General features: G+C 38.6%; 3 protein-coding genes and 7 long non-coding RNA genes across 10 annotated transcripts in view; 7 read left to right on the forward strand and 3 right to left on the reverse strand.

Annotated features, from left to right (window-relative positions):
* LOC139745888 (uncharacterized) overlaps positions 1–786 on the forward strand; it is a 3,167-nt gene extending 2,381 nt beyond the window's left edge. The window contains exons 3-4 of the long non-coding RNA XR_011712017.1: positions 175–207; positions 575–786. This is a non-coding gene — a long non-coding RNA (uncharacterized lncRNA). The remainder of the gene's footprint in view (positions 1–174; positions 208–574) is intronic.
* Positions 787–25,392: 24,606 nt separating this feature from the next.
* LOC139745974 (uncharacterized) lies at positions 25,393–26,317 on the forward strand. The gene is made up of 3 exons (XR_011712035.1): positions 25,393–25,480; positions 25,682–25,868; positions 26,175–26,317. It is a non-coding gene; the product is annotated as an uncharacterized lncRNA (long non-coding RNA).
* A 2,661-nt stretch (positions 26,318–28,978) lies between these two features.
* On the forward strand, positions 28,979–29,873 carry LOC139745969 (uncharacterized). Its single transcript, XR_011712034.1, has 3 exons — positions 28,979–29,060; positions 29,238–29,424; positions 29,731–29,873. It is a non-coding gene; the product is annotated as an uncharacterized lncRNA (long non-coding RNA).
* A 2,537-nt stretch (positions 29,874–32,410) lies between these two features.
* LOC139746018 (uncharacterized) lies at positions 32,411–33,338 on the forward strand. The gene is made up of 3 exons (XR_011712043.1): positions 32,411–32,492; positions 32,708–32,895; positions 33,200–33,338. It is a non-coding gene; the product is annotated as an uncharacterized lncRNA (long non-coding RNA).
* A 2,328-nt stretch (positions 33,339–35,666) lies between these two features.
* Positions 35,667–36,512, forward strand: LOC139746008 (uncharacterized). Its single transcript, XR_011712040.1, has 3 exons — positions 35,667–35,704; positions 35,884–36,070; positions 36,371–36,512. It is a non-coding gene; the product is annotated as an uncharacterized lncRNA (long non-coding RNA).
* A 2,390-nt stretch (positions 36,513–38,902) lies between these two features.
* LOC139746011 (uncharacterized) lies at positions 38,903–39,750 on the forward strand. The gene is made up of 3 exons (XR_011712041.1): positions 38,903–38,940; positions 39,122–39,308; positions 39,609–39,750. It is a non-coding gene; the product is annotated as an uncharacterized lncRNA (long non-coding RNA).
* Positions 39,751–42,384: 2,634 nt separating this feature from the next.
* Positions 42,385–43,415, forward strand: LOC139745991 (uncharacterized). The gene is made up of 3 exons (XR_011712038.1): positions 42,385–42,472; positions 42,648–42,834; positions 43,281–43,415. It is a non-coding gene; the product is annotated as an uncharacterized lncRNA (long non-coding RNA).
* A 2,811-nt stretch (positions 43,416–46,226) lies between these two features.
* LOC139745934 (uncharacterized) lies at positions 46,227–47,485 on the reverse strand. Its single transcript, XM_071656627.1, has 4 exons — positions 47,410–47,485; positions 46,929–47,241; positions 46,532–46,579; positions 46,227–46,377 (listed from the first exon to the last, which is right to left on the reverse strand). The coding sequence occupies exons 1-4, from the start codon at positions 47,410–47,412 to the stop codon at positions 46,361–46,363; spliced, it is 381 nt and encodes a 126-aa protein (XP_071512728.1). The 5' UTR covers positions 47,413–47,485; the 3' UTR covers positions 46,227–46,360.
* Positions 47,486–50,237: 2,752 nt separating this feature from the next.
* On the reverse strand, positions 50,238–51,497 carry LOC139745938 (uncharacterized). The gene is made up of 4 exons (XM_071656632.1): positions 51,422–51,497; positions 50,940–51,252; positions 50,543–50,590; positions 50,238–50,388 (listed from the first exon to the last, which is right to left on the reverse strand). Exons 1-4 carry the CDS (start codon positions 51,422–51,424, stop codon positions 50,372–50,374), a joined length of 381 nt encoding a protein of 126 aa, XP_071512733.1. The 5' UTR covers positions 51,425–51,497; the 3' UTR covers positions 50,238–50,371.
* A 2,713-nt stretch (positions 51,498–54,210) lies between these two features.
* On the reverse strand, positions 54,211–55,373 carry LOC139745935 (uncharacterized). Its single transcript, XM_071656628.1, has 4 exons — positions 55,298–55,373; positions 54,819–55,131; positions 54,505–54,552; positions 54,211–54,359 (listed from the first exon to the last, which is right to left on the reverse strand). Exons 1-4 carry the CDS (start codon positions 55,298–55,300, stop codon positions 54,343–54,345), a joined length of 381 nt encoding a protein of 126 aa, XP_071512729.1. The 5' UTR covers positions 55,301–55,373; the 3' UTR covers positions 54,211–54,342.
* Positions 55,374–60,000: the final 4,627 nt, after the last annotated feature.

A 60,000-nucleotide genomic window follows, 5' to 3' on the forward strand; every position in this document is an offset into this window, starting at 1 on the left:
TTAACTTGAAATTCAGCTGAAATGTACACTGCTCTCACACCAGACCGTTCATTTGCAAAAGTCTAAACAATGAATTGCCCTGACTTGTTCCTTACTTTAGAATATAAGTATTGTCTCTGCCTTCACTTTTCACACAGAAGCACTTATGAAAGTTATCTTTGTCCCTAATTACAGGTGGATTCGGAGGCGGCTTCGGAGGCGGAGGAGGTAAGGAAAATTAATGATTATTCTGCACTGACTTACTAGATTTATGGTACATCTAGTTATCTCTAAGGCTAGATTTACTTCGAAGATTCTACAACCTTGATAAAACGTAGGTATCTGTCTAAAATATTTCCTCAAAGGAAAGAAATAAGTTTCGCCTATTACTTCAATAAGGATGTAAGTAAAATAGCCCCTCAAAGGAAAGAAATAAATTTCCTCCTATTACTTTAATAAGGAAGTAGGTAGCTGACTAGAAAATTTCCTTAAAGGAAAGAAATAAGTTTCGCCTATTACTGAGATATGGACGTAGGTAACTGCCTAGAATAACTCCTCAAAGGAGAGAAATTTGATTCGCCTATTTGTTTTCCAGGTTTTGGCAAGTAGAAGATGATTCCATCCTAACTGCTGCTGTAGAACGGCCAAGGACTTTCCCTAAGGACACAATACTGCTCTTCAAAGTCTGCTTGTTCAATTGGCAACAAATATATATGTACTTTTTACATTCTGCGTTCAACTTTCGACTCTTGAAATTTTGGTCTGAATTTGCAAGAACTTGTACTGAATAAACTGTTCGTCATGAGAGACCTAGTTTTCCTTCTTCATTATTCATCCATAATGATAATGATACGCCTTCCTATTGGCTCATTGTCATTCTGTTGTTATCTCCAATGTGAATATGAGTGGTAGTCGCTTGCATGATATGCGAGTGTCGAGTCTTACTGTACTTATTGCTGGTTCCTGGGATACTATAGTTATAGAATGGAAAACAATCAGATCTAGGCATTGTATCACCCTGAGGCACTTGGAAGACGATGATGGGAGTCAATTCTCCCTTCCATAAATTGGTTACAATCGATTCCAAAGCAAATTTTTGAACGTAGGAAATATGATAGCTAATCAGGTTCCTTTTCATCTAAACACTGAACTTGAAAAAGTTATCTCAGGCAGATTAAGTTCTTGTATAGCTTCCAAGTTCTTGTATAGATCCTCATTTTCATTCTTAGTTTCATCTATAATCTAGACGTCGTAAGAGAGTAGAGATTCAGACATCAGAGATTCAGACATTCAGACATCAGACATGTTTCATGGGGCGTAGAGCTAAGTTAAGGTAGCTCGTGATTAACATAAACGCTATAATAAGGTATTCAAAAAACTCAACTCTTCTTACGATTGCGGTTGCATATAGAAAAAGATATTATCAGAAATTTAGAATATATTCGTTCATACTCAGTCTCTAGCCGTCATGTGTAATGCACCGAAACCACAGCTACCTTTCCACATCCAGGCCCCACAAAACTTTCCATGGTTTACCCCAAATGCTTCACATGCCCTGGTTCAATCCATTGACAGCACGTCGACCCCGGTATACCACATCGTTCCAATTTACTCTATTCCTTGCACGCCTTTCACCCTCCAGTATGTTCAGGCCCTAATCGCTCAAAATCTTTTTCACTCCATCCTTCCACCTCCAATTTGGTCTCTCACTTTTCTTCATCCCCTCTACCTTTGACACATATATCTTCTTCGTCAATCTTTCTTCACTCATTCTCTCCATATATATATATATATATATATATATATATATATATATATATATATATATATATATATATATATATATATATATATATATATATATATATGTGTGTATGTATATATACTCGCCATATCCGGCGTTAGCGAGGTAGCGTTAAGAACAGAGGACTTAGCCTTACAGGGAATATCCTCACTTGGCCCCCATCTCTGTTCCTTTTTTTTATTATCTGAAAAGTAAAAAAGAGGAAAAATTAGAAAGGAGGGATGATTTTCAGCCGCCCACTTGCTCCCCTTTTAGTCGCCCTCTACGACACGCACGGAATACGTGGCAAGTATTCTCTCTCCCCTATCCCTAGGGATATATAAATATATATATATATATATATATATATATATATATATATATATATATATATATATATATATATATATATATTCCCTGCGTGTCGTAGAAGGCGACTAAAAGGGGAGGGAGCGGGGGGCTGGAAATCCTCCCCTCTCGTTTTTTTTTTTTTTTTTTTTTTTTTTTTTTCAAAAGAAGGAACAGAGAATTGGGCCAGGTGAGGGTATTCCCTCAAAGGCCCAGTCCTCTGTTCTTAACGCTACCTCGCTAATGCGGGAAATGGCGAATAATTTGAAAGAAAAAAAAAAAAATATATATATATATATATATATATATATATATATATATATATATATATATATATATATATATATATATATATATGTGAAAGACAACCACTCCTAAGATTGATCCATGTGGCACCCCACTTGTTATGTCTAACCTTTCAGTGGATTCCCCGTTAATCACTTCTTTCGTTTCCAGCCACTCAACCAATTTCCTCACTATCGAATCACTCCCTCATCTATAACTTGCGATTTAACTTTTCTTAGTAGCCTTCGATAGATACATTTAGATAGTCTAAATAGATGATATCAACTGCACTACTTTCTTCGTTCATAAAAAATATAAGAAATGAGCAGATTCGTCGGATGTGATCGAATTCGTGGAAAACCATACTGAGAATCGTGCATCTGTTCATAATCCCGATATTGGTGTATAATTTATTCCAGGCAATGATTAACTACCTTTTTGACAAGCTTTCCAACTACAGACGTTAAGGTGATTGGAAGATAAGGTGATTGGAAGATAAGTTTTTTTTTCGAATATGGAAGTAACAGTTTTAGACTTCCGCTCTGCTGGAACTTTTCCCAATGCAAGAAGCTTTTCTTTTTTTTTGGCAGCGAGCACTCACAAACTTAAGGAGCTTTTTTTTTTTTTGGCAGCGAGCACTCACGAACTTAGCCATCTCAATTCTCGCTTCTTCCGTGGAGAAGACTTATATAGGTCTAACGCTTTCAGTTACTCTCAGTCCTTCAGTTACGGATTGTGAGTGTATCTTCAGATAGCATATCAGTATGTTGCAGGACGATTTCCTCTCATACCAACACAATTCGTTTTGACCGGTTTCCTACGGATAATTGTATGGAGGCAAAGTCTTCACAACTCCCGAGAACAGTAAAAGAACATCTCAAAGTGAGTTAGAAAATTATATGTATATATGCGTGACAGCTTGAGACTGGGTGTGAACGAATGGGGCCTTTGTTGTCTTTTCCTAGTGCTACCTCGCACACATGAGGGAGGGGGATGGTATTCCATGTGTGGCGAGGTGGCGATGGGAATGAATAGGGGCAGACAGTGTGAATTGTGTGCATGGGTATATATGTATGTGTCTGTGTGTGTATATATATGTGTACATTGAGATGTTTAGGTATGTATATGTGCGTGTGTGGGCGTGTGTGTGTGTACATTGTATATGGGGGTGGGGTGTGCCATTTCTTTCGTCTGTTTCCTTGCGCTACCTCGCAAACGCGGGAGACAGCAACAAAGCAATATATAAATAAAAAAAAAAAAATATATATATTTATATATATATATATATATATATATATATATATATATATATATATATATATATATATATATATATATATATATATATATATGTATATATATATATATATATATATATATATATATATATATATATATATATATATATATATATATATGTATATATATATATATATATATATATATATATATATGTGTGTATGTGTGTGTGTGTGTGTGTGTGTGTGTGTGTGTGTCCTTGCTCATAGTTACAACGAGAGTGCAGTCACGTTGGACGGGGATGTAACACGAACTACAGTGTCATTAAGGAATTCCTCACTCTAAAAGGAACCTACCCCTGCTACTGCAAGCAGCGCGTCCTTGAACTGCAGGAGCTTTCATGAAGGTCTTTGGATAACAACCAAGATTCTTGCATAGAAACTGGTCCGGAGGAGGACTACGAATAAGATAGAATCATCTAAATAGGCAGGTTGGTAGGTAGATAGATAGATAGATGGAGGGGAGAGAGAGAGAGAGAGAGAGAGAGAGAGAGAGAGAGAGAGAGAGAGAGAGAGAGAGAGAGAGAGAGAGAGAGAGAGAGAGAGAGAGAGAGAATCATCATTGGACGACCCTGAACAAGGGGGGTTCAGTGACTCGATGACCAGCGGGCATGATCCGGCTCCACGTACCACGTTTTATTGACTCGTCCTTTCGAACCCTCCCAATGTTTACGGGGGTGACTCTAACCTAGTTGCTACCCCAAGTCATCCACCACCACCACCACCACCACCACCATCATCCCACGGGCGGGGGAGTGAGGTGGGGTACAGCCTCCACCACAGCAGAGTGGCAGAGGGGTACTCTCTGTCCGTGTATATATATACCTTGACCTCCAGATGAGGAGGATCAGTTGTTCCTTGAAACCGACTGCCGAACCCAACCATGGTAAGGTCCTCTGCTCTTCTTGCTATCCTCTGTTATCATTATGGATAAAGAAGGTAAGATAGTTTATATGTATGTGTGTGTGTGTGTGTGTGTGTGTGTGTATTCCTTCTTTATCAGACTTCGTGTTATGATACATATATACATCATCGATAATTGTCCAGTCTTGGTGACATTGTAGTATTTAGTCTCCCTAAATGGAAGACACGCATAACTGGGGGAATCTAATACTATCAACAAGAATGGGATTGTTCTGTAGATGATGTGTCGGTTAAACACGTTTTTGTCACTGTATCATATCGAATCTTTAGCAGCAGTAGCAACAGTGGCTTTTGGTTATCGTATATGGCAATGCAGCTTTGGACAGTTGGTTGGTTATTTGGGCCTTAGGATTGTGAACTGCCAAGGTCGTCAAACAAGGCCGTCAAGGCCAGGTCATAACCAGAAAGTTATGAACATCTTCCTCAGGTAACAGAGGTCACTCTAAGATAACTGTGAGTGACTGTTATTACAATTTCTTTCTTTTTTCTCTCATTTATCAGTTGAGAATAAGGCTGTAAATAGTTATGTCCAGCGAAACAAAATTTCCGAAGGCAAATGTATAAATGTTACGAATGATATGCAGAGAGAGAGAGAGAGAGAGAGAGAGAGAGAGAGAGAGAGGGAGAGAGGAAGAGAGCTTACACCTACCTACGAGCATTTGCGATGAGGTTTTGCCATGAGAGCAAACCTAACGCGTAGCACTCCCCGCTCGATTTATCGAGAGAGAGAGAGAGAGAGAGAGAGAGAGAGAGAGAGAGAGAGAGAGAGAGAGAGAGAGAGAGAGAGAGAGAGAGAGAGAGAGAGAGAGAGAGAGAGAGAGAGAGAAACCAGGCTCTATTCTTAACATGGCCACAGACAGCACAAAGTCCCCACATTGGCCACATATGACACCAAGCAACACACTGACCAGACATGGGCCCACACACACACACACACACACACACACACACACACACACACACAAATGGGCCACAAACGGTACAAGTGACCCACACGGGCCACACAGACAGCACAAGTAACCCAAACGGACCGTAGGTGACACAAGTGACCCTTTCCGGAGGTCACAGCATCACATAGCATACTCATACACTGAGTGTAGTCAGTACTGTATTTGGTCTTGCTCTGTTGAGTATAATTACCTATTTATAAACCACACAGCATAAACCTGACCCATGAGTAAGGGTAAAAGGCCAGTGGTGTCGAGGGTGTATACTAAACATGGGGATTTTCAAAGAAATGTAGTGTAGTGAAGATGGAGTATAGTGAATATAGAGTGTAGTAAAAATGAGGTGTAGCGAAGGTATAGCAAAGACGGAGTGTAGTAGAGATGGAATGCAGTGAAGATGTAGTGTTGCGAAATTGGGAGTGAAGGTATCTGAACTCTAACCTGATCCATGAAGGTTTATTGAAGATGCTGTTGTTAAGGGTTTGGTGAATGTGCATTTGTCATGGTTAGAGTTAAGATAGCTATGTCGTAGCTGAAGTGAAATTAGGAGCATCGATCATTTAGGGAAGATTACGATATATTAATGATGGTCTAATTGGTGATGCCTGCCCTTCCATTGTTAACAGAGTTGTGAATGATATTCTGAAGGAAAACTAACCTACATAACTTTGATTGTCTTATTTCCTTTACGTTTCCCTCTGTAGAAAGAAACATAATATTTACCTTAGTTTCTTCTTTCCAACAAAAAGCACTCAAGATCTGGTCTTTGCCCTGACAGTACGGGTTAGGTTAAAGGCCAACACTTTCAAGAGTGTAGTGAGGATGAGGGTGAACTGAAATTGCACTCGTTGAGGGTGTAGTGAAGATGCGTTTGTTGAGAGTGGAGTTAAGAGGCTTTTTTGTCGAAGGTGTAGTGACGATACGTTTATCGAGGGAGAAGTGAACTTTGGCTGTTGAGAGCGAAGTAAATAAGGCCGTGATTAAAATAAAGATGCATTTATAGCAGTTTGAAATTACGTAAGTTTATGAGGGTGAAAATATGATGGTGAGTAGTGGTGAGAAGGAAGAATTCTTGTACTCTCTCGTTTCAGATTTATGTATCATATGTAGAAGGGTATGACGTTGTTTTCTGCCAAATATATATTTGTCGTATCTTTCTTACCATCATATTCCTACCCATAGTGTGGTGAAGAGGTTTTCGACCCTGATCTGTAAGAATCAGATTAAAAATCAGGGGACCAGAAACTACCGAGGACTGAGTTATATTTATATATTTATACAAAGTTAAATATGTGTAACTTTTATTATCATCTGCTAATGTTGTATGCATACAGAATATAAACAGTAAGCCCGTTGATAGATTCAATTTGACAGTTTTCACATACAGTCAGAACATTTCATCACACACACGCCACACCCCACACACACACACACACACACACACAGATAGGAGTCCACGATTGTAAAACTCCCGCCCTATACAGTATAGATAGGTTATATATATATATATATATATATATATATATATATATATATATATATATATATATATATATATATATATATATTTCTCATGCCTTGCGCACACACATACTCTTGTCTAGAATTCTCGTTTTCTTTCAACTGGGTCACTTCCAGGAGTGGCGCGCCTTTGTACTGATGGTCGTATCAACCCTCCTCCCCTTGATTGCTACTTACGCTGAGGCTAAGGCCTGCTGTGGAGGGCACCACCACCACCACCATCACGGAGGTCACTTTGGCTATGGAGGTAAGGAGCTGTGGTTAGGGAACTTGAACTCCCAAAGGAAATAACAATTTATATCAAGATTTCTATAACTTCCTATCTCGCTAAGACGAGGTGCCAAAGATATAGATAGATAGATAGATAGATACATAGAGAGATAGATAGATAGGCATAAATTTATCTTCTCTAAGGATGTGATGTGATTCATGGCTTTCCTCTTTACGAAAATAGTGGCTTAGTCGACTCTAAACACTGGATTCAAACCTTTATCCCTCAGGCTGGGGTAAATAGGAAGCCCGGATCCTACTTACCAGCGCACGACATCTCAAAACTCGACGTCTTACTGCAAGAGTGTCGATGGCTTTTTTGTTTTCACCAGAAAATCACATAACGGTGTCTTTTGCTCCTCTTAAAGATGTGTGTGCACGAGAAGTGTTACTCCGGGACCAGGAGAGAAAAAGAGAACACTTCAGCTTCTGTCACTAGGGCTTGATAGTCACCTATGAGAATTAGAGACGTGAATATCTTTACATCTTTAAGTTCTCTTATTGGTAGAATATGTCGCCATTCCTGCCTTGTGTTGATTATTCCATCTGTGTAGATTAGCCCTGTCAAATAAATTCTAAAATATCATATATGTATTTTTTTCTTTCCTCCTTGTAGATAATGTTAGATGGTAATAGACAAGAATAGCAGAATACAGTAATACAAAGACACACAAACATAGATTTGTATAAAGCAAGAGATGTACATATACACATATCAAATAACACAAGAAACATACACGTGTATGTAACTACAAATGCGTACACATACACAAAATTTGACGTATACACGCTCACACACACACACACACACACACACACACACACACACACACGCACACACACACACACACACACACACACACACACACACACACACACACGGACCTCCGTGGTGTAACGGTTAGCGTTACGTCACAAACCGTTACGCATGCACGGGCCTTCTTGGATCAAACCCGCATAAGTATTCTTGGTCGCAGCAGCCGGTCCACAGTCCACCCAGCTGTTCATCCTCCCCAAAGAGATGGACGATGGAAAGGGTACCTGGTATAAGCTAAGCATGTGTGTATGTGTGTGTGTGTGTGTGTGTGTGTGTGTGTGTGTGTGTGTGTGTGTGTGCATACATACATACATAGGAGTAAAAACATGTTACAGAGAAGCAGCGTTAAGGGACGGGGCAACGCGAGTGTAGAACTCGTAACACAAGAATTGTGATCACAAAGATTGGTAAGGGTTTAAGAATGGAGGATTTTCCTTCTAAAGAAATAAGGTAGACTGGGAGACACAATGGTGGAGGCACAATCATCATGGCACCTAAAACACGAGAATCAGTAAGTAGATCTTAACAGATAGTTGCATGGGAATTGAGAATGTCAGATGTATTGCATCAACTAGGGGGATAAAAAGTGATCATGTTATGCTATTTTTGATTTCGCGATTGATGACAAAAAAGAAAAAAGAAATATATATATATATATATATATATATATATATATATATATATATATATATATATATATATATATATATATATATATATATATATATATATATATATATATATATATATTCCTATGAGTCCACGGGGAAAATGAAACACGATAAGTTCCCAAGTGCCCTTTCCTGTAATAATCACATCATCAGGGGAGACACAAGAGAGAAATATAACAGTCAGTTGATATACATTGGAGAGACAAAGCTAGGACGCCATTTGGTAAACATGCGATAGGTCTTGGACAATCGCATATTTACCAAATGGCGTCCTAGCATCGTCTCTTCGATGTATATCAGCTGATTGTTATATTTCTCTCTTGTGTCTCCCCTGATGATGTGATTATTACAGGAAAGGGCACTTGGGAACTTATCGTGTTTCATTTCCCCCGTGGACTCATAGGAATATCTTGATCACGCGCAAAATTGTGATCCTTTCCAATGACTTAATGATATGGTTTGTTCTTTTGCGATAAGTGTCTTTGATCTATATATCCCACAGCTGCGTTTCAAGTCGCCTCAAGTCTTATTCACCCGCATCACAATGTTGCTAACATGACGCGAAATGAGATTCTTTTAGCCATTATGAGACTACCAGCGTTTTGTACTTCATATAAGACTGTTTTCTTCTCTTGATCAAAATGCTGACCTGTGGTATGATCTTCACGAGCCAATCTCTCCTGGTCTCCACACTCACTGCTCATTACTTGTCATTATTGTATTTCCACCAGACCGAAGCCTGACTATGGAATACGCGATTCACTCTCATGACTCACGGTGATCTGAGGCCGTGGCCTCATTGCGTTACCTTCCTGGGGTGACTTCCTGTGGCAAGCTTAGTATAAATAGCCCACCGCTGATCGGTACAGTCATCAGTTGTATCACAGCAACACACCAGCCAACATGGTAACTACAACATGGTCATGTTATGTGCATTCACACAACTCCATTTATAAGTTCTCTATGGATGAATCATAGCATCAGTATCTACAGGAAACTTTGTCGTAAAGTTGAAGTAAATCATCGTAGGTAACACGATTTCCTTCTTGACAGATCCGCACCATCATCGCCATCGTTGCTCTGTCCCTTGTTGTTGCCTGCGTCAGCGCTGGTAGAATTGGCGGTGGATACGGCGGTGGAGGATTTGGCGGAGGACATGGAGGTTTTGGCGGCGGACATGGAGGTTTTGGCGGAGGTCACGGAGGATTTGGCGGCGGATTTGGCGGTGGATATGGTAGAGGAGGATTTGGAGGTATATACATTATTATAGCCTTTACAAAGAGCTATATATTTTCATTTTTCATACGGGCTATGCAAACATAACTTGAAAGTCTTGCTTTAGTAGTTTTTATTAGACTTACTTTTTTCATGTTGAAGTTTTGGAATATCAAGTCGCCTAAATCAGTAAGGTTGTCTTTATAAAGTGTAATAACTCCCAGTTTTACTGACAAACAATCTTATATACCCAGGAGGCTTTGGTGGCATCGGTGGAGGATTTGGTGGTGGATATGGACGTAAGTGTTGATATTTTCTGTTTTAGTTTATATATATATATATATATATATATATATATATATATATATATATATATATATATATATATATATATATATATGTATATATATATATATATATATATATATATATGTGTGTGTGTGTGTGTGTGTGTGAAATCAATTCCTTCAACTGATCTTCCTTATCATATAGAACAGTTACACATACTAAACTTTGACAATGAATATCATTTTTCTTTCTTTCCGCAGGATGATACGGTAAATGAACGAGTCTCCGCTTAATCATACTTCAAGAGAAATGTCTGCTGATTCCTTCAGAAACTGGATACCCCAGGAACACATATTTGGATGTATACTGTGTGAAAGTTTTAGACAATAAACTCATAAACATTATCATATCTATCCCTCATCCTCTTCACACTGCTCTTCGCAGATATTGAGATATGATTTTAACGAGATCTTAAGAAAGATTAGTTAACACACCCATTGATCTTGGCTCTGTATCATAACTGTATTTATAAATACTGTCTATGAATAAAGGTGCAAACAATAGAATCATGTGTTCCACAATTCAAGGAAACAGAAAACTAATCAATATTTTTTCTGGCTATTCGCGTACATATTCGCCATTTCCCGTGTTAGCGAAGCACCTTTCAAGAACAGATGACCTTACTTGACCTTCCTAACTTGGTCCCCTTCTTTGTTCCTTCGTTTGGAAAGATAAAACTTAAGTGGAGGATTTCCAACCCTCCGCTCCAACCTCCTTTAGTCGCCCGATATGACACGCAGGGAATAAAGTGGACAGAATCCTTGTTTCCATGTAAGGATAATCGCACATAAGCAGGAGTTCTAACAGTTCTTGAAATGATACAACAGAAAACGTTTCGTGGAAGACGTCCGCCTCATTACATCATATCTTCAATGACCATCACAAATACCCAGGCACGTAGTGTATTTCAAAGTTAATATAAACTATGAGAGTTCCAAGTAAAGCACGGTTATCCTTGCACGGAACTAGTTAGGTCATCATTAGTGAGTAAGGTCATTTCCCACTCGGGAAAAGCCACTAACTTCGCCATTCTAGAAGGTCTTACTGGTCATCCTTGTATGGATTAGATTCTAATTCTACGAAGATCTGTATTGCTTGGTCAGCCAGAATACCATCATTGCTCTTAATGGTATAGCGGAGGTTACCTTGGCTGGGATAATGGTTTGTGTCGCTTCTGCTAAATCGTTATCCCCTCAATCATGGTGTCATAACTCGTACTCCGAAGCCTCTTGCATCAGGTACAAAACACACAACACGTTATGAAGCAAATCTCATCTCGAAAAACTTATTTCAGTTTCATATCAGCTCATATATTCAGAGAATACTGTTGTGAGAGTAGGTAAGAATCTGTATGATACACAATGGTCTCACCCACCCTCTACTAATAGTAGAGAGCAAACACCAAAGAAATACTGAAAAAAAGACGCAATATCGTGGCAAAGCAACAGAGGTTCAGAGTAATAGGTGTGGAAGGTGAAACTGGTACGAGAAGATACTTTTACCTTCTCTGTGATGTGTCTAATATACAACTCAGGTGTTGCTCTGAAGGAAAGTCTATTTGAGATTAGATGAGATTTTTCATTTTGCCTTTAAGAAGGCTTAGATGTTTCATTAACATGAAACTTGGAAAGGAAAAATGGGTTAAATGTAAGGATAATGCTAATCTTTGAAACAGTAGAATCATCAGTTGACAATTAATCAAGAGGATCCATATCATTAGATTAGTTAGATACATCTATTGATCAATCATTCAGCTCCAGAAAATTATGGAGCATAAAATTCTAATGTTTTCATCGTTATTCATAGACAGTATCATAGATACCGTTACGATATACAACCTAGATCGACATATTAATCTAAAGATCTTGTTAAAATCATATCTTAATTTCTGCGAAGAGCAGTGTGAAGAGGATCAGGGATATATATGATAATGTTTACGAGTTTATTATCTAAAAATTACACACAGTATACATCCAAATATATTTTGCGGGGATATCCAGTTTCTGAAGGAGTCAGCAGACATTTCTCTTAGAGTATGACAAAGCAGAGATTCCTTCATTTACCGTATTATCCTGCGGAAAGAAAGAAAAATAATTTGATTTGAATGTTTTGAAATCATTAACTATTTCTATATCTAATAAGGAAGTTCAGTTGAGGGAATGAGGAATTGATCATATACGTACATATGTATATATAAATATATATATCAGCTAAAACAGAAAATATCAACACTTACGTCCATATCCACCACCAAATCCTCCACCGATGCCACCAAAGCCTCCTGGGTATATAAGATTGTTTGTCAGTAAAACTGGGAGTTATTACACTTTATAAAGACAACCTTACTGATTTAGGCGACTTGATATTCCAAAACTTCAACATGAAAAAAGTAAGTCTAATAAAAACTACTAAAACAAGACCTTCAAGTTATGTTTGCATAGCCCGTATGAAAAATAAAAATATATAGCTCTTTATAAAGGCTATAATAATGTATATACCTCCAAATCCTCCTCTGCCATATCCACCGCCAAATCCGCCACCAAAACCTCCATGTCCGCCGCCAAAACCTCCATGTCCGCCACCAAAACCTCCATGTCCTCCGCCAAATCCTCCACCGCCGTATCCACCGCCAATTCTACCAGCGCTGACGCAGGCAACAACAAGGGACAGAGCAACGATGGCGATGATGGTGCGGATCTGTCAAGAAGGAAATCGTGTTACCTACGATGATTTACTTCAACTTTACGACAAAGTTTCCTGTAGATATTGATGCTATGATTCATCCATAGAGAACTTATAAATGGAGTTGTGTGAATGCACATAACATGACCATATTGTAGTTACCATGTTGGCTGGTGTGTTGCTGTGATACAACTGATGACTGTACCGATCAGCGGTGGGCTATTTATACTAAGCTTGCCACAGGAAGTCACCCCAGGAAGGTAACGCAATGAGGCCACGGCCTCAGATCACCGTGAGTCATGACAGAAGACTTGATTCGTGAAATCTTATTCGGGGGAAAGAATGAAGAAATTTGATAAAGTATTGGTGAACTGGATGACCAAATGAGGGTATCGATGAAGAATGGTTTCTGTTTGGATACAAATGTGATTTTAGTGCTATTTCATACACACACACAGATATATATATATATATATATATATATATATATATATATATATATATATATATATATATATATATATATATATATATATGTATATATATATATATGTATGTATATAAGAACAAAGAGTATCGGAACGCGCACCTTCATGGAACATAGAAACCTCTAACAGCCAGGATCGAACCCGGGACCCTTGTGCCACAGGCGAGAATGTTACCGCCAGGATATGGGCCTGGCGGTAGCATTCCCGCCTGTGGCACAGGGGTCCCGGGTTCGATCCTGGCTGTTGGAGGTTTGTATGATATGATATATGTATATATATATATATATATATATATATATATATATATATATATATATATATATATATATATTCCTATGAGTCCAAGAGGGAAGACGAAACTCGATAAGTTCCCAAGTGCACTTACGTGTAATGATCACATCATCAGAGAAGATACAAGAAAGAAATATAACAGTCAGTTAATATACAACGTAGTGACGTAGCTAGGACGCCATTTGGTAAGCAAGTGATTGTCCGAGACAGACAACGGGCGTATCATAAACTTATTATGTGGACAAGAAGTTGAATTGTTTCCAAATTTTGTCAACAATAAAATTATCCAATTTGTATAGACCTTCACAAATATTGACGTTATAATTCTTTATGTGCTTAATAATAGAAGATTCAATGGTATTTCTCGTGTTACAGGAGTTAGAGATAATGACTGAGATGGCATTGCTCCAGTCAATGTAATGATCATAGATTTTAACGTGATTAAACAAGGCATTTGATTCTTGTCCTGTTCTTCTACTACAGTTATGTTGCTTAAGTCTAACAGAAAGATCTTTACCAGTCTGCCCAACAGAAAGCTTATCACAATTTCTACATGGCACTTTATAGATGCATCCAGGAAAAAACTTCTGGTGATTTAATGATTGAGATACTCTTTATAGTATCATTGTTGCTGAGAGCAACATTCACATTAAAGGAATTAAGCAACATGGGAAGTAAAGTAAAATTGTTATTAAAAGGGAGAAGTAAAAGATTCTTGGTGTCAATGGGAGGTTTGGGCTCAACTCTATTAAAAGATTTCTCTGCTAACTTGACCCTGTGCAAAATTGTAATCCTTTTCTCTCTCTATCTATATATATATATACATATATCATACAAACCTCCAAACAGCCAGGATCGAACCCGGGTCCCCTGCGTAACAGGCTAGAGCGCTACTGCTAGGCTATGATAGGCAATCATAGCTTAGCAGTAACCCTCGCGCCTGTTACGCAGTGCTTCCGGGTTCCATCCTGGCTGTTGAAGATTTGTATGTTCTATGAAAATACGCGTTCATATGCACTTCATATATATATATATATATGTATATATATATATATATATATATATATATATATATATATATATATATATATATATATATATATATAATAGTTATTGAAACATTACAAAACACCTCATGGATCGCGGGAGCGATCCGCCTCATCATTTCATATTTTCAACATCACAAACACAGACTCGTAGTGTATTTCAAAGTTTCGGTAAACTATTAGAACTCCTACTGAAGTGCGATGATACTTTCATGGAACCAGTTAAGTCATCATCATGGATTATTGCAAGCTTCATATCATCAGATCATCTGTATCACTTCCAGTTGGGCAAGTTCACCTCATTTCCCACTCGAGAAAAGGCACCAACTTCGCCATTCTAGAAGGTCTTACTGGTCATCCTTGTATAGATTAGATACTAATTCTACGAAGGTCTGTATTGCTTGGTCAGCCAGAATACCACCATTGTTGTTAATTGTATAGCGGAGGTTACCTTGGCTGGGATGATGTATGTCGCTTCTGCTAAACCGTTATCCCCTCAATCATGGTCTCATAACTCGTATTCCGAAGCCTCTTGCATCAGGTACAAAACACACAACACGTTATGAAACAAATCCCATCTTCAAAAACGTATTTCAATTTCATATCAGCTCATATATTCAGAGAATACTGTTGTAAGAGTAGGTAAGAATCTGTATGATACACAATGGTCTCACCCACCCTCTGTCGGTGGCACGCAAGAAACTAATAGTAGAGAGCAAACACCAAAGAGCAGTGTGAAGAGGATCAGGGATACATATGATAATGTTTACCAGTTTATTATCTAAAAATTACACACAGTATACATCCAAATATATTTTGCGGGTGTATCCAGTTTCTGAAGGAGTCAGACAACATTTCACGTGGAGTATGATGAAGCAGAGATTCCTTCATTTACTGTATTATCCTGCGGAAAGAAAGAAAAAAATTATATATTGTCAAAGTTTACTATGTATAACCACAGATCTATACATTTATAAGGGGATATCAATTGAGGAAATTAGTTTCATATACATATATATATATATATATATATATATATATATATATATATATATATATATATATATATATATATATACATATATATATATATATATATATATATATATATATATATATATATATATATATATATATATATATATATATATATATAAACTAAAACAGAAAAAATCAACACTTACGTCCATATCCACCACCAAAACCTCCACCGATGCCACCAAAGCCTCCTGGGTATATAAGATTGTTTGTCAGTAAAACTGGGAGTTATTACACTTTATAAAGACAGCCTTACTGATTTAGGCGACTTGATATTCCAAATCATCAGCGGGAGAAAATAAATCATATCAATATTGTACTATAAGGCAATCCCTGCAAGTTACGTTTGTATAGGATGAATGGAAAACAAAATTATATGGCACTTTAAAAAGCCGACTGTATAGGAACAATGATATGCTAATATGTACACTGAGATATATCTGATAATCTTCTCGTAAATCAGAATTTTCCAAGAAGTATTGACACATGAAGTTAATGAAGTCGATTAATCTATATGATACAAGTCTCTATATAAAGTGATTATTTTTGTCATCTTGTATAAACCAAACCTGTCATTGCCTCTAATAGATCTACCTATTATGGTCAGGAAAGACTACTACAATAATGTATATACCTCCAAATCCTCCTCTGCCATATCCACCGCCAAATCCGCCACTGAAACCTCCGTGACCTCCGCCAAAACCTCCATGTCCTCCGCCAAAACCTCCATGTCCTCCGCCAAATCCTCCACCGCCGTATCCACCGCCAATTCTACCAGCGCTGACGCAGGCAACAACAAGGGACAGAGCAACGATGGCGATGATGGTGCGGATCTGTCAAGAAGGAAATCGTGTTACCTACGATGATTTACTTCAACTTTACGACAAAGTTTCCTGTAGATATTGATGCTATGATTCATCCATAGAGAACTTATAAATGGAGTTGTGTGAATGCACATAACATGACCATGTTGTAGTTACCATGTTGGCTGGTGTGTTGCTGTGATACAACTGATGACTGTACCGATCAGCGGTGGGCTATTTATACTCAGCTTGCCACAGGAAGTCACCCCAGGAAGGTAACGCAATGAGGCCACGGCCTCAGATCACCGTGAGTCATGAGAGTGAATCGTGTATTCCATAGTCAGGCTTCGGTCTGGTGGAAATACAAGAATGACAAGTAATGAGCAGTGAGTGTGGAGACCAGGAGAGGTTGGTAGGGAAATATCATACCATAGGTCAGCATTTTGATCAAGAGAAGAAAGTAGTCTGATATGAAGTACAAAACGCTGGTGGGGATAGGGGAGAAAGAATACTTCCCACGTATTCCCTGCGTGTCGTAGAAGGCGACTAAAATGAGAGGGAGTGGTTGACTGGAAATCCTCCCCTCTCGTTTTTAATTTGCCAGAAAAAGAAACAGAGAAGGGGGCCAAGTGGAGATTTCCCTCAAAGACTCAGTCCTCTGTTCTTAACGCTACCTCGGTAACGCGGGAAAATGGCAAATAGTATGAAAAAGAAAACAATATACGGAAGTGAAGACATGGTACAGTAAAGACAATGGTACATATATACAAGGTTAAGAGACGGAGCAATAGAGTAAAACTGTTTTCCCGCAACAAACAAATAGTAGTCACACACAGATGCATATGCAAATACATGTAAACATCTAGAGTAACTGAAAGGAACTGAAACCACATTACATAAAATTACGTCCACCAACACAGTAATAACTGGCAAGTTAACGTTTAATCTGCAAACATCAATATGGTGAGCGGAAATGCTCACCAAGAATCAAGCTATAAAGTGATTGTAAGACATTGCTAATTGTCCCCCTTAAGAGGTGGTCTCAGGTCCCCTGTGTTCCTTTGTTTCCCCCATGAATGCCTTTGCTCAGTGGTCACACGTTCTCCCTCTCTGTCTATGGCCGTCGCGTCTTGTATCTATCAATCTCTAACCATCCCGGAACCTCCTTCTAAGAAAGAATTACCCAGCGCCTCTTTCAGATGGCTCCTGCCGCCCAAGGCCGCGCTCATTACTGGCGAGGGTAAGGTGGACTCATTATGGAGTTAGAAGTTCTGTGATGAGATTGTAACTCCCAGTGATACAGCCTCGCTAAATGCGACTTTTCAATTTCGGTGTAAATCACGAGCAGAAGTTCGGTAATACCTTACGCCATTTACGTAATGCTCAATGGATTATTCTCGTAAAGATTTTTAGAGTTAGTTTTCTTCTTACGGTTTAAGGTGACTAATGTCTTCCAACATGGTGTTATGATTTATGTATGGTCCTTGTATCACGGGATCATCTGATGATTCGCCTCCCCACAACCTTTTCGAGGCTTGATTAAAGTTAGGTTTGGTTAGGTTGGGTTAGGGCACAAGGCTGAAGAACGACTAGGCCACTACACTAATTTCCCCTAACTTTTCTAAAGCCAATTACGATTTCCCCTAATTTTTCTATAGCCTATTACTGAGTATCTACAGGAGTTTCCACGACTTAAACACACACACACACACACACACACACACACACACACACACACACGCTCATACACACGCACAGAGGACGTGTGTCATTACCCAAATGTTATTATCTGTTTGCATAGAGCAGGGATGGAGCTCTGCGCTTGTGGGACCCCATCTCCTGAACTTTCTCTGCTATCACGCAACTTTTCAAACTAACGAATACTGACAGATTGCGAAAGTTTGAGAAGTCATATGATGGTAGAGAAGGTTCAAGCGATGGGGTCCCACGAGTGTAGAAGTGGCTTCCCGTGCTGTGTGGATTACAAACAAGTAATCACACACAACACAGCAAGACTAAAGTACAGTCATGATTACACTCAGTGTATGAGTATGGTTGTGTGTTGCTGTGGCCTTCGGAAAGGGTGGTTTGTGCCACCAAAGGCCCGTGTGGGTCACTTGTGCCGTTTGTGGGTCACTTGTGCCGTGTGTGTGTGTGTGTGTGTGTGTGTGTGTGTGTGTGTGTGTGAGTCTAGGTCCATGTCTGGTCAGTGTGGTCTTTGGCGTCATCTGTGGCCATTGTAGGGGTGTCTGCTGTCATGTGTGACCATGCTACGAATAGAGGCTGGTCTCTCTCTCTCTCTCTCTCTCTCTCTCTCTCTCTCTCTCTCTCTCTCTCTCTCTCTCTCTCTCTCTCTCTCTCTCTCTCTCTCTCTCTCTCTCTCTCTCTCTCTCTCTCTCTCTCTCTCTCTCTCTCTCTCTCTATTTATCTATCTATCTGTCAAATTAAGCAGCCGGGCGGGCCAAGCTTTCCATCTTCTCACATGCACCAAATGCTTGTCCTCCTCCTACTTTTGACGGCTATCTTCACGCTCTTTCTCCATAGCAACCGTAACATATCCCACTGAAAATGCAGGTTCTCCAGTTTTTCAAGAACTTTTATATGATTCTCCTCTTCTCTTTTCTTCCTCATGGCCTAACCACCAGTACAGAACAATTGTCCTAAGACTATAGCCTGCGACTATATATATAAATATATATATATATATATATATATATATATATATATATATATATATATATATATATATATATATATATATATATATATATATTGGGAAGAGCAGATGAAGCATTAGCCGTTCTTTACATGATGATAAATATACGTTGTAGAGTATCTCGGGTCCCAGGACCCATAAAAGACGTAAGGAGGTCAAGACTTTTACCATCCGAGTGTGGACGAAAAGAAGCAACGTCACCGAAGTGGTCAGCAGTCTTCCCCCTTCCCCTTGAGATGCCAACGTTGAGGGAACGGACGGTTCCATCTGTCAGACGCCAGTGGCTCTTTCCGGCTATGCTCCCGCCTACCCAAAGGAGGAAAAGAAGGAGGTGGTCGAGCGCAGAAGCCGGAGAGAGAGAGAGAGAGAGAGAGAGAGAGAGAGAGAGAGAGAGAGAGAGAGAGAGAGAGAGAGAGAAAGAGTGAGAGACGGTTCCACGCGAAGAACCGAGAGCGATGGGACTGATAAGGCAAATATCTTCCGCCTGAAATCTCTCATTGAAATGGAAGTCTGGAGAGATAAGCCGCCACGGGCATACCAGCAAGTGCTCCCTGTTACGTGGACACATCAGCGACCCACCCTCTATCCTGACAGCTTCAAAAAAGCTTATCTTAAGGTAAATCCCCTTGAGTCCGGGATAGAAAAATATTTAGCGATAAGGAACTTATATCGAACGAGACGAAAGGTTAGATAAATGCCAGGTGTGATCATAGAGGCGCCTAGCCCCTGGAGAAAATCGTCAAAAGGGAGAGAACAGATCAAGAGAATTGACACCATGAGAAATTGTATTCAGTTCCATGGCTCATGTTTCCCCACTGAGAAAATTACGAAGCAGATAATTATTTTTTCTCATACACCATATCCGATGTTTATATTATATAAAAGTATAAACATGTATCATTAAGTAAAAGTATATGTATATACATGTATTATTAAGTAAAAATGTATGTATATACATGTATCATTAAGCAAGCAAAAATATTAGCATATAAATGCATAAAGCCACTGAAGGATCCCGAATGTATAGAGAGATTGTTAGAAAATGAAAATAGCATCAGTATGACAGAATAAACTACAGTGATTTTGATTTCTCGACACTCCAATTCTTCAGTATGAAAATGTAAAAACTGATGAAATGGAGAGTGATCTGATTGCCTTACATGATCCTAGGTGAAGCTCACAAAGATGGTATAGAAAATGGTAATTTATTTTTTGCCTTCTGTGAACTCTTTGTCTTCACTATTCCTCCTCAGTTTAAAAGTGAGATAATGGATAAGTACTTTAATCCAGGATGTATCTATAGACATTAGTTGTAAAGTTTGTAAACTTATTGTTAAGATTATTAATTTAGTTCATTTCAGAGAGCAATATAATGATGTAAATTGATGCTTTTATATAAAACTGTAAAAAATGAATCTCTCTCACGACTTCCTCAAAAAAGAAAGAGTACAGTATGTTCATACCTCCAAATCCGCTATTGCCATATCCCCCGTCAACTCCTCCAAATCCACCATCAAATCCTCCATAACTGCCGTATCCAGTGCTGATTCTGCCAGCGTTGACACAGGCAAAGACAAGAGACATTACAATGATGTCGACATTGCCGCGGATCTGAAAGAAATATATAGATACATATGATCGCCAGATACGATAATGCTCTTATACTTCGGGACAAGAAGGAAAATCCCAACAGGTTGTGCTACTGCATATATCTATACATAAGACTTACAACTGGTGATTATACTGTAGTTACCATATTGGCTGGTGTGCTTCTAGAGTGACGCAACTGATAACTGTACCCAATGGCTACTGTCTGTTTATACTCAGCTGCCACAGGATGGATGTCGCCCAGAAAGATACAGAAGCGAGGCTACGGCCTTGCTCTATCTAAGCTGAGTCATGACAGACACCCGTATCATGAAGACGACGAAAAGGAAGGAAATTGAAGTTTAGACAAGCAGTGTTCAGCGAGTAAACAAAGAAGCAAGATCAAACAGAGAGAGAGAGAGAGAGAGAGAGAGAGAGAGCCATTATGTTTGTATATCACTGGGATTAACGTAGTTCTCCTTGAATGAAAGGGGAAGAAATAACTCTCTTGAACAGGAAATGTTAATCATGGCCAGCCAATTGTATACTACGCCTTCAAGGAAGAGGATGATGATGATGCTTGAGTTTAACCGAAGCAAAAATGAGACACCCACAAGAATGAGCAAGATAGCAAGAGAAAAGAATAGTGATCGAAGCAACAGTCATATGGAAAAATGCTCCTCTTGTTGAGGTAGTTTGATACATATACGCACATAGCAACAGGATTTCCCAGATCCATTACAGTGACTGTAATGTCCATGATGTTGTATGTGCTTGGAAAATTTTCCCCTACAGTATCCTGAAATAAAAAAGAGCCCAGGAGACTGAGATTACTACAGTAACACAGAAATAGATGAGTTATGATGTCCCAAGAACGTGGCGAAACTTTACGTGCACCTTAGCCAAACAGTTGGTCGGAAATATAAAGTAATTTAGCCTAATCCTGCCTGCTGTATCTTCCAGTCGAATTCCCACAACTAACTCTGTATCGGCTGTACTTGACAATCACTCTCCTCCCGCAGATGTGCTGGCATTCGGAATGGACAGTGTGTAAGAAGGCGAAAGGCCGTAACGCTGTGCAAGAGCATATTTGTCAACGACGAGTGCCAAGGGAATTTGCAAGCTCGTGGGTAAGTCTCACCCAGACGAGCAGTAATCTGGTCCATGGATGAGGTTTGGTTCCTCATGGCCGTAGCAGTGCTTTCCACGTCGAGTGTATCCCACAGCTCCTCTGCTTGTGGGATCCACGGAGAAGTGGATCTGAATAAACCATCAGCAATATCATCCCAAGCACCAGCTGCAGTGACGAAATCACGATCATATTCCGACTGCAAAGTTCCCGTGGGGCTTTTTGGTAACATCTCAGGCAGCAGTAAGAGCTGAAGGATCCAGTGGAAGCCAAGAAAGCTGGAATGACAATCATGAAGACAATAGAGCTTCCAGTACCTACTAGTCTAATAAGAAGGGAGTCTAATCCGAACAAAGTCATCTAAACTGAATTGGAATGTCTTCTCAAACGAAGATTTCAGTGTTTCGTCATATTCGCCAAGTCAGTCACCATGAGAATCCCACAATGTTGGAAGGGGTTAAACACAGGAGAAAATGGGGCAGCGTCGTTGTTAGCATCTGTCGTGTTGGTTAGTCCTCCATACCTTTCAAGTGTTCCACATTTGGTTTCCGAAAACGCCATCGATACCCCTCGATGGTTGAAGCTCCTGGAAGAGTTGCGGATGAGCCATCAGCAGTCTTGTGGGATGGAAGTTGATAATCTTGCATGTGGGATGGAAGGAGGGAGGAAGACCTACCTCTTTCCCAAGCTCTTTCACGAGAGCGAGATGAACGGAAAAGGACTTTGTTGTAGATGCAGGTACTAAAGATACCTTCATCCAGATATCCAGCTTACCAGAGAGGTTGTTTACACTTATCTGAGTTAAGAACTATGGAAAATATAAAGTATGACGAGGAGGTCGGCCCTGTTGGACTCCTACAGCCGTGCTCGTCTCATACTCAACCCAAAGCAGAGTTATTGATATCCTGTAGTACATGAAGGGGAAGAGGAAGGATGGCAGGAAAATACCGACGGGCTTCTGTAATTACATGCGGGTCTCATACGGTTCGAAGTAGTTTCGAAATCAATTTTGACCACGGTCTTATTACGAGGGAGATTACGAGCGTAGATTCGAGAGGCGTGGGCTGCTGTTTCACATCTCAGTGGAGTGTAGAAGCCAAGTTGCTCTGACCATGGTCAGGTGTCTGCCACACTGCTGACGCTTTCGGCAGTCGCCCTCGCTCCCAGATGGCAAAATGTGGTGCCAGCTGCAGTAAGTCTAACACCACAATCCTTCTTCATCAAAGCATAGAAGAAAGCAAAGATTTTGACATGTGGAATCTAAGAGACGAAGAAAAGATGTATGTATTCACCATGTTCGGTGACCGGACTCTTGAGTGTTACAAACCATTTCCATAGCATGTTGGTGGTTTTGTTGAAACCTCCTTCAGACACAGATTTTATAGATAACGCTTCTTTATAACCCTCTGGATCACTGAACGTTAGGGGTTGGTGGGTACAAACATCTATACTCGAGCCATTATCATTCATGTGTACTCACTTCAAGGCGTTCGAATGTGACTGTTGTCAGTCCTTAAAGCGTCAGTGATGTTGTATTCTTTCTTATTTATCACAAAAGGGATTCGATGACGGTGTTAGGGAATACAGACTACTTTGTCAGCCGTCAAGTTTTCGTTTAACTTTTTGACGAAAGAAGATAGGGTATTACCAGCTATGCGTGGGTCGGTAAAGTAGGCTTTCTTGACGAGAGGAAAGTTAGGTTAAGCCTTGATGGTGTCTCCTGAGGTGTGTAGTTTGTGGAAACTTCATTAACTTTTTTTTCTCGCTCTCTTTCTTCCACGAGGATTTGTTTTGCGGGTAGCCAAGCAGTGAGGGGCTAGGCTGTCGATAAGTGAGGAAGTTACTGCAACTTCACTGAAAGTTAGAAATGGTCCGATAAGTGAGGAAGTTCTGTAAGACGTCACTTCACTGAAAGTTAGAAATGGTCTAATGAGGTGAAGTGTGGAGGAGTTTGGGTTGGTGGTCTGTTTGAAAAGTTCCCACGCACGGAGGCTCTCTGAAGTTCGGAGAACCTCAAGAGTTAAGATAATTCTTGCAAACAATGGTATCTAATTTGATGTCCTGTGGTATCCAGGAGAGGGTTATGACAAGCCACATTTTACCTCCCCCGTAAGATGTCACTCTGGCTCTCCCTTGACTGGAAAGATCGTGACATCTTTCGGTGATGCCGGACTCCGCCTTTTTCTGCCAGGCTGCATCATCGTCAGTTGAAGAAATAGATGATAGTTTCGCTAAAGAACTTGTAACTTTAGTATATATGTATACTCACACAAGTATAGTGCATATGAACGCGCGCTCTCACTAAACACATAATGCCCTAAAACTCCAAGGATTCGACCCTCGTATCATTTGCTTGGCACCTGGGTAAACAAACCACTCGGCAATGCTGTCCATTTTAGGGAAATGACTATTCGATCACTAGTAATCAAATGCCTTTCATCTCACGTCCATGACGAACGAGGTCTAGCCCTGCCACAGAGCACCCAGCAAAGACGCAAATGGCACGAGGTTCGAATCCTTGCTTTTGGAGTGCATTAAGTGTTCTGTGTAAGTGCGCGTTCATATGTACTATATCTTTGTACTCATATACCTCCACGTTGTGACGGTAAGTTCGGTAAAAATGCTGACTATCTGGTGATGTCAACCTGATGGGATTTGACCGGTCTCAACCCCATTACACATGGACGTGAGACGAAGGGCATTCACTTATTAGTCATCAAATAGTTACTTCCTTATCATGGGCACGGCCAAGTGGTACGAGGTTCTGATCCTTGCTACTGGAGTGCATTATTAACTGAGGTTTTCATACACCGAAGAAGCATGGTAAGAAATTAGAGAGTCATTCCTCAGGATTTCTTTTTTTTCAAATTCATCACTTACTGAGACCTTGTCTACGTACATCTCAGAACGCAATATTTAATAAGGGGCTTCTAATCATACTTGTAACCTTTCCAATCTGGAGACTCTCGTACCATTACATGATAACTGTGCTGAACTGCATTACTCTAAAATCACACTGATAATCTTTTAAGTCTTATTTTACGATTGTCTTTATGTCACTGTTTTTTTTTTCACGCACTGCCATGTCTTTCTCTTGCGCCTGACCAAGATCTCTCTGTCCACTTCTCGTGACAAGGTTAACTGGTATAACTTCCCTGTGGACCAAGGATGGGCTGACCTCCCTCCGTTGTTTTCCTGAGTGAGTGGCCTTTCTTTCTGCAGGTGGCGGGTATAAATAGGTGCCTTGACCATTACCATCGTCAGTCGCCTCACAGCAACCTATCAGCAACCATGGTAATTATGATACGGTCAAGGGCTCCATATATTCCTTTGGCTTTACAGATTCATGAGATAAGAATATATACATATATATATATATATATATATATATATATATATATATATATATATATATATATATATATATATATATATATATATATTTATATATATATATATATAAACAATCTTATATATGCATTGTTTCATCTATAGATTCGCATCATCATCATCGCCGTCGTAGCTCTGTGCCTCGTTGTTGCCTGCGTCAGCGCTCGTAGCTTTGCCGGAGGACATGGAGGTTTTGGTGGCGGACATGGAGGATTTGGCGGCGGACATGGAGGATTCGGAGGCGGATTTGGCGGTGGATTTGGTGGTGGATTTGGCAGACGAGGATTTGGAGGTATAGCAATACTTTTACCTGAAATTTTCGCAGCCACTTTAATAATCATAGATTCCTAAAGAAGTATTTATTGGAATCCTTATAAGTAAATTGTTACCATCAACTTTAGTGTTCTGTGTATGTAAGATCGAAGCCACATTAGAGGAAAATAATCTATAAATCTTGTTTATGATGTTCTTACATTCAAGACATACAGAATATGTATTATCGATTCCTTTTGATTCCCTTAATTCTATTGAGTAAGTGAGAGAAAGATAAAACGTTTTATAAAGACATAATGATACATTTTTTTCTATGACTCCACAGGAGGATACGGGAAATAAAAGGTAATATTTCCAGAGGCAGGATCTTCCAACTGAATTACTTTCTGGATACCACAAGAACACCAAGTCTCATCCACTTTTTTTTTTCTTTTTATGTATTTTTTGACAATAAAACCTCTGAGCCAACTGCCGTTTTCCATACCCTACACAAATCTGCTCTATTATGTACGTAAATGAGATTCAGTTCTCAAAACAACAGTATTTCACCAGGGATGAATTATTTTCTCCCTTGATATGACATAATTGTTTATGCTTAATGTATGAGGATAGTACCCACTGGGTGAATATAATTGTAGACACTGAGTACAAAATGACGTGATGGGATGAAATGAGATCACTGTTTTCCATGAAGCGACACATGGTTATTTAATTCATGGTTATTCGTGATGTATAAATAGGTGTACACACAAGACCTCCTTTCATGGGGTTCACACAGCTCTAAGGTTGTGGTCCTTAACAGCGAGATGAGACTGCATACATTTTGGTCCACTCCCATTGACTCCGCCTCGCTGAAGGTGACCTTTTTCATTCTTTGTCTAATCTCTCGCAGACGGTCGACGGTAGCATAATCAATCACACACACACACACACACACACACACACACACACACACACACACACACACACACACATATATACATATATATATATATATATATATATATATATATATATATATATATATATATATATATATATATATATATATATATATATATGCCTAAAAGTGTATGTCTTTGAATATTATTATTTTTTTTATAAAACCATCATTATCTTCCGGTTGTCAGCAGGAAGCCTCTACAGCAAGTGTCGATGGGAGTTGACGTTTCCCTCTACCATCTTGAGAGCATCATCAGTGATGAATGAGGCTGGTTGGTTGGTTGGTTCTTAGGCTTATCAACTGCCAGGGTCATTAAAGTCGTCAAGAGTCAAACTGTATCTTCAGCACATTCCTCAGGTGTTAGAGGCAATTCTCAGAGTCTTAAAGACGCTCACTTTGTACACAAGATCCCTGAGTCTGACCATTTTGTTTCTTAGATCGTCGGACAGCTATGTGTCCGACACGGGCCTTTGCCTCTTGGGCCAGGATCCGGGCGGGTTACATGCAGGAGAGCAGAGCCACCTGACGAACGTAAATGTAGCAGCCACTGTGGTTGACCGTATGATCACCGAGTATGATGACCTGATCTGTCACCTCATCCTCGAGATCCCAGATCATCATACCCTAATGGTGTAATATCATTCTTGAGGATCGTACCGTAGTGCTCAATAGAGTTGAAATGTTTGATTCAACAAAGAGAGCCAGACAAACATGAAGAAGGTTTTGGGTAACAGTAAGATAAAATGACAAAACTTCCTATAAAGTTCTCTTCCAGAATCCATTATATATATACTTTCCAAAGATGGATACGGGGATATTAAGGCTAATAATATTCAGAAGCGGTATCTTACAACTGAATAAGTTTAAGGATACCACGACACAAAGTTTTATACATGCTCAATGTACATTTAGATAAGAAAACCTCTGACTGTATTCCATTACTCATACCCTCAAGAAATCAGTTTCATACTTACTTAAGATTCATTTTTCAAAACAATATATTATTTCACCAAAGAAAACTAACTTTTCACCAAGATTACTGTTTATGTTGTATGTGTATTAATACCTAACATTGGGTGGATATGGTAGACTTTGTACAGAAAAACATGCAGAGGTTTACTATGGTAAAACGACAGCTTATCTCTCTCTTATCATCTTCAAGATGTCGACTTCCTCCTTACATACATCCCCAATTCTACCACATTAATCAAGAATAGATTGAGCTACATGAAATCTTTCGCTGACTTACTGCTGGCTGACAAATAACAGCTACAGTCTCCTAAATTTCCTCACTACACTAACAAAATAACCATTTCCTCCCTTCTCGTAATTTTGTTTCCTCTTCTTACTTGAAGAAAAGACTTGACAAAAACCTTATGAGGAACATACGAATATCCTTCGTCTTACATCCATGAGCAACGAATTGAAACCAATCATAACGTACCCACTTACAACACAAATGGTAAGAGGTTCGAAACCTTGGTTTTGAAGAGTATTGAGTGGTATATCCTCTGTATTTGTATTCATATACCTCCACGTTGTGACAGTAAGTTCGGCCAGATTGCTGACTACCTGGTAATGTAAGCTTGATGGGATTTGACCGGTCTCCACTGTATTCTTAATGGACGTGAGGCGAAGAGTATTGGCTTGTTGATAATCGAATGTTCGTTTCCTTGCTATAGACACCATAGCCGAGTGGTTAACGTACCCACCTATACCACGCAAATGGCACACGGTTCTAATCCTTGCTGATGGAGTGCATTATTGTACATAAGTGCTGAGCCTCGAATACACTTAAGAAGCAATATAGAAAAATAGATAACCACCCCTCTGGAACACTATGTTTATGCATCATTTTGTGTGATCTAATTTAGGTCTCAGGACACTATATGTATATTTAAGAACTTCTAATTGTGCTCGTATCATTTCCACTCAGGAGACTCTCGTACCATCACATGATAACTGTACTGAACTGTATTACTCTAAAATCACATTGATAATCTTTGAAGTCTTATTTTACGGTTGTCTTTATGTCACTGTTTTTTTCACGCACTGCCATGTCTTTCTCTTGCGCCTGACCAAGATCTCTCTGTCCACTTCTCGTGACAAGGTTAACTGGTATAACTTCCCTGTGGACCAAGGATGGGCTGGCCTCCCTCCGTTGTTTTCCTGAGTGAGTGGCCTTTCTTTCTGCAGGTGGCGGGTATAAATAGGAGCCTTGATCATTACCATCGTCAGTCGCCTCACAGCAACCTATCAGCAACCATGGTAATTATGATACGGTCAAGGGCCCCATATATTCCTTTGGCTTTACAGATTCATGAGATAAGAATATATATATATATATATATATATATATATATATATATATATATATATATATATATATATATATATATATATATATATATAAACAATCTTTTATATACATTGTTTCATCTATAGATTCGCATCATCATCATCGCCGTCGTAGCTCTGTGCCTCGTTGTTGCCTGCGTCAGCGCTCGTAGCTTTGCCGGAGGACATGGAGGTTTTGGTGGCGGACATGGAGGATTTGGCGGCGGACATGGAGGATTCGGAGGCGGATTTGGCGGTGGATTTGGTGGTGGATTTGGCAGACGAGGATTTGGAGGTATGACAATACTTTTACCTGAAATTTTCGCAGCCACTTTAATAATCATAGATTCCTAAAGAAGTATTTATTGGAATCCTTATAAGTAACTTGTTACCATCAACTTTAGTGTTCTGTGTATGTAAGATCGAAGCCACATAAGAGAAAAATAATTTAAAAATTTTGTTTATGATGTTCTTACATTCAAGACATACAGAATATGTATTATCGATTCCTTTTGATTCCCTTAATTCTATTGAGTAAGTGAGAGAAAGATAAAACGTTTTATAAAGACATAATGATACATTTTTTTCTATGACTCCACAGGAGGATACGGGAAATAAAAGGTAATATTTCCAGAGGCAGGATCTTCCAACTGAATTACTTTCTGGATACCACAAGAACACCAAGTCTCATCCACTTTTTTTTTTCTTTTTATGTATTTTTTGACAATAAAACCTCTGAGCCAACTGCCGTTTTCCATACCCTACACAAATCTCCTCTATTATGTACGTAGATGAGATTCAGTTCTCAAAACAACAGTATTTCACCAGGGATGAATTATTTTTTCCCTTGATATGACATAATTGTTTATGCTTAATGTATGAGGATAGTACCCACTGGGTGAATATAATTGTAGACACTGAGTACAAAATGACGTGATGGGATGAAATGAGATCACTGTTTTCCATGAAGCGACACATGGTTATTCAATTCATGGTTATTCGTGATTTATAAATAGGTGTACACACAAGACCTCCTTTCATGGGGTTCACACAGCTCTGAGGTTGTGGTCCTTAACAGCGAGATGAGACTGCATACATTTTGGTCCACTCCCATTGACTCCGCCTCGCTGAAGGTGACCTTTTCCATTCTTTGTCTAATCTCTCGCAGACCGTCGCCGGTAGCATAATCAATCACACACACACACACACACACACACACACATATATATATATATATGTGTGTGTGTGTATGTAGCCATCATTATCTTCCGGTTGTCAGCAGGAAGCCTCTATAGCAAGTGTCGATGGGAGTTGACGTTTCCCTCTACCATCTTGAGAGCATCATCAGTGATGAATGAGGCTGGTTGGTTGGTTGGTTCTTTGGCTTATCAACTGCCAGGGTCATTAAAGTCGTCAAGAGTCAAACTGTATCTTCAGCACATTCTTCAGGTGTTAGAGGTAATTCTCAAAGTCTTAAAGACACTCACTTTGTACACAGGATCCTTGAGTCTGACCATTTTCTTTGTATGATCGTCGGACAGCTATGTGTCCGACACGGGCCTTTGCCTCTTGGGCCGGGATCCGGGCGGGTTACATACAGGAGAGCAGAGCCACCTGACGAACGTAAATGTAGCAGCCCCTGTGGTTGACGGTATGATCACCGAGTATGATGACCTGATCTGTCACCTCATCCTCGAGATGCCGGATCATCATACCCTAATGACGTGATATCATTCTCGAGGATCGTACCGTAGCGTTCAAAAGAGTTGAAATGTTTGATTCAACAAAGAGAGCCTGACAAACATGAAGAAGGTTTTGGGTAACAGTAAAATGGAATGACAAAACTTACTATAAAGTTCTCTTTCAGAATCCATTATATATATACTTTCCAAAGATGGATACGGGGATATTAAGGCTAATAATATTCAGCAGCGGTATCTTACAACTGAATAAGTTTAAGGATACCACGACACAAAGTTTTATACATGCTCAATGTACATTTAGATAAGAAAACCTCTGACTGTATTCCATTACTCATACCCTCAAGAAATCAGTTTCATACTTACTTAAGATTCATTTTTCAAAACAATATATTATTTCACCAAAGAAAACTAATTTTTCACCAAGATTACTATTTATGTTGTATGTGTATTAATACCTAACATTGGGTGGATATGGTAGACTTTGTACAGAAAAACATGCAGAGGTTTACTATGGTAAAACGACAGCTTATCTCTCTCTCTTATCATCTTCAAGATGTCGACTTCCTCCTTACATACATCCCCAATTCTACCACATTAATCAAGAATAGATTGAGCTACATGAAATCTTTCGCTGACTTACTGCTGGCTGACAAATAACAGCTACAGTCTCCTAAATTTCCTCACTACACTAACAAAATAACCATTTCCTCCCTTCTCGTAATTTTGTTTCCTCTTCTTACTTGAAGAAAAGACTTGACAAAAACCTTATGAGGAACATACGAATATCCTTCGTCTTACATCCATGAGCAACGAAATTGAAACCAATCATAACGTACCCACTTACAACACAAATGGTAAGAGGTTCGAAACCTTGGTTTTGAAGAGTATTGAGTGGTATATCCTCTGTATTTGTATTCATATACCTCCACGTTGTGACAGTAAGTTCGGCCAGATTGCTGACTACCTGGTAATGTAAGCTTGATGGGATTTGACCGGTCTCCACTGTATTCTTAATGGACGTGAGGCGAAGAGTATTGGCTTGTTGATAATCGAATGTTCGTTTCCTTGCTATAGACACCATAGCCGAGTGGTTAACGTACCCACCTATACCACGCAAATGGCACACGGTTCTAATCCTTGCTGATGGAGTGCATTATTGTATATAAGTACTGAGCCTCGAATACACTTAAGAAGCAATATAGAAAAATAGATAGCCACCCCTCTGGAACACTATGTTTATGCATCATTTTGTGTGATCTAATTTAGGTCTCAGGACACTATATGTATATTTAAGAACTTCTAATTGTGCTCGTATCATTTCCAATCAGGAGACTCTCGTACCATCACATGATAACTGTACTGAACTGTATTACTCTAAAATCACATTGATAATCTTTGAAGTCTTATTTTACGATTGTCTTTATGTCACTGTTTTTTTCACGCATTGCCATGTCTTTCTCTTGCGCCTGACCAAGATCTCTCTGTCCACTTCTCGTGACAAGGTTAACTGGTATAACTTCCCTGTGGACCAAGGATGGGCTGGCCTCCCTCCGTTGTTTTCCTGAGTGAGTGGCCTTTCTTTCTGCAGGTGGCGGGTATAAATAGGAGCCTTGATCATTACCATCGTCAGTCGCCTCACAGCAACCTATCAGCAACCATGGTAATTATGATACGGTCAAGGGCCCCATATATTCCTTTGGCTTTACAGATTCATGAGATAAGAATATATACATATATATATATATACATATATATATATATATATATATATATATATATATATATATATATATATATATATATATATATATATATATATATATATATATATATATATATATAAACAATCTTTTATATACATTGTTTCATCTATAGATTCGCATCATCATCATCGCCGTCGTAGCTCTGTGCCTCGTTGTTGCCTGCGTCAGCGCTCGTAGCTTTGCCGGAGGACATGGAGGTTTTGGTGGCGGACATGGAGGATTTGGCGGCGGACATGGAGGATTCGGAGGCGGATTTGGCGGTGGATTTGGTGGTGGATTTGGGCAGACGAGGATTTGGAGGTATGACAATACTTTTACCTGAAATTTTCGCAGCCACTTTAATAATCATAGATTCCTAAAGAAGTATTTATTGGAATCCTTATAAGTAACTTGTTACCATCAACTTTAGTGTTCTGTGTATGTAAGATCGAAGCCACATAAGAGAAAAATAATTTAAAAATTTTGTTTATGATGTACTTATATTCAAGACATACAGAATATGTATCATTGATTCCTTTTGATTCCCTTAATTCTATTAGGTAAGAGAGAAAGATAAAACTTTTTATAAAGATTTACTGATACATTTTTTTCTATGACTCCACAGGAGGATACGGGAAATAAAAGGTAATATTTCCAGAGGCAGGATCTTCCAACTGAATTACTTTCTGGATACCACAAGAACACCAAGTCTCATCCACTTTTTTTTTTCTTTTTATGTATTTTTTGACAATAAAACCTCTGAGCCAACTGCCGTTTTCCATACCCTCCACAAATCTGCTCTATTATGTACGTAAATGAGATTCAGTTCTCAAAACAACAGTATTTCACCAGGGATGAATTATTTTCTCCCTTGATATGACATAATTGTTTATGCTTAATGTATGAGGATAGTACCCACTGGGTGAATATAATTGTAGACACTGAGTACAAAATGACGTGATGGGATGAAATGAGATCACTGTTTTCCATGAAGCGACACATGGTTATTTAATTCATGGTTATTCGTGATGTATAAATAGGTGTACACACAAGACCTCCTTTCATGGGCTTCACACAGCTCTGAGGTTGTGGTCCTTTACAGCGAGATGAGACTGCATACATTTTGGTCCACTCCCATTGACTCCGCCTCGCTGAAGGTGACCTTTTCCATTCTTTGTCTAATCTCTCGCAGACCGTCGCCGGTAGCATAATCAATCACACACACACACACACATATATATATATATATATATATATATATATATATATATGTGTGTGTGTGTGTGTGTATGTAACCATCATTGTCTTCCAGTTGTCAGCAGGAAGCCTCTATAGCAAGTGTCGATGGGAGTTGACGTTTCCCTCTACCATCTTGAGAGCATCATCAGTGATGAATGAGGCTGGTTGGTTGGTTGGTTCTTAGGCTTATCAACTGCCAGGGTCATTAAAGTCGTCAAGAGTCAAACTGTATCTTCAGCACCTTCTTCAGGTGTTAGAGGTAATTCTCAAAGTCTTAAAGACACTCACTTTGTACACAAGATCCTTGAGTCTGACCATTTTGTTTCTTAGATCGTCGGACAGCTATATGTCTGACACGGGCCTTTGCCTCTTGGGCCGGGATCCGGGCGGGTTACATACAGGAGAGCAGAGCCACCTGACGAACGTAAATGTAGCAGCCACTGTGGTTGACCGTATGATCACCGAGTATGATGACCTGATCTGTCACCTCATCCTCGAGATCCCGGATCATCATACACTAATGGTGTAATATCATTCTCGAGGATCGTACCGTAGCGTTCAAAAGAGTTGAAATGTTTGATTCAACAAAGAGGGCCAGACAAACATGAACAAGGTTTTGGGTAACAGTAAAATGGAATGACAAAACTTTCTATAAAGTTCTCTTCCAGAATCCATTATATATATACTTTCCAAAGATGAATACGGGGATATTAAGGCTAATAATATTCAGAAGCAGTATCTTACAACTGAATAAGTTAATGGATACCACGACACAAAGCTTTGTACATGCTCAATGTACTTTTAGATAAGAAAACCTCTGACTGTATTCCATTTTTCATACCCTCAAGAAATCAGTTTTCATACGTAAATAGGATTCATTTTTCAAAACAATATATTACTATTTATGTTGTATGTGTGTGAATACCTAACATTGGGTGGATATGGTAGACTTTGTATAGAAAAACATGTAGAAGTTTACTATGGTAAATCGACAGCTTATCTCTCTCATATCATCTTCAAGATGTCGACTTCCTCCTTATATACATCCCCAATTCTACGACATTAATCAAGAATAGATTGAGCTACTTGCAATCTTTCGCTGACTTACTGCTGGCTGACAAAAAACAGCTACAGTCTACAAAATTTCCTCACTACACTAACAAAATAACCATTTCCTCCCATCTCGTAATTTTGTTTCCTCTTCTTACGTGAACAAAAGACTTGACAAAATGCTTATGTATTCTTAATGGACGTGAGACGAAGGTATTCGCTTGTTGATAATCGAATGTTCATTTCCTTGCTATAGACACCATAGCCGAGTGGTTAACGTACCCACCTATACCACGCAAATGGCACAAGGTTCTAATCCTTGCTGATGGAGTGCATTATTGTATATAAGTACTGAGCCTCGAATACACTTAGAAGCAATATAGAAAAATAGATAGCCACCCCTCTGGAACACTATGTTTATGCATCATTTTGTGTGATCTAATTTAGGTCTCAGGACACTATATGTATACTTAAGAACTTCTAATTGCGCTCGTATCATTTCCACTCAGGAGACTCTCGTACCATCACATGATAACTGTACTGAACTGTATTACTCTAAAATCACATTGATAATCTTTGAAGTCTTATTTTACGATTGTCTTTATGTCACTGTTTTTTTCACGCACTGCCATGTCTTTCTCTTGCGCCTGACCAAGATCTCTCTGTCCACTTCTCGTGACAAGGTTAACTGGTATAACTTCCCTGTGGACCAAGGATGGGCTGGCCTCCCTCCGTTGTTTTCCTGAGTGAGTGGCCTTTCTTTCTGCAGGTGGCGGGTATAAATAGGAGCCTTGACCATTACCATCGTCAGTCGCCTCACAGCAACCTATCAGCAACCATGGTAATTATGATACGGTCAAGGGCCCCATATATTCCTTTGGCTTTACAGATTCATGAGATAAGAATATATACATATATATATATATATATATATATATATATATATATATATATATATATATATATATATATATATATATATATATAAACAATCTTTTATATGCATTGTTTCATCTATAGATTCGCATCATCATCATCGCCGTCGTAGCTCTGTGCCTCGTTGTTGCCTGCGTCAGCGCTCGTAGCTTTGCCGGAGGACATGGAGGTTTTGGTGGCGGACATGGAGGATTTGGCGGCGGACATGGAGGATTCGGAGGCGGATTTGGCGGTGGATTTGGTGGTGGATTTGGCAGACGAGGATTTGGAGGTATAGCAATGCTTTTATTAGAAATTTTCGCAGCCACTTTAATAATCATAGATTCCTAAAGAAGTATTTATTGGAATCCTTATAAGTAAATTGTTACCATCAACTTTAGTGTTCTGTGTATGTAAGATCGAAGCCACATTAGAGAAAAATAATTTAAAAATTTTGTTTATGATGTACTTATATTCAAGACATACAGAATATGTATTATCGATTCCTTTTGATTCCCTTAATTCTATTAGGTAAGAAAGATAAAACTTTTTATAAAGATTTACTAATACATTTTTTTCTATGACTCCACAGGAGGATACGGGAAATAAAAGGTAATATTTCCAGAGGCAGGATCTTCCAACTGAATTACTTTCTGGATACCACAAGAATATCAAGTCTCATCCACTTTTTTTTTCTTTTTTTGAATTTTTTGACAATAAAACCTCTGAGCCAACTGCCGTTTTCCATACCCTCCACAAATCTGCTCTATTATGTACGTAAATGAGATTCAGTTCTCAAAACAACAGTATTTCACCAGGGATGAATTATTTTCTCCCTTGATATGACATAATTGTTTATGCTTAATGTATGAGGATAGTACCCACTGGATGAATATAATTGTAGACACTGAGTACAAAATGACGTGATGGAATGAAATGAGATCACTGTTTTCCATGAAGCGACACATGGTTATTTAATTCATGGTTATTCGTGATGTATAAATAGGTGTACACACAAGACCTCCTTTCATGGGGTTCACACAGCTCTGAGGTTGTGGTCCTTAACAGCGAGATGAGACTGCATACATTTAGGTCTACTCCCATTGACTCCGCCTCGCTGAAGGTGACCTTTTTCATTCTTTGTCTAATCTCTCGCAGACGGTCGACGGTAGCACCAGAAATTACACACACACACACACACACACACACACACACACACATATATATATATATATATATATATATATATATATATATATATATATATATATATATATATATATATATATATATATATATATGCCTAGAAGTGTATGTGTTTGAATATTATTATTTTTTTTTATAAAACCATCATTATCTTCCGGTTGTCAGCAGGAAGCCTCTATAGCAAGTGTCGATGGGAGTTGACGTTTCCCTCTACCATCTTGAGAGCATCATCAGTGATGAATGAGGCTGGTTGGTTGGTTGGTTCTTAGGCTTATCAACTGCCAGGGTCATTAAAGTCGTCAAGAGTCAAACTGTATCGTCAGCACCTTCTTCAGGTGTTAGAGGTAATTCTCAAAGTCTTAAAGACACTCACTTTGTACACAGGATCCTTGAGTCTGACCATTTTCTTTGTATGATCGTCGGACAGCTATGTGTCCGACACAGGCCTTTGCCTCTTGGGCCAGGATCCGGGCGGGTTACATACAGAAGAGCAGAGCCACCTGACGAACGTAAATGTAGCAGCCCCTGTGGTTGACGGTATGATCACCGAGTATGATGACCTGATCTGTCACCTCATCCTCGAGATGCCGGATCATCATACCCTAATGACGTAATATCATTCTCGAGGATCGTACCGTAGCGTTCAAAAGAGTTGAAATGTTTGATTCAACAAAGAGAGCCAGACAAACATGAAGAAGGTTTTGGGTAACAGTAAAATGAAATGACAAAACTTTCTATAAACTTCTCTTTCAGAATCCATTATATATATACTTTCCAAAGATGGATACGGGGAAATCAAGGCTATAATATTCAGCAGCGGTATCTTACAACTGAATAAGTTTATGGATACCACGACACAAAGTTTTATAAATGCTCAATGTACTTTTAGATAAGAAAACCTCTGACTGTATTCCATTTTCCATACCCTCAAGAAATCAGTTTCATACTTACTTAAGATTCATTTTTCAAAACAATATATCATTTCACCAAAGAAAACTAACTTTTCACCAAGATTACTATTTATGTTGTATGTGTATTAATACCTAACATTGGCTGGATATGGTAGACTTTGTACAGAAAAACATGCAGAGGTTTACTATGGTAAAACGACAGCTTATCTCTCTCTCATATCATCTTCAAGATGTCGACTTCCTCCTTATATACATCCCCAATTCTACGACATTAATCAAGAATAGATTGAGCTACTTGCAATCTTTCGCTGACTTACTGCTGGCTGACAAAAAACAGCTACAGTCTACAAAATTTCCTCACTACACTAACAAAATAACCATTTCCTCCCATCTCGTAATTTTGTTTCCTCTTCTTACGTGAACAAAAGACTTGACAAAATGCTTATGAGGAACATGCGAATATCTTTCGTCTTACATCCATGGTTAACGTACCCACCTATACCACGCAAATCGCAAAAGGTTCTAATCCTTGCTGATAGAGTGCATTATTGTATATAAGTACTGAGCCTCGAATACACTTAAGATAGAAAAATAGATAGCCACCCCTCTGGAACACTATGTTTATGCATCATTTTGTGTGATCTAATTTAGGTCTCAGGACACTATATGTATACTTAAGAACTTCTAATTGCGCTCGTATCATTTCCACTCAGGAGACTCTCGTACCATCACATGATAACTGTACAGAACTGTATTACTCTAAAATCACATTGATAATCTTTGAAGTCTTATTTTACGATTGTCTTTATGTCACTGTATTTTTCACGCACTGCCATGTCTTTCTCTTGCGCCTGACCAAGATCTCTCTGTCCACTTCTCGTGACAAGGTTAACTGGTATAACTTCCCTGTGGACCAAGGATGGGCTGGCCTCCCTCCGTTGTTTTCCTGAGTGAGTGGCCTTTCTTTCTGCAGGTGGCGGGTATAAATAGGAGCCTTGACCATTACCATCGTCAGTCGCCTCACAGCAACCTATCAGCAACCATGGTAATTATGATACGGTCAAGGGCCCCATATATTCCTTTGGCTTTACAGATTCATGAGATAAGAATATATACATATATATATATATATATATATATATATATATATATATATATATATATATATATATATATATATATATATATATATAAACAATCTTTTATATGCATTGTTTCATCTATAGATTCGCATCATCATCATCGCCGTCGTAGCTCTGTGCCTCGTTGTTGCCTGCGTCAGCGCTCGTAGCTTTGCCGGAGGACATGGAGGTTTTGGTGGCGGACATGGAGGATTTGGCGGCGGACATGGAGGATTCGGAGGCGGATTTGGCGGTGGATTTGGTGGTGGATTTGGCAGACGAGGATTTGGAGGTATAGCAATGCTTTTATTAGAAATTTTCGCAGCCACTTTAATAATCATAGATTCCTAAAGAAGTATTTATTGGAATCCTTATAAGTAAATTGTTACCATCAACTTTAGTGTTCTGTGTATGTAAGATCGAAGCCACATTAGAGAAAAATAATTTAAAAATTTTGTTTATGATGTACTTATATTCAAGACATACAGAATATGTATTATCGATTCCTTTTGATTCCCTTAATTCTATTAGGTAAGAAAGATAAAACTTTTTATAAAGATTTACTAATACATTTTTTTCTATGACTCCACAGGAGGATACGGGAAATAAAAGGTAATATTTCCAGAGGCAGGATCTTCCAACTGAATTACTTTCTGGATACCACAAGAATATCAAGTCTCATCCACTTTTTTTTTCTTTTTTTGAATTTTTTGACAATAAAACCTCTGAGCCAACTGCCGTTTTCCATACCCTCCACAAATCTGCTCTATTATGTACGTAAATGAGATTCAGTTCTCAAAACAACAGTATTTCACCAGGGATGAATTATTTTCTCCCTTGATATGACATAATTGTTTATGCTTAATGTATGAGGATAGTACCCACTGGATGAATATAATTGTAGACACTGAGTACAAAATGACGTGATGGAATGAAATGAGATCACTGTTTTCCATGAAGCGACACATGGTCATTTAATTCATGGTTATTCGTGATGTATAAATAGGTGTACACACAAGACCTCCTTTCATGGGGTTCACACAGCTCTGAGGTTGTGGTCCTTAACAGCGAGATGAGACTGCATACATTTAGGTCTACTCCCATTGACTCCGCCTCGCTGAAGGTGACCTTTTTCATTCTTTGTCTAATCTCTCGCAGACGGTCGACGGTAGCACCAGAAATTACACACACACACACACACACACACACACACACACACATATATATATATATATATATATATATATATATATATATATATATATATATATATATATATATATATATATATATATATATATGCCTAGAAGTGTATGTGTTTGAATATTATTATTTTTTTTTATAAAACCATCATTATCTTCCGGTTGTCAGCAGGAAGCCTCTATAGCAAGTGTCGATGGGAGTTGACGTTTCCCTCTACCATCTTGAGAGCATCATCAGTGATGAATGAGGCTGGTTGGTTGGTTGGTTCTTAGGCTTATCAACTGCCAGGGTCATTAAAGTCGTCAAGAGTCAAACTGTATCGTCAGCACCTTCTTCAGGTGTTAGAGGTAATTCTCAAAGTCTTAAAGACACTCACTTTGTACACAGGATCCTTGAGTCTGACCATTTTCTTTGTATGATCGTCGGACAGCTATGTGTCCGACACAGGCCTTTGCCTCTTGGGCCAGGATCCGGGCGGGTTACATACAGAAGAGCAGAGCCACCTGACGAACGTAAATGTAGCAGCCCCTGTGGTTGACGGTATGATCACCGAGTATGATGACCTGATCTGTCACCTCATCCTCGAGATGCCGGATCATCATACCCTAATGACGTAATATCATTCTCGAGGATCGTACCGTAGCGTTCAAAAGAGTTGAAATGTTTGATTCAACAAAGAGAGCCAGACAAACATGAAGAAGGTTTTGGGTAACAGTAAAATGAAATGACAAAACTTTCTATAAACTTCTCTTTCAGAATCCATTATATATATACTTTCCAAAGATGGATACGGGGAAATCAAGGCTATAATATTCAGCAGCGGTATCTTACAACTGAATAAGTTTATGGATACCACGACACAAAGTTTTATAAATGTCAATGTACTTTTAGACAAGAAAACCTCTGACTGTATTCCATTTTTCATACCCTCAAGAAATCAGTTTCATACTTACTTAAGATTCATTTTTCAAAACAATATATTATTTCACCAAAGAAAACTAACTTTTCACCAAGATTACTATTTATGTTGTATGTGTATTAATACCTAACATTGGCTGGATATGGTAGACTTTGTACAGAAAAACATGCAGAGGTTTACTATGGTAAAACGACAGCTTATCTCTCTCTCTCTTATCATCTTCAAGATGTCGACTTCCTCCTTACATATATTCCCATTTCCACCACATTAATCAAGAATAGATTGAGCTACATGCAATCTTTCGCAGACTTACTGCTGGCTGACAAAAAGCAGCTACAGTCTACAAAATTTCCTCACTACACTAACAAAATAACCATTTCCTCCCATCTCGTAATTTTGTTTCCTCTTCTTACTTGAACAAAATACTTGACAAAAAGCTTATGAGGAACATGCGAATATCCTTCGTCTTACATCCATGAGCAACGAAATTGAAACCAATCATAACGTACCCACTTACAACACAAATGGTAAGAGGTTCGAAACCTTGGTTTTGAAGAGTATTGAGTGGTATATCCTCTGTATTTGTATTCATATACCTCCACGTTGTGACAGTAAGTTCGGCCAGATTGCTGACTACCTGGTAATGTAAGCTTGATGGGATTTGACCGGTCTCCACTGTATTCTTAATGGACGTGAGACGAAGGGTATTCGCTTGATGATAATCGAATGTTCTTTTCCTTGCTATAGACACCATAGCCGAGTGGTTAACGTACCCACCTATACCACGCAAATGGCACAAGGTTCTAATCCTTGCTGATGGAGTGCATTATTGTATATAAGTACTGAGCCTCGAATACACTTAAGAAGCAATATAGAAAAGTAGATAGCCACCCCTCTTGAACACTATGTTTATGCATCATTTTGTGTGATCTAATTTAGTTCTCAGGACACTATATGTATACTTAAGACCTTCTAATTGCGCTCGTATCATTTCCACTCAGGAGACTCTCGTACCATCACATGATAACTGTACTGAACTGTATTACTCTAAAATCACACTGATAATCTTTGAAGTCTTATTTTACGATTGTCTTTATGTCACTGTTTTTTTTCACGCACTGCCATGTCTTTCTCTTGCGCCTGACCAAGATCTCTCTGTCCACTTCTCGTGACAAGGTTAACTGGTATAACTTCCCTGTGGACCAAGGATGGGCTGACCTCCCTCCGTTGTTTTCCTGAGTGAGTGGCCTTTCTTTCTGCAGGTGGCGGGTATAAATAGGTGCCTTGACCATTACCATCGTCAGTCGCCTCACAGCAACCTATCAGCAACCATGGTAATTATGATACGGTCAAGGGCCCCATATATTCCTTTGGCTTTACAGATTCATGAGATAAGAATATATACATATATATATATATATATATATATATATATATATATATATATATATATATATATATATATATATATATATAAACAATCTTTTATATGCATTGTTTCATCTATAGATTCGCATCATCATCATCGCCGTCGTAGCTCTGTGCCTCGTTGTTGCCTGCGTCAGCGCTCGTAGCTTTGCCGGAGGACATGGAGGTTTTGGTGGCGGACATGGAGGATTTGGCGGCGGACATGGAGGATTCGGAGGCGGATTTGGCGGTGGATTTGGCGGTGGATTTGGCAGACGAGGATTTGGAGGTATAGGAATTCATTTATTTGACATTTTTGCAGCCACTGTAATAGGAATAGATTTCAAAAGAAAAATTTAATATCTTTATGAGTAATGTTACAGGATGAGATAAAAATTTTATGTGTATATATATATATATATATATATATATATATATATATATATATATATATATATATATATATATATATATATATATATATATATATATATATATAAATTATCAATCTCATCGTAGATGACTCGCTATTTCTAACCTCAGTGATCTTCTTGTCTAAATTCCAAGCTACTTTAGAGGCAAATAGAATACAAATCACTTTTTCTGATTTATATTTCATTGTGACACACAGAAAATGTAATGTCAATTCCTTTTAAGTCCCTTAATTCTTTTAGGTAAAAGAAAAAGTATCTTTTTTTTTATAAAAGTGTTAATAGATCATTTATCATTTCACAGGAGGGTACGGGGGATAAAATGCTAACATTTCAAGAGGCAGGATCTTCCAACTGAATTTCTGTATGGATACTACAAGAACATCAAGTCTCATCCATGTTCTTTTTGTAATTTTGGACAATTAAACCTCTGAGCCACCTTCCGTTTTCCATACCCTCTACAAATCAGTTATCCTTACGTTAATAAGACTCAGTTCTGAAAATTACCATATTTCACCGGGGATGAAATAATTGTCTTCCCCGATATGACATGATCATTTAGGTGAAATGTATGAGGATAGTATCCACTGGGTGAATACAGCTGTAGCCACTGTCTATAGAATAATGTGAAGGGAAGAATGAGACACTCTGCTCCGGGTAGCTTACATGTAAGAGAACAGAGTAACCTGGTGAACGCAAAAGTAGCAGTCACTGTGGTTGAGGGCGCGATCACCAATTATTATGACCTGGTCTTGTCACCTCATCCTCGAAATGCCGGATCATCAAACCCTACTGAAGCTGTTGCATAATTCTCACAGGATCGTAACCTCGTGCTCAGAATGAGTTGAAACATCGAGTTCCAGAAGACAGACAGACAGACAGACAGACAGACAGACAGACAGACAGACAGACAGACAGAGGAAGAGCTGAATTTAGGTCATGGTAAGATCTAAAGGAAAAGAAGAAAAGAATAGAACCCTTTTACAAAGCTTTCTCCCATAATCCAATATAAATCATTTCCAAAAATGGATACGGGGGAAATTTAGGCTAATGTTTCTGGAAACAGTATATTCCAATGGAATAAGTTTATGGATACTACGTCAAAAAGCTTCGTACACGTTCCATGAATTTTCGGGTCAGAAGACCCCAGGCCACTCTAACTTATAGAGTGTTCACACGTAAGTAGGATTCATTTGTCAAGACAATTTAACGTTTCCATCGAGGAAAAAATAACCTTTTTGCCAAGATTGTTGCTATTCATGTTGCGTGCATCTAAACATCAAACACTAGGTTGGTGTGGGAATCACTGCTTAAAAGAAGAAGAAAATGTGAATAAAAGAAGAAAATGTGAAGAGGTTTACTCTGGTAAGACAACAGCTTTCTCTCTCTCTCTCTCTCTCTCTCTCTCTCTCTCTCTCTCTCTCTCTCTCTCTCTCTCTCTCTCTCTCTCTCTCTCTCTCTCTCTCTCTCTCTCTCTCTCTCTCTCTCTCTCTCTCTTCTCTCTCTCTCAGCAGTTTCAAGCTGTCGACTTAATGCATACATTCACCCACAGGTTTAACCCAAATTAAACAGTATAGAGTGAGGTACATACGACCCCTTCGCTGATTAACTGCTGGCGGATAAAGCGGCAGCAACGTTGCTCAATAAACTAACCAAATAAATCACCTTCACTCCTCTCATTATTTTCTTTACCACATATCGCTTAACGAAAAGACTTGTCATGTTCAGCTCAACCATCATCAAACGTTTTCTCAAAGAATAAAAGGTGATGAGAAACATGCGCCAACATTTAGACATATAAATGAGCTTATCTATTTGGAGTGTTATCTAAAGGGCTAAAAGGAACATGAAGCGCATATTTGAACACGAAGGCTTGTGAACACATAAAGAGGACAATCTTTTGGCAAAACGCATGATAAATGCAGAGCTTCAAATAGATTTCTTTTTTTCTTATTAGCTGAGACGGCACGGATATATATATATATATATATGTATATATATATATATATATATGCATATTTCCATTTTGCTTTGTCGCTGTCTCCCGCGTTTGCGAGGTAGCGCAAGGAAGCAGACGAAAGAAATGGCCCAACCCACCCCCCTACACATGTATATACATACACGTCCACACACGCAAATATACATACCTATACATCTCAATGTACACATATATATACACACACAGACATATATATATATATATATATATATATATACACATGTACATAATTCATACTGTCTGCCTTTATTCATTCCCATCGCCACCTCGCCACACATGGAAGAACATATATATATTTATTTATACCCTAGCCTGACCAGGTACCCATTTTATCGATCAACCCCTTGGGGTAGACGAACGGTTGGGTTGACTGTGGACCAACTGCTGCAACCAGGATTCGAACCTATGTCCTCGACCCTGGGCGGCCAGTTGAATGTAAGCCACGGTCTTGAACGCTAACCGCTACATCGCTTAATCAGTCCTAAAGCATTTAATATTCTCTCTCTCTCTCTCTCTCTCTCTCTCTCTCTCTCTCTCTCTCTCTCTCTCTCTCTCTCTCTCTCTCTCTCTCTCTCTCTCTCCCTCGAGCTATTTAATGGAAAGCTTGAAATTATATAAACCATAAATGATAACGAATGCATGTTTGTTTGCATCTAATTACGCGTGTGTACATAGAACGTTCATATGTTTATATAACTATGAGTGATAATGCTGTTATCTGTTTTGATACTGCCATGCACATATTTTGTCAAATTTAGCAACAATTTAGCGTTTGATGTCTAAAACATCTCGACTTGATTAGCCTGGAAATATGAAGGTAATATTGTCATTACCAGAATATCTACATCATCTTGGTCATTTTCATTCACACTATTTGATGATCATATGATCGATCGGTGAAAGCAGATACGTTTTTCTTCTTCCAATGTATCTTGATTTTTTTTTCTCTCTCAAATTTTATTAAATGCTGTGCTCCTTGAATACAGCTTTGCCTGTATCACTTGGCAGGTGACGTAGAATATAAAAGAGTGAGCTCCTAATCCACAAAATCCAAAACCTATGTTCATTATCCACTGCTCTAGTAATAAATTGAAATCGATGATGATTCCTTGTGTAAGAGAAAGGATCCAATCCTTAACAGATAATTCGATTCTTTGTAACTAAAAAAAAAACCTCAATATTTCATAGCCTATTATCTTTAGTATATTCATGTGGTTATTATCAGTTCGGCGGATGAAAACACAATACATATAGATACTTTACATTTATTATGAGAAGATATCTCTATATCTTTATCTTTAAGAGTCCGCTGCGATGAGTAGCGAGCCATTCAATACGTCGATATGTTTTCTGCTCGAGACTTGATGGTGTAGAGAGGGTCGCCCTTATTTGCCGTATCCTCCTGTTGGATAAATAACATCTGTTATAAAGATGTGTTAATACTGACTCCATGTTGTTATACTACATGTATACAGGATGAAGAAAATGGTTTCTAGTTGCTCTTAAAGTTGTTATCACCGTTGTAACAAACGTGAAAATGACTTTGTTGCACTTACCTCCAAAGCCACTTCCGCCGAAGCCTCCACCGAAACCACCACTGCCGCCTGGAAAAAAAATGCCATAAGTTTATATATATACATTAGAGGATTTACTTTAGCGTTATACTGTTCAAATACTATTATCAATGATGCGATTTTTCATGAGAGAAATAACATACGATGGTAATACACTGTTATATAATCTTCATTTGAATTTACATTTTACTTCATTATGTTTTCCATATCTTATATCTGTTAAGGATTCTTAGGATGATATGAGATTAGAAGTTATCTAAAAGTTATGAGGAAATACTGTGTAAGACATGATGCATATCATTCCACAGATATCTTCCTGTAATGTTTTTACTTATCCAAGATGATGAATGAAACACACGTCATGTAATGATCCACATACCTCCATATCCACCACTGCCGCCGTAGCCACCTCCAAATCCGCCTCCTGATCTTCCAAAACCACTGCTTCCATAACCGCCTCCGAAGCCGCGACTACCACCGAAACCACCTCCAAATCCACCGCTGCCACCGTAACCGCCTCCAAAGCCACCACTACCGCCGAAACCGCCTCCGAAGCCGCCGCTGCCGCCGTAACCACCGCCAAATCCACCCCCGGACCCTCCAAATCCACCACCGTACCCACTACTGATCCTGCCGGCGTCGACGCAAGCCACGACGAGCGTCAGAGCAAGGACGGCGAGGATGCTGCGGTTCTGCAAAAGCCAAAATATTCCACTCACATTCCAGGAACTCAGGTCAACTTCGTGTGTGCGACTCTCATTTGTCAGTTTTATTGCGTAAAACTGCAAAGTTCGCCACAGCAACGATAAGAAAGCTTACGAGTCTCCATTTTTTTTTTTCCTCCACACACGTTTGCTTACCATGATGTTCCCTGGTGTGTTGCAGTGAGGCAAGTGACGACTCCTACAGGAAAGCAGGGCTCATTTATACTCGCCAGCCGCAGGAAGTCACTCACTCATGCAGGTTATGGAAGGAGGTCACGGCCTGTAATATCTAGCCAAGTCATGGCAGCAAACAGTGACATAGGCCCCGAGTACTTAGTATAAATAGATCTTTGGTGAAATCTAAGAATCTATGTATGTATCTGTCTGTCTGCCTCTCTGTAGTTACCTTAATGTACTTTTTCGGGTAGAAGATCCGAACATGTGGTGTTTTATTTCTTAAACGTTTGTATTACATTAATTTCTAAGCTCTTGTAGCCTATCGGCATTTATAGTTTCATCACATATTCCATTTGTCTACAACTCCGTTAATGTAAAGGCATTTCTTCACGTCATTTTTTGAGTAGTATCTTGGTTAGCTTTTCCCTGAAGCCTCTCGTCATTTTTCTCTTTCATCTTTTCAAAGGGCTGTTCACTTTCAACGTAACTGGATTATTTAAGCACTTTGAAAGTTATGAATGAAGTTTCTACTCTATCTTTCTGTTTCCATCGTGGGCAAATTGATAACCTCTGACCTTTCTCTGTGATTCATGTCTCTCTCTCTCTCTCTCTCTCTCTCTCTCTCTCTCTCTCTCTCTCTCTCTCTCTCTCTCTCTCTCTCTCTCTCTCTCTCTCTCTCTCTTTCCAGGTAACATCTTTGTTGCTCTTTTGTATATCAGACCAATTTCAGAGTGTGTTTAGGCCTCCTTGTATGTAGTGTATGTATGCATGCGCGCGTGTGTGTGTGTGTGTGTGTGTGTGTGTGTTCGTGTTCAAATATTGCCAAACTAAATAGTGAAGACTATGTAACTTTTGACACTTTATCTTCAGATTACGAAAAAAGTAACTTGTATTGATTCTTTTTATGTATATGTATGTAAATATTACACACGTAGGATTTAAGCCAGGCTGAATCACAGTTTTACATATGTCAAGAGTAAACTTAAAGTTTCTAAGTCACCTTTCCTCAAAGTATCGTGAGCATACTTTGACATAAAGATGATAAATATTAACAAAAGACTCTAAATTAGGAAAGATAAATGTTTCAGTAAGGGGAGATCAGCGTAAAACAAATTGCTTAATACACTTGATAATAACGCAACACGCCCCACTACATATCTTTCTTAATGAACTGCATTTAGATCACATTTGTATTCTTGTGTCATAAATAAATCATGTGTTTGTCCACGTACCACATGAAGGTATAGTGAGAGAATGTGCAGTAGGTGACATCAGAATTGCCCTTCACACATGGTGTAAAAAATGTTTCGAACGATGGATGTGTAATCTTGATCTTGATGGCCTAAACAACCCAAACAGATAGTTGATGGGAGGTTCAATACCCAAACGACCAATTAGAGAACTAACCGTGTCTCTAAGTTTCTTATCATACGAATTAAATTTCTAATTTTGTATTAGTCACCAAATAAATCAAAGTTATCTGTTTTCTGTGGTGATTCTACAAGATCCACATTTGCATTTTCTTCCATTGTTTATGTTATTTGCCAACGAATTAACAATTGTTCGTCGTGGCCAGTGTAGCAGAAAGACTTCGTTGTGTTTACTTGGGTATAACGAAAAACGTAGATGAGAGACAGTTTCCAAGTGAGTCTAATGCAGTTGTTTCAGAACGTGAATATATATCTTACTCTGTGATATATGTCGGTTGCCCTTCTTAAATACATTCGCTTGTTTTAGTAGACCCAGAACACTGGTAAATAATGGATGTAGCCAGTGCGTCTGTGTTCATACAACTGTGCTTTTTTTCACGTTTTTCGGCGGTGTTACCTCAGCGGTCACGTTGTGAAACCTGTTCAGATATCAGTGAACATAAGAACAGTGGCTAATAATCCGAAAGCATCCATTTGGTATACATTCAGTGTAAATGTTCAGTTGTTGATGCTTTTTAACTGAAGTGTTCGGCGAAAGTGGCAACAAACAGAGACCAAACATTGAAGTGTTCTTCATCTGGACAAAGAAGTCGTCTTGAGGATCTTCGTTGACCTTGGCGAGGTAAGTCATTCTCTACGAAATTATAGACATATGAGACGGTAGCGTTGAACACCTAAACTTGCCATCGAGACCCAGGAAGCAAGTGAGTGAAATTGTCCACGTAGTTATCTTTATATCTGTATTTTATGCTTCATATTTGATGAAATTGACAGGTATTATAACTGAACAGTTGGTTGGTTGGTTGGTAGGGATTTATTTCTATCAACTGCCAGGGTCATTAAGGACGTCATTTAGGTCTATCAACTGCCAGGGTCATTAAGGACGTCAACGCAAATACAACATCAACGAACCGAAAATTCTTAAAAACCTTCTTGAGGTGTTAAAGATGGATTCTAAGACTACATACACTCTCACTGTGCATGTGGCCCATGACTTATGTTTGCGAGAATATATCTATAAATATATATATATTATATATATATATATATATATATATATATATATATATATATATATATATATATATATATATATATATATATATATATATATATATATATATATATATATATATATATGATAAATTACGATATTAGTCATTGCCTTTTTTTTATAAAACTGTCTTTTTTCACAAATATTTATAAGAAAATCTATACTGAAAGAATCCACTTGTTTACTAAACAAGAAAGTAAATACCCTGTTACTAAAACATCCTTCTCGTTTCTTTGTTACATAAATAACACTATACTATTTCATAGCCTATTATTTTTTCTATATTTATGTGCTTATTTTCAGTTCGGTGGAAGAAAACACAATAGATATTTTACATTTATTATGAGAAGATATCTCTATATCTTTATCTATAAGAGTCCGCTGCGATGAGTAGCGAGCCATTCAATACGTCGATATGTTTTCTGCTCGAGACTTGATGGTGTAGAGAGGGTCGCCCTTATTTGCCGTATCCTCCTGTTGGATAAATAACATCTGTTATAAAGATGTGTTAATACTGACTCCATGTTGTTATACTACATGTATACAGGATGAAGACAATGGTTTCTAATTGCTCTTAGAGTTGTTATCACCGCTGTAACAAAGGTGAAAATGACTTTGTTGCACTTACCTCCAAAGCCACTTCCGCCGAAGCCTCCACCGAAACCGCCACTGCCGCCTGGAAACAAAAATGCCATAAGTTTATATATATACATTAGAGGATTTACTTTAGCGTTATACTGTTCAAATACTATTATCAATGATGCGATTTTTCATGAGAGAAATAACATACGATGGTAATACACTGTCATATAATCTTCATTTGAATTTACATTTCACTACAGTATGTTTTCCATATCTTATATCTGTTAAGGATTCTTAGGATGATATGAGATTAGAAGTTATCTAAAAGTTATGAGGAAATACTGTGTAAGACATGATGCATATCATTCCACAGATATCTTCCTGTAATTTTTTTCTTATCCCAGATGATGAATGAAACACACGTCATGTAATGATCCACATACCTCCATATCCACCACTGCCGCCGTAGCCACCTCCAAATCCGCCTCCTGATCTTCCAAAACCACTGCTTCCATAACCGCCTCCGAAGCCGCGACTACCGCCGAAACCACCTCCAAATCCACCGCTGCCACCGTAACCGCCTCCAAAGCCACCACTACCGCCGAAACCGCCTCCGAAGCCGCCGCTGCCGCCGTAACCACCGCCAAATCCACCCCCGGACCCTCCAAATCCACCACCGTACCCACTACTGATCCTGCCGGCGTCGACGCAAGCCACGACGAGCGTCAGAGCAAGGACGGCGAGGATGCTGCGGTTCTGCAAAAGCCAAAATATTCCACTCACATTCCAGGAACTCAGCTCAACTTCGTGAGTGCGACTCTCATTTGTCAGTTTTATTGCGTAAAACTGCAAAGTTCGCCACAGCAACGATAAGAAAGCTTACGAGTCTCCATTTTTTTTTTTTCCTCCACACACGTTTGCTTACCATGATGTTCCCTGGTGTGTTGCAGTGAGGCAAGTGACGACTCCTACAGGAAAGCAGGGCTCATTTATACTCGCCAGCCGCAGGAAGTCACTCACTCATGCAGGTTATGGAAGGAGGTCACGGCCTGTAATATCTAGCCAAGTCATGGCAGCAAACAGTGACATAGGCCCCGAGTACTTAGTATAAATAGATCTTTGGTGAAATCTAAGAATCTATGTATGTATCTGTCTGTCTGTCTCTCTCTGTAATTACCTTAATGTACTTTTTCGGGTAGAAGATCCGAACATGTGGTGTTTTATTTCTTAAACGTTCGTATTACATTAATTTCTAAGCTCTTGTAGCCTATCGGCATTTATAGTTTCATCACTTATTCCATTTATGCACAACTCCGTTAATGTAAAGGCATTTCTTCACGTCATTTTTTGAGTAGTATCTTGGTTAGCTTTTCCCTGAAGCCTCTCGTCATTTTTCTCTTTCATCTTTTCAAAGGGCTGTTCACTTTCAACGTAACTGGATTATTTAAGCACTTTGAAAGTTATGAATGAAGTTTCTACTCTATCTTTCTGTTTCCATCGTGGGCAAATTGATAACCTCTGACCTTTCTCTGTGATTCATGTCTCTCTCTCTCTCTCTCTCTCTCTCTCTCTCTCTCTCTCTCTCTCTCTCTCTCTCTCTCTCTCTCTCTCTCTCTCTCTCTCTCTCTCTCTCTCTCTCTCTCTCCGGGTTACATCTTTCTTGCTGTTTTGTATATCAAACCAATTTCAGAGTGTGTTTAGGCCCCCTTGTATGTACTGTATATATGTATGTGTGTGTGTGTGTGTGTGTGTGTGTGTGTGTGTGTGTGTGTGTGTGTGTGTGTGTGTATGTTCAAATATTGCCAAGCTTAATAGTGAAGACTATGTAACTTTTGACACTTTATCTTCAGATTACGAAAAAAGTAACTTGTATTAATTCTTTTATGTATATGTATGTAAGTATTACACACGTAGGATTTAAGCCAGGCTTAAATCACAGTTTTACATATGTCAAGAGTAAACTTAAAGTTTCTAAGTCACCTTTCCTCAAAGTATCGTGAGCATACTTTGACATAAAGATGATAAATATTAACAAAAGACTTTAAATTAGGAAAGATAAACGTTTCAGTAAGGGGAGATCAGCGTAAAACAAATTGCTTAATACACTTGATAATAACGCAACACGCCCCACTACATATCTTTCTTAATGAACTGCATTTAGATCACATTTCTATTCTCGTGTCATAAATAAATCATGTGTTTGTCCACGTACCACATGAAGGTATAGTGAGAGAATGTGCAGTAGGTGACATCAGAATTGCCCTTCACACATGGTGTAAAAAATGTTTCGAACAATGGATGTGTAAGCTTGATCTTGATGGCCTAAACAACCCAAACAGGTAGTTGATGGGAGGCTCAATACCCAAACGACCAATTAGAGAACTAACCGTGTCTCTAAGTTTCTTATCATACGAATTAAATTTCTAATTTTGTATATGTCACCTTATAAATCAAAGTTATCTGTTTTCTGTGGTGATTCTACAAGATCCACATTTGCATTTTCTTCCATTGTTTATGTTATTTGCCAACGAATTAACAATTGTTCGTCGTGGCCAGTGTAGCAGAAAGACTTCGTTGTGTTTACTTGGGTATAACGAAAAACGTAGATGAGAGACAGTTTCCAAGTGAGTCTAATGCAGTTGTTTCAGAATGAGAATATATATCTTACTCTGTGATATATGTCGGTTGCCCTTCTTAAATACATTCGCTTGTTTTAGTAGACCCAGAACACTGGTAAATAATGGATGTAGCCAGTGCGTCTGTGTTCATACAACTGTGCTTTTTTTTCACGTTTTTCGGCGGTGTTACCTCAGCGTTCCGTTGTGAAACCTGTTCAGATATCAGTGAACATAAGAACAGTGGCTAATAATCCGAAAGCATCCATTTGGTATACATTCAGTGTAAATGTTCAGTTGTTGATGCTTTTTAACTGAAGTGTTCGGCGAAAGTGGCAACAAACAGAGACCAAACATTGAAGTGTTCTTCATCTGGACAAAGAAGTCGTCTTGAGGATCTTCGTTGACCTTGGCGAGGTAAGTCGTTCTCTACGAAATTATAGACATATGAGACGGTAGCGTTGAACACCAAAACTCGCCATCGAGACCCAGGAAGCAAGTGAGTGAAATTGTCCACGTAATAGTTATCTTTATATCTATATTTCATGCTTCATATTTGATGAAATTGACAAGTATTATAATTGAACAGTTGGTTGGTTGGTTGGTTGGTAGGGATTTAGGTCTATCAACTGCCAGGGTCATTAAGGACGTCAACGCAAGCTACAACATCCACCAACCGAAAACTCTTAAAAACCTTCTTCAGGTGTTAAAGATGATTCTAAGACTACATACACTCTCAATATGCATGTGGCCCATGACTGGAATAGTTATATTTGCGAGAATATATATATATATATATATATATATATATATATATATATATATATATATATATATCTATATATATATATATATATATATGATAAATTACGATCTTAGTCATTGCCTTTTTTTATAAAACTATCTTTTTTCACAAATATTTATAAGAAAATCTATACTGAAAGAATCCATTTGTTTACTAAACAAGAAAGTAAATACCCTGTTACTAAAACATCCTTCTCGTTTCTTTGTTACATAAATAACACTATATTATTTCATAGCCTATTATTTTTTCTATATTTATGTGCTTATTTTCAGTTCGGTGGAAGAAAACACAATAGATATTTTACATTTATTATGAGAAGATATCTCTATATCTTTATCTATTAGAGTCCGCTGCGATGAGTAGCGAGCCATTCAATACGTCGATATGTTTTCTGCTCGAGACTTGATGGTGTAGAGAGGGTCGCCCTTATTTGCCGTATCCTCCTGTTGGATGAATAACATCTGTTATAAAGATGTGTTAATACTGACTCCACGTTGTTATACTACATGTATACACAAAGAAAAATAGGTTTCTAGTTCCTCTTAAGTAAGATTGTTATCAACTTGAAAGTATGTTTACTGCATTTACCTCCAAAACCACGTCCACCAAAGCCCCCACCGAAACCACCACGGCCGCCTGGAAGAAAAGAAAGCCATGAGTGTTTACATATATATAATAGAATGTTTGATATATTGTCATACGCTATACTGTTCAAATACTTTATCAATCAAACAGGGTCCTTGATGAGAGAGGTAACATACGATTATAAATGTTATCTCTTTTTCATTTGTGTTTACATTCATTTCTTTAACCTCATTACGTTTTATTTCTTATACAGCCTCTAGGAGGTTGTAATTTCCTTGATGATTAATGAAAAAAAAATCATGTAATGATCCACATACCTCCATATCCACCACTGCCGCCGTAGCCACCTCCAAATCCGCCTCCTGATCTTCCAAAACCACCGCTTCCATAACCGCCTCCGAAGCCGCGACTACCACCGAAACCACCTCCAAATCCACCGCTGCCACCGTAACCGCCTCCAAAGCCACCACTACCGCCGAAACCGCCTCCGAAGCCGCCGCTGCCGCCGTAACCACCGCCAAATCCACCCCCGGACCCTCCAAATCCACCACCGTACCCACTACTGATCCTGCCGGCGTCGACGCAAGCCACGACGAGCGTCAGAGCAAGGACGGCGAGGATGCTGCGGTTCTGCAAAAGCCAAAATATTCCACTCACATTCCAGGAACTCAGGTCAACTTCGTGAGTGCGACTCTCATTTGTCAGTTTTACTGCGTAAAACTTCAAAGTTCGCCACAGCAACAATAAGAAAGCTTACGAGTCTTTCTTCTTTTTTCCTCCACACACGTTTGCTTACCATGATGTTCCCTGGTGTGTTGCAGTGAGGCAAGTGACGACTCCTACAGGAAAGCAGGGCTCATTTATACTCGCCAGCCGCAGGAAGTCACTCACCCGGAGAGGTTATGGAAGGAGGTCGCGACCTGAAATATCGAGATGAGTCATGGCAGCAAATTTTAACATGGGCACTGAGGTACCTGGTGTAGATAGGTGTTTGATGAAACCTGATATTGTGTGTGCGTATTGATCTGTCTGCCTGTATTTGTAATTACATGAATGTACTCTATTGGAAGTTCGAAACCCTTGGAGTGATATTCCTGAAACTTTCCTATTATGTCACTTATTTCTAAACTCCCGAAGACTATCTGCAATCATAGTTTCACCACTTATTCCAGTTAGCCACAAATCTGTAACTTTAGAAGCATTTCTTCACATCCATTTTCTTAGAAGTAGTTTCTTGGTTAGTTTAGAAGCATTTCTTCGCATCCATTTTCTTAGAAGTAGTTTCTTGGTTAGTTTAGAAGCATTTCTTCACATCCATTTTCTTAGAAGTAGTTTCTTGGTTAGTTTAGAAGCATTTCTTCGCATCCTTTTTCTTAGAAGTAGTTTCTTGGTTAGTTTAGAAGCATTTCTTCACATCCATTTTCTTAGAAGTAGTTTCTTGGTTAGTTTAGAAGCATTTCTTCACATCCATTTTCTTAGAAGTAGTTTTTTGGCTAGTGTTTTATGCGTGCCCTCTCGCTGCTTTCCTTTTTCATCTTTCAAATGACTGTTCACTTTCAACTTAGTGGAATTCTTTAAGAACTTTGAAAGTTCTGATGAAGTTTCACCTCAAGTTTCTTCGTTTCCAGCATGGGCAAAGTGATAACCCCTAACTTTTTCTGTAATTCATCTCTCTCTCTCTCTCTCTCTCTCTCTCTCTCTCTCTCTCTCTCTCTCTCTCTCTCTCTCTCTCTCTCTCTCTCTCTCTCTCTCTCTCAATCTTTAGGTAACATTTTTGTTGCTTTTCTGTGTATCTGACCAAATTTTGAGTCTATCTAGGTCCATTTGGAAGGTGCGTATGTGTGTTAGTGTGTGTGTGTGTGTGTGTGTGTGTGTGTGTGTGTGTGTTCATGATATTGCCAAACTGTAAAATGGAGATCATGCAATCTTTCGCACATTGTCCTCAGGCCATGGAAAAGCAACCTATATTGAGTTCATGTTCGTGCGTATGTTGGATATATATCGCCAGGCTTGTAGGTCAATCAACCTTTTGAACTATCGTTAACTTACCTTGATATAAAGACGACAAAATATTTCCGAAAGAAATGAAAATAGGGAAAGATGAAATTAGAACATGTTACTCCATACACTGCGTTTCTTAATGATAAAACACGCGCCACTACGTCTCTTTGTTATGGAACAATATTTTGATCGCTATTCTATGTATCTGCTATTAGTAAATCATATGTGTGCCTATAGGTCACAAAAATGTATGTTATGAGAGTGCATTACGTGTTATCGAAATTGCCCATCACACAAGAGTAAGTTGTTTAAGGTATTTCGATCGTTGGATGCAGAAGTTTGACGTAGGAGACCTACATAACACCAGCCGGGGAGTTGACAGGTCGCCCAATGGCCAAACGACCAATCATCGAATTAGCCGTGTCTCTTGATTTTCTTATTATATCACTTAAGTTTCTAATTCTATCGTGTAACATTATGAAGGCGAAATGATTCATTTCCTATGGTGATTCTACAAGATAAACATTTGCATTTTCTTCGCTTATTTACGCTATTTGCTAACTTATTCAACAATTGTTCGTCACAACCAGTGTAGCAGAAAGACTTCGTTGTGTTTACAAGGTATAACAGAAAACGTAGATGAGAGACAGTTTCCAAGGGAATCTAATGCAGTTGCTTCAAACTGTGAATATAATTTTCTTTTTCAATGTTGTACATATTTTTTATGATTATCGTGTTAGTGCTGTCGATCAGTTCTGGAAATTTGAGCTGCACATCATCATTAACGAATAAAAGGACTTTATATATATATATATATATATATATATATATATATATATATATATATATATATATATATATATATATCATATACATATTTATATTTTGCTTTGTCGCTGTCTCCCGCGTTCGCGAGGTAGCGCAAGGAAACAGACGAAAGAAATGGCCCAACCCACCCACATACACATGTATATACATACACGTCCACACACGCAAATATACATACCCATACATCTCAATATACACATATATATACACACACAGAGACACATACATATATACACATGCACACAATTCACACTGTCTGCCTTTATTCATTCCCATCGCTATATATATATCGAAAGCGAAACTTGGTAACAATTTTCGTTGCAGCGTCAGCGTACTGGTAGCGCCCTAACAATCGGCAATTGCTTGTTTGTTCTGTACTTTGTTCACTTATCGTAACACTTTGCTTTGGTGGGGTCGCCTAGGAAGGTGGGGCGTCCCATATCAATGACATGCGTAAACGTGAAAGGGTGAACTGCTTTCTCTGTAGAATTACTCCCAATCATAGAGAGACGGTTCACAGATTTTCGAAAAATTCCAATATATATATATATATATATATATATATATATATATATATATATATATATATATATATATATGTTCAACAAATGTTCGATGCTCTTCATATAACTATAAAGTAACTGCTCAATCCGCTAGATATGAGCTAGATTCACCTACTTAAACTTAAGCTTTCTCGGCACTTGTGGCAACTATAGCAACTTTTTAGAATATATTGGTCACCTTCTGCAGGACAGATGTCCTTACCTGCATACACTTGTTTCAGTTGACCCAGAGCACTGGTAAGTGGTGGATGTAACCGGTGAATCTGTGATTATACAATTGTTTTCTTTTTTTTTTCACGCTATTTCGGCGATGTTACTTCAGTGATACGTTGTGGAAACTATTTAGTTATCAGTGAACTTAAAAACAATGGTTAATGGTACGAAACTACTCATTTGACGTACATTTAAAGAGTGTAAACATTCAGTTGTTATGAGAATGTCACGTGTTCGGTTAAAGGAATAGTAAATAGTGGCTGAAAATTATGGTGTTATTTATTTGGATAAAGAAGTCGTCCTGAGGATGTTCGTAGACTTTGACAAGGTAAGTAATTTTACGTGAAATTATGTAGATGTTTTAGACGATAGCGGTGAACCACCGAACGAGCTATTCAGACGTTGGGCGAAGGTGAGTGAAATTGTTTACATAATATTTATCATCGTTTCTGTATCTTTGCTCTGAATTCTATGATATTTACAGACATTATATATATATATATATATATATATATATATATATATATATATATATATATATATATATATATATATATATATATATATTGTATATATGAATGATACAATATGTCTTTAATCATCGTTATTTCATATAGCACTATCACTTTTTTCACAAATGTTTATATAGGAAAATTTGTATATGAGGTTTTAAATTCATTTAGGTGAAAAATGTTTATTATCGCAACGTATTTTGTTTCAGAAAATATGAAAATTGCTGGTGCTTGTTTAAAGCGCATCGGAACGCCAAAATTGTGTGTGGGTATGAATCAACCGACCTGAGTCGTATGTCTTTTGGTAGTTTATGAAGCCCTTGTAGCGCCCAGGAATCTAGCCTCGTCCACCGGGTGGGGACCATACGTCATGAAGTGCAGTGATGTTATGTACGTGTGTCTGTGTGTAGCAGAGAGCAAGGCAAATTACGTGATAAATGTTCGGTGTCTTAGTAAAATGGTAGTTTGGATCGTAAGGGTTTATAATGAAGGGTTTTGGGATATGTTGAAAAGGTGTTTGTGGAGTTGTAGAGATTAGTGGTGTCCAGAGCGTATTACCGGAAAAAAAGTGTTGTTAATAGTTTTAGTATTGTTATCATAATCTTCTGTAGTTCCAGCGACAAGTTGAACTACTTTAAACCTAGCAGAAGTTCTCTGAACGAGACGGTATTGTTTCGTGAACTGATGATGATGCAACCTTGCTAAAGGTGACTTTTTCACTCGCGGAGTAACTTCATACAGGCAGAGTATGCTAACACGTGTTTATATATATATATATATATATATATATATATATATATATATATATATATGTGTGTGTGTGTGTGTATGTGTGTGTGTGTGTATCAGTCTGTCTGTCTGTCTATGTGATTACTATTCATATGCCGCTCGTATTGCCCGTCTCTTAGCCATGTATATATGTACTGTGTTTACTCCTGTATATGTACACACACACACACACACACACACACACACACACACACACACACACACACACAAGCAAATCAACACAAACACCAACACACGAACAACCCCCCAGCCTAAGCCAGGTACCCATTTGTCGACATGCCACGGAGGGGAGGATGAACACCTGGGTTGGGTGTGGGCAATCTGCCATACCCAGGATTTTGTACCCATGCACATTCGACCCCGAGCTGTGCCACGGTGGCTCAATAATGATAACCACAATACCACGTCGTATATATGTGTTTGCTCGTGTGCATAAATGTTTGTGAATTTGAATATATATGTGCAGTCGACCAAGTCAAGGTCTCCAGGCCACTTCTCCACGCAAGGGTACTGACAATGGCATGAAGGGTGACGTCCATGACCAGATTATTGATTAGAGTGATTAACCAGATTCAGATCAATCAGAAACAGAT

Source organism: Panulirus ornatus, chromosome 63 (assembly GCF_036320965.1).
Source record: "Panulirus ornatus isolate Po-2019 chromosome 63, ASM3632096v1, whole genome shotgun sequence".
Taxonomy (NCBI): domain Eukaryota; kingdom Metazoa; phylum Arthropoda; class Malacostraca; order Decapoda; family Palinuridae; genus Panulirus; species Panulirus ornatus.

What these genes read in the sequence shown, in the direction of transcription:
- LOC139745934 (XM_071656627.1), bottom strand. An exon ending in CGGCAGTGGTGGATATGGAG is followed by an intron (nt 46,580 to 46,928) that starts GTATGTGGATCA and finishes TTTTTTTTCCAG; the next exon opens with GCGGCAGTGGTGGTTTCGGT.
- LOC139745938 (XM_071656632.1), bottom strand. An exon ending in CGGCAGTGGTGGATATGGAG is followed by an intron (nt 50,591 to 50,939) that starts GTATGTGGATCA and finishes TTTTGTTTCCAG; the next exon opens with GCGGCAGTGGCGGTTTCGGT.
- LOC139745935 (XM_071656628.1), bottom strand. An exon ending in CGGCAGTGGTGGATATGGAG is followed by an intron (nt 54,553 to 54,818) that starts GTATGTGGATCA and finishes CTTTTCTTCCAG; the next exon opens with GCGGCCGTGGTGGTTTCGGT.